The following is a 72,089-nucleotide window of genomic DNA, read 5'->3' on the forward strand; positions in this document are numbered from 1 at the left end:
AGCCCCCATCTCACATGCTGGTGGGAAGCTCAACGTCACTCAGTCATTTTTGGGTCTCTGCTTCTTCCCTAGACTTTTAAGAATATCCCAGGTGTCATGTCTGGAGAACATCGTTTGGGAGACCTAGTCGACCTCATGGTTACCCCTAATGCATTGCATGGTCCCTGCACTCCTGGAGGCTCTAGTGACTCAGTGGCACACTTACACGGAGGAATCAGCTCAGTCCTGGGTACACTTGTGTCGAGAAGCCTACAGCGCTCAGAGGTCTTGCCACCTCCTTTAGGACTATGAAGAAGGCTCTACATTCTCACTACATCAGGCATCTTCAGATCTCTGAGCTCCCCACTCCTTCCTTCTCTTCCTATTTCCCTCCTTCTCTCCCTCATTCCCTTCCCTCCTCCTCCCCCCACCCCACAATATTTACCAAGTGCCTACTCTAAGCAAGGTACTGGCCTTTATGTTGGGGATAGAGAGGTGAAAAAAAAACCAACAGAAACTCCTCTCTCAGGACACTCAATGGCAGGGAGTCAGAGAGATAAACAAATAAGATAAATCAGTGAATTCTATCAAAGCTTGGAAGAGTTGGTGGCTACAGAGGAAGCAAAGTAGGGAAGAGGGATGGGGAGTGTTGGGAGGACGTCAGGGTGAGCCTCCCATTTTGCTCAAAGGCAAAACAGGTGATAAAGCAAACCAGTGGATGTCTGGAGGAAGAGAATCCCTGGCAGAGGGAAACGGACACGCAAACGCCAAGGGGGCAGAACAGCGCGCCTGGTGTGTGCTGGGAACAGCCTGGCATGGAGATGAGATGAATGGTGGCATTGGGGCAGATCAAGCCCCACCTTTTATTTGGAGTGAAGTGGAGGCTTCCAGAGGAATCTAGGCTGAGGAGTGATGTGATCTGATTTCCATTTTATTTTATGTTATTTTTATTTTTTGAAGAAGATTAGCCCTGAGCTAACATCTGCTGCCGATCCTCCTCTTTTTGCTGAGGGAGACTGGCCCTGAGCTAACATCAGTGCCCATCTTCCTCTACTTTATATGTGGGATGCCTACCACAGCATGGCTTGACAAACTGTGCCATGTCTGCCCGAACCGGCCAACCCCCGGCTGCTGAGAAGCGGAAGCTGCGCACTTAACTGCGCCACCAGCCACCCCGATTTCCATTTTAAAAGGCAGGTGGGGGTGGAAAGGACAAGAGCCGAAGACCTAAGAGGTCAGGAAGAAAAAGTCATGGAAGCGCACATGCGTGTGTAGGTGGGGAGGGGGCGTCTTCTAGCAATGAAGGTAGAATTCCCGAGGACAGGCAGAGGCAAGTGAAGCATTTCGGAGAGTGTTGCCAGATAAAATATAGGACATCCAGTGAAATTTGCATTTCAGATAAACAATGAATAATTTTGCAAAATGAATGTGTCACAAATATTTCATGGGACCTACTTAGACTAAAAATATTGTTCGTTGTTTCATGAGATTCAAATTTAACTGATCAACTTGCATTTTTATTTGTTAAATCCTGCAACTCTAGTCTCAGCTGATCTTGAATGGAAACCACAGCCTGATTCTTCAAGGATGCGTGTCCTCTAGACAAAGAAGTGGGGAACAAGGAATGTGGTGCTCTTGGAGGAAGCACAATACATGAACAATGGCAGGACTTGCAGTAACCTGGCCCATTTTGTGCTGAGACAAAGAGGGAATCGCATTAATTGTCTGAAGGCACCTCGCTGAGTGCCTAGTATGTATAATGTGCTTCAGAACCATTGGTTTACTTCTTTCTTACTTCCTTCCATCTAGGAAAAAGATAAATTTGTCAATGACCAGGGCTAACATCGATCATGACAAAGTTTATTTATCTTTATGTTGCATTTTCAATTTAATTTGATAGTTGAGATATAGTTATTTCATGAAAAAAAATCATCCCAATGTTGTCTCCTGGGCCCTCAGATGGTGTATAATAAATTAAACATTCACGTAAGCCTTGTTGACACAAAGGGGAAGTTTCTGACTCAAAAGACCCCAAACTGAGAAAATGAGACTTAAGATGAACGGAGTGTCTCCCTGCCTGTTATCACAGGCAGGGTCTCCTGTGGCTATTTATTGCTGAGGGGTGAAAACAGCCATACTTCAGACTGCTCACAATTGTCCACCTGCCGGGAAGCCCATCCATAATGTACATATTTCAGATGTTTCCTGCGTAGAACATTTATCTTTTTAATACTTGACCTACAGCACACATGTGTGATGACTCTCATCTATAACGTGTTCCAGCTTCACGGACTTTTCTTTGCTCCAGTGGAAACTATTTTAATAGACTTTCTTTTAGACTCATGAAAGTCCTCAGAGTTTTAAAGCAAGTCCCTCAAGTGTCTGTCCCCTTAAATTTTCCGTCCGACAGGGAAATTGGTTTTGCACATCTTCCAGTTTGCCCAACTTTGGCTGGATACATATTTATCTGTAACCTTCCAGGTGTGAGCCCTTTGCCCTGGGAGACAGGTGAGAGGAGTGGGAAGGACATAGTATTTGTATTTCACAGATCAGGATTAGAACTCAGGTTTCAAAGCACTTGCCGTTGACGCTATCTAGCCTCAGGTATCAAATAGGATGTCAATCTTAATCCTAATACTGATAATGCTAAAACCAATACTAAGCCACTACCAAGGCTAAAACTTGTACTAATACTGATGCCAATTCTAATAGTGACAGCAATTGCAATGGCAATACCTATTCTAGTGCTGTGTAGTCATCAGGGTTCTCCAGAGAAGCAGGACCAATAGAATGTTTATATACAGAGAAAATGATTTATTTTAAGCAATCAGCTCATGCAATTATGGACACTGGCAAGTCCAGAATATGCAGGTGGGCCGGCAGGCTGGAGTCTCAGGGAGGGGCCGAGGCTGCTGTTCGAGTCCTAAGGCAGTCCACTGGCAGAATTTCCTCTTGCTCAGGAAAGGTCAGACTTTGTTCTAGTCAGGCCTTCAGCTGATTGGACATGGCCCACCACATTATGAGGGGCAATCTGCTTTACTCAAAGTCTACTGATTTAAATGTTAATCTCATCGAAAAACACCCTCCCACAAACGTCCAGAATTCAACCAAATATCTGGGCACCATGGCCCAGCCAAGTTAACATATAAAATTAACCATCACACCTGGTACTGATACTAACATTAAAATGTACTAATATTGTATCAGTCAGGGTTCCACCAGAGAAACATAACCAGTAGGATATGAATATGTATATATATAGAGAGAGAGAGAGAGAGAGAGATCTATTGTAAAGAATTGGCTTATACCATTGTGGAGGCTGGCTAGCCAAGTCTGAAGTCCCCACGGTAGGCTGTCAGGGAAGACACGCTGGAACTCTCAGCAGAAGTTGATGTTGTATTCCACAGGTGGAATCTTGTTCTGGGAAATCTCAGTTCTGCCTTTAAGATTTTACAACTGACTGAATCGGGCCCACCCGGATTATTTAGGATAATCCTTGTTACATAAAGGCAACTAATTATGGACTTTAATCATATCTACAAAATACCTTCACAGCAACACCTAGCTCTATTTGATTGCCTATTTGCGTACTATAGCCTAGCCAAGCTGACACATAAAACTGACCATCACAAACATATAAAGCAACAAGCACACAGCCTGGCACATATATGTGTCCAGTCATTTCTAGCTAGGGTAGTGAGAGGTTCAAAGGCAGACACTATATCAATCCTGATATTAAGAAGTGTGAGATACAGTAGAAAAGATATGGTTAGACTCAAGCACTTCTCTGACAAGGTAATAAGCCAACAGCTTACATTTACTGACCCATTAGAATGTACCAGTCCATGTTAAGAGTTTCACATGCATTTTTTACATTTCATTTTCATACACCTCTATGAGATAAATATTATTATTTTGTGTTTTGCAGCAGAGAAGACCAAGTCTCTGGAAGTTTAAGTTAATGCCTACAATTACACAGCTAACAAGTTCCAGAGTAAGGATGCTCACCTGGGATGAGCCAACAGTCTTGGCCGAGATAGAAAGAACAAATTTGGTGGAGGGGAAGCAGAGGAAGCGTTCAGTAGAGTCAGAGATGGGGAGCACCATAGTGGAGGAGGCACTGGGCAGACCTGTGGTAGGAGGAGAACTCGGGCAGGTAGAACTGAGAATGGAGGGTTGAGAAAGAACAGGGTATTCTACAAGGAGGCGCAAAGATCTGGAGAGACGACACCTATGTGGGGCACAGGGGGCTCCATTGGCAGTGCCCGCCAGCCAGTGGGTGTGAGAGAGGAGACAGGATGCATAGACACTACAAACCACTCAAGTCTATCAAACTCATGACAGTTTTGGGTTCGGGACATTTCTCTGGAAAAGCACTAATGAGGCTGAGTTGAAGCAGGAGCCCAGGAGGCAGAAACCATTGGTGATATGGTCAATTAATGTTAATAGCAATAGTGAGAAGAGGAAGAAGAGAAGAAAGAAGAGAGGGTGAGGAAGAAGGAGGGAGAATTCTGAGAAGGTCACTTTCTTCACAGAGCCTGTAATTTTTGTGGCTCATTTGTAGGAAAGTGAGCTTACACGCTGTGCTCATGTAACTTTTTGGGACACGTTCTCATTGTTTTCTTAAGTCCCTAAGCCATAAGGAAAATCATGGAAAAATGGAGGATTTGAATATCTGAAAGCTGCTAGTCCAACTTGGCTGAGACTTTTTTTGGGTGCAAAATTTATAAAATGCCTTGAAAGTATTTTCCACGGCACATTCAGTGACTTCACTCAGCCCTGCTTAAATGGTCTATTTTGGTTTTGAGTTCATAAAGCCCCTCTCTCTCCCCCTCGTCTCCCTGCTCAGGTTCACGTCCAGATAAAACAGCTAACTCAAATATGGTGTAAAAATACAAGCCCCTTTTAGCCTGGCTTTTCATGCTGCGCCCCAAAGTGTGCCTGGGTGTTGAAAGTGAAGAGGGGTGGGGCCGAGGGAGGGTGTTTTTCCAGCCCAAGTTATGAGAGTGAGCACTTTCTCGAGCTTGTAGCGAGAGCCATTGCACCCTTGCTGCAGTGGAAACCATTCAGGATGATGCCCGCATGCAGCGGTCGGTTGAGAGCTGGAAAACCTGCCAAAGTCAGCAGCTGGAGTAAGTAGAGTAAATCAAGTTAAGAGGGAACAGGACAAGATTTTGGAAAAGGAGAGAATACATGGGTCAAACCATTAACCAGACCTGCAGGGTTAAGATGATGAGATATAAATTGACTGGTATTTCCTGGGTTTAGAAAAGGAAGTCTGGATGCGATTTATATCTGGTCCTCTGGCCCTCCATGCTCTTGGGTTCCTCCCTTCCCGGCCTGTGTGCCCAGTGGGCCTCAGGTGTGGGGCATTTAGAGTAGGATGGGGTGCAAGCCAGAAAGTTCTGGGTTTTGCAGCTATAAATACATTTATCCAGCCCGTCATCCTCAATTAGTGCTGGAGTGCCCACAATGCAGTGCTCTTCCTGCAGGCTGAACCCAAGGCTGCACAGGGCCCCCAAACCTCTCCTTTCTGGTCTTTTCAAACCTTTTCTCTTCACATCCTGACAGATGGCTGTGAGACAGGGCCCTGCCCCTGTTGGAACCATGATAGTCGGAAATGATGGCCATGGGCGTCTTGGTGAAAAGGAGACTGTGCCTCTAGGCAAGTCCTGACGTTGGTTTGGTCGTGGGGGTTCCTCCTGCCCTTACCTGGCTTTGCTGAGTCATGTTGATGCGACAGCTGTGCTCTGGTCTGTGTGGTCCTCAAGGTTGACAAAGCACTTGTGTGTCAATATGTGCATCTTTCTTTCTTTGTTTTTTTTTTTTTTTACTTAACCTTCTAATCGTCTTGTGAGAGAGATAGTAGTGCTTATTTGAGGAAATTGAGTTTCACAGGGCTTAAGTGGCTCACCCATGGCTGCACAAGCCATGCACAGCAGAGACAGGACTATGAGGTTGATACAATTATCTCCATTTTGTAGCTAGAGAAACTGAGGCTCAGAGAGGCTAACAAAGTAACTCAAGGACAAACAGCGAGTGAGGGTTGGAGCTACTTAAATACAAGATTGTTCACTCCACAGCATCACTGAAATCCACATGCTCTTAAGTCCTGTCCTCCCCACTGCTGTCCCTGTAAAGACCCCTAGAAAATGCCTAGTGGGTCCTCAGGAATTGGGGAAGATGGCTGATGCCTCCCCCCTGACCCCAACACACACAGAATTGCTCTAGGCTTTCCTTCTCATGGTCATTCTATCCATTTATTCATCCATCCATCCACTCAGTCACCTAGTGCTCATTGTGTCAAGACCTGAGCTGGGTGCTGGAGACACGCTTGTGAATAAGTTCCAAGCCTGGGAGTCATCCTTGATCCCTGCTTTTCCTTAGTCTCACTATCTCCATTGCTGATTCTGTCAACTCCACCTGCAGCCAGGAAGGAATTCCTTTCTCTCCTTTCTATGGCTACGTCCTATCCCAAGACCTCAACATCTCAGTGATAGCCACGTAACTGGTCTTTTCCTGTGTCCACTAGTCTATTCCCCACACAGTAGCCAGAGTGAGTTTTTCAAAAGCAAGATCGCTTCACTCCCCTGTTTCAGAACTCTCAATGGATTTTCATCACACTTAGAAAAAAGACAAACTCCTTACATGATGGGTAAGACCTTTCATAATCTGGCTATGTGTATCTGACCTTATCTCCTTCCTTTGCCACTCATCCTCTCCCCCCCAGCTCCAGACAAACTAGCTTTACGTCCGTTCTTCTCACACCCCAAGGGCTTTCCTGCTCCAGAACTTCGCTCGCAACTATCCTCAGCCCCCTAGAAGGCAATGTCCTGGGACTGGCTTTTTCCTATCATTCTTCTCTCAGCTCTAGTATAGACTCCTTCAAGAAGTGTCTCTTGGCATACTATGTAAAGAAGACACCTCATCTTTCTCCATCTCATTCCTCTATTTTAATTTTCTGGTATTACTTATCCCTCTCTAGTATTATGTGTAATTTATTTATTTTCTTTCTCTGTCCATTAGAATGCAATCCCATGAAGCCAGGAGCAGAGTCTCTCGTCTTCACTGCTGTGGTCTCAACACTTAAAACAGTGCTTGCATGAGGTAGGTTTTGCAGCTGTAAATACAGATAAGATGGATAGGTATTTGTTAAACAAATAAGATGGATAGATATGATCCCTGCCTTTATAGAGCTTACAATCTGGTTGGAGAGATTAAAAACCTTAAGTATTTATTAATATTACTAGATGCTTAACGACTTATGTGGTTTCAGACTCTCTCCCTAATTCTGACTGCTATTCTCAGAGCTGCCCTTTATCTCTGTGGCCCATGCTGGCTCCAAGGGGCCCTTTGTCTACATTTCAGGGGAGGGAGATCAGAGCACAGCTGTTCAAAAAAAATGTTTTGATTGGTCAGTCATTGGGAAAGACTTTTGGGGATGATAAAATTTAGAATGAAGACTTCTGTTATCCTTCTTCTGCAGAAGTTAAGACTTGAACCTTGGTTTCTTTTATGAGTTTGCACCTAACAGTCCTAGTTCTGAACTTTAGAGTCCTGCAGAATATGTCTGCTGTCTTTTCCTCTTTTGAACTAAAATATGTTAATTTCCAAAATTTTGTAATATACATCCAAATATAGAGAATAATAGCAAGTTACCTAAAATCCCACCCATCAGAGATAAATTCTATTAACACATGGATGTTTTTTCTTCCTGTATTTTTGGTATGCAATATGTAAATCTATCCATCTCTATCTGTCCATCCAGAATTTACCACAAATTTGGGATCATGGAGTATGTACAAAGTAACGTGTTTGCAGAATAGAAAGAATTAATGAGGAGAAACTGCATGAGGGCTGTGAGTGGTCAGGGCCAGGCTCACGTAGGCCCCCAAAAGCCACCGTGAGAGGCTGGCTATTACGCTAAGCACCATATGAAGGCGTTCGAGAATTTTAAGAAAGAGAGTGCCATGATGCAATTCACGTTTGGGGCAGCCCACTCCTCTGCTCCCCCCACACTGGAGGCAGGCAGGAAATTAGGAGGCGGTGGCAGTGATTCAAGTAAGATGGGGAGGGTGCAGAATAGGTAGATAGACAGAAGTGGCAAAGTGCAGAGGACTTCCTGTTGGGTTGGATATTAGGTTGTGAAAGAATGGGAGGGATTCTGTCTTGGTGAGCGTACGTAAACAAGGCTTTTGCATACTGATACTCTGGGTGTCCTAACTATTATAAGAATTGCATCTGATTAAAGACACATTCAAAGACGTTAGAAAAGGTTTACAAACTCAACAGACAAGGCTAGAAACCGAGTTGCAATAGTATGATATATTGCCGTGATTAACTGCTTTCATAAGAAGAGATGATGACTATTTGATCACTTCATTTTAAGGAGGGGGAGGTGCCTAGGTGTCAGTAAGTTTCCTTCTGTCCAAACAAGAATGATTAACTTCAATTATGGCTGCCTTTGGAGAACTGTGCAGGTCTTTTAGTGTGCGTCAAAGTATTTCATTTAGACATTTTGGAAAAACATACATCTCTATTCATAGCAATGATTACTGTTCTGATTTATAAGTTCTGCTCCACTGTAAATCATTCAAAACTCAAAAATTAAATTTTATGGCATAACACTTTGATGGCAGTATGCCTGAGCAAAAAGCAGGAGGAATGCAATTTTTCTTACTGCCAATTACAATTGGACCTCTTTTCGTTATGTCTTTTTTTGTTTTTTAATAAAGCAGATGGTTCAAGTCCCATCTATATATATATATATGAAGAGAGGTACACTAATGCTCTGTTAAGAAAAACATTCAAAACTTGACTTTTAAAAAATGGTATGCTTTTCATCGTCAGTTCAATCTTATTTAGTTTTAGCATTATGTATCCTAAGCATACTAAGAATTTAATATAAATTTCCATGTCTAAAGCATAGATGGATGTCTGTGGGGCTTGGCCAATTAATTGCCTTGGGTGCAAACTTGAATTATTCAGTTATGCCTTCGTGAGCAGGAATGAGTCTTTATACAAATGTGCTTGCTCTTTCTGACATTGCTCGATTCTCTTTTTGTTTATTTTTTTCCTCTCTCCTGGGAGGATGGGATTAGTTTGGCTTCCTCATTTGAGGAAGGAAGGAAGCCACGTCTGTTGAGTGACTGCTGTGCTCCAGGTCCTGGATGCTCTAATCGCTCTCATTGAGTCTTCCCCATAGTCTTTCACAGTCCTAGTTTTACAAGTGAAAAAAGAGTCAGAGAATTTCAGAAACTTACAAAGTGTCCCAAAAATGCTAAATTTCAGAGTCAGGATTTGAACTCAGACCCACTTACTGCCACCCTGTGCTATCCTTCTTCACCATGGCAAAAAATGAAATGTGTCCTCACAGTCTTTGTTCTCACTCTCAGTTAACGACAGCACATGTTCCTGCTAATTGGCCTGACACGAAATGTTTGATGGTTCCTCCCTTTGCAGAGTTTTGGTGGTGGTGTTATCCAAGTAGTTATAAAAAAGAAAAGGAAAACTGAGGGGAAAAAAGGTGATTTAATATGTACTAACTGAGCAAATTCTGGGCACCATGCCCGTCGCTGGGGAAGGTTCCCAGGGATGAGTAGGATTGGTTCTGAACAGTGCCCGCCTCCAGGAGCTCATCAGAGGGAGCACCGACGGCAAGGATGATGCAGGGCTTCTGTGATAGAGACTGGGAGGAAGGAGAGGATAGCCCGCCATGCTGCCAGGGACGGAGGCCTTACTGAGGATGTGGCATTTGGACTGGGCTTTGAAGATGAGTAATATTCAGAGAGGCAGAGCAAGGAGGTCAGGATTTCAGGCTTAGGGAGCAGCATGAGGTTAGCTTGCCCCTAAGTGGCTGGGAGTATGTATTTATCTATTCCCTCATTTCCAGCTTCTTGCCCAGGGAGAAGATTCTGGCAAGTCCTTCTCTCAGAACAGAAGGCAGATCAGAACCTAGCAACTGGGTCTGGGATTCTGTCCTCAGGGGACATAGGCGTCACTTGGTGAGCATTTAGTTCAGTCACAAGAAGAGTCTGAGTCCCAGCTGCTGGGACTGAGCCTGAAAGCCAGTGAGTAGGATCAGTTTACCCAGCCCTGACCATGCGTAGGTCCTTCTATTATATCTTAGAACCACTGTTGGATCTTTTGTCAGAAAAGATTTGTATAAATTTACATTGCATGTTGATAGGAATAGAAACAATTTGTGTTAAGATAATCATCATCATCATGATCACAAGAACAATGTATTCTTTACGTTGTACAGCAGTTAACGATTCGCACGTCCCATACGTACATCAGTCATTTACAGTCAAGCACATATTTACGAAGGCTTCTCCAAGTCACCTGCTTATCTCTTTATTTATAGCCTTCTTTGTTCAAGAAAGGGTTTACGAAGATCAGACAAGATTGGTAAAGAGAATAAACTTAAAATTAAGGGGAAAATTTAGGCTAAAAGAATATAAAAGTAAGAAAGTAAGATGATACCGTGAATGCGGCGAAAGGACTTGCTGTGAGATCCTATGCTTTCGTGAGAGAGATTTCAAGTTTGGTACCAAATTTTTGGCAGCTGGTGATACCACTTCCTTTTGTTGCTTATTTAAGATGACACTTGCCACTCTCAATGTGAATGTTATTTTCCACATACCTGTTTTATCTCCCCTCCTCGACTGGGAAGCCTTTGAGGGCTGGTCCCATGGTGCATTCACCATTGTTCCCAGTGCCTGATACATTAAAGTGATTGAAAGAAATGGATGACTCGATGAATAAAGAAGTGATTTCGACAACACACATAGCGTTGGTCCCATTTTGCAGATGAGCAAGAGAAGGGATGGATTCAGATCAGAAGCAATGCCTTTGATTAATATCCTAGTTCAGGGCTTGATCTTCTGGATCCTGATGCTCCTTTTTTGTCCTTGTTCAGCCTTTGCAAAGTCTACAAATGTTGAGAAATGAGGTGTTACTCAGACAAGACTAAGCAGCCCTTTGCACATGTCTGAGTTTGGCTGAAACGTGTATCAAGGGACACATAGCCCTTTGATATTTTCATTTCCTTTGGTGTTTCTTTTCTTAGAACTGAGAAGTTGGTTTCTCTCAGCCTTTGTTCTTTGTCCATAATCACAGCATTGCCTAATATCTTTCTGTTAATTACCATCATACCAAATAGCAAATATGAAAGTGGAAATATCAATGAGTCTGTGAATCATGTGATATTTATGCAGTCTTCCAAGAATGCATATCACAGAGTTCAGCAAACTATTAAGGCTCTCTGGTGTAGTTATTATCTTTTAAGTCAATCTTTGGAGGCTGCTTTGACTTCAACGACTAGCAACGCCTTTATACAGTAAGTACCTTGACACAACAGAGCGTGGCAGCTGAAGTATTGCAAATACTCTCAGTCTCCATGTTTTATTCTTCCAAGAAAAATCTGGACTCTGGGCTGATGAATCAAAAGTTATTTCCTCTGAGCTGAAAACATGGTGGAACTTTTAACCTTTGCTTTATACATTCCAGGGAAGGAGCATATCCATCTTTTTGTATTCTTAATGCAAAGAAAGTATTTATTTTATGGGGACTATTAAATGGGTTTCCTAAGCAGTATGCTTTCTAGAACACAGACCATGCATGTTACATAAAACAGACATATTCCATCCCAGGGGCATCTCTGGTCCTCTCCCTTTTCTTCTCACCTCTCTGAGCTTTGATCTTGATGGAGTGATGCTTTTGCCTCTAGCTGGAAGATTCATAAATCTGAGGGGAGGAAGAGGTTGACATTTTGGCTCTTCTCTCTTAGAGACTCATGCTCAATTTATCAAAGACCTCCTCTCTAAGAACACACCTGTAATGCCTCAACATCCTTGTAAGATTTCTGTGACCTTTTCTGTCCGTTTCGTTTGTAAAGGCTGATGCAGCTTCTGGTATGTAGGGGATTTGTGAGGTTAATGGGGTACTTCTAGGAGGTTTAAGTTTTTGCCAGAGTGTCGAATGATGAGGTAAGAGTAGGATGTACTTTTGTTACAAGGAGACACTTTAAGCTGAGATGGGGCAGGATAAGTCTCCATATTTTCTATGTTAGGAGGATCTCTTTCAGGCCATTGCCAACAGGGTAACCCTATGACAAGGAACCTACAGATTCCTCACTCTGGAATTTTACCTTCGAGTTTCAAACACCTCTCACAAAGTCCACTGAAATTCAGAGCCCTGAGATTTATAATAAACAAGCTTATTTTTGACAAATTTCCATTTTTCCAAGGAGATCAATGAAACTTTCCTAAGTCAGACGCTGTGCAGAAACATTCCAATTTTCTCGCTGTCCCCCCGCCCCCCCTTATTTCACTGAACTTCCCCTTTTCTCAGGCCTTAACTTTCGTCTGCCCTCAATTGTCTGGTTTGAGCATCTCCCTAATTCTGCACCAGGATGCTTTGGGTTTTGTGGAAGCATCGTGTAGCAGGAAGAGTTTTGAAGCCAGGCAATTTTGGTCCCAGTTCTGGCTTAGTCATTTTCTAGCTTTGTAGTCTTGAATAAATTACTTAATCCTCCAGTTTTCTTAATCTGTAAAAGGAGCCTAATAACCCTAACTTTGCTGGATCACTGTGTGGATTAAACGAGACAGCACATGAAAGCATCAACACGTAGCAGGCTCTCAATGAATGCTGCTGTTTTGCCTCCTTTGACATTGAAGGAAGGGTTTTAATTGGAGGAAGAGCATCATCAAGTTTGTGTTTAGAACCATCCCTCTGGCTGTGGTGTTGAATGTGCATTGGAGGGATGTATTAGTTATCTATTGCTGTGTAACAAATTATCAGTTGGTGAGTTAAAACGACATCCATTTATTACCTCACAGTTTCTGTGTCAAGAATCCAGGTATGACTTAGCTAGGTCCTCAGGGTCTCTCATGAGGCTGCAGTCAAAGTGTCAGTTGGGGCTGGGGTCTCATCTGAAAGTTCAACTGGGGAAAGAGTCACCTCCAAGCTTGGGTGGTTATTGGCAGGATTCAGTTCTTTGCAGGTTGTTGGACTTAGGATCTCAGTGCCCTGCTGGCTTTCAGTTGGAAATCACCCTCAGTTTTTTACCACGTGGGCCTCTCCACAGGGCAGCTCAAACATGGCAGCTTGCTTTATCAAAACCAACAATGGGGAGAGCCTACCAGCAAGACAGAAACCAGAATCCTATGTAATCTATTCAGGGGAGTGACATCCCATCACATTCGCTGTATTCTATTGGTTAGAAGCAAGTCATTCAAGGAGATGAGATTACACAAAAGGGGAGGATGTCATCAAGAGGTGGGGCTCCTTGGAGGCTATCTTGGAGTCTGTCCTCTAGAGACAGCCTTAGTTAGAGATAGAGAAACTAAAATTGGAAGACTGTTGAGAGGTCTAGGTAAGGGATGGCAGTCAGAACAAGGGTGGTGACAGTTCAAGTAGAGAGAGGTGCACATATGTGTCATCTGTTTAAGAGACAGATGAGATGGGAATGGTAAAATAGGGATAAAAGTAACTTCCAGATGGGTGGCTTACTCAGCTGAGGATAAAAAGTAGTGAGACTCTTTGAGAAGGGGAACCAACGAGGGCTTCCCCTCGTTTATGGGGGGCAAAAAAAGTGAGTTTAGTTTCAGTTGTGTGTTTTAGAGATTTCTACTCTCATCTTTGCTGCAGGGCTCACTCTTGTTCCAAGAGAATTTAATGCAGAATCCCAGGGTATAAAACAATTAAAAATGGAGTTACTCTGGTTGAATCTAGGATGGGTATGAATGGAAGTAATGCCTGCTGAGGTTGCCCCTTATCTCTGCAGCAACTCCTTAGGTACCATATTGATTTTGGATTTGAATATACTGACTTGAGGTTTTATCCACTCTAATTAATATCGGATATAAATATATGTATTTTAAATGGTACGTAAGGAAATGCGGTTACTGAAAATTCATAAGGTCTTGTGTAATCTGTAAGTGTTGGGAATTTGTATGGTAAAACACAGTCTTTTCTCTTCTCTATGTAGAACCCCGTAGCAAATAAGGCTCAATTTATGTGACTTTGAACATCTCTACCTCTACATTACTCCTATGACCCTGAGAGACTATATCTGCCTGGAGAGGAGATTTGGAATTATAGCTTCCACTTTCTGGACCCTGATTGTAGTTCTGCTATCCAGAATCATTAGTTATCATTAGTTCATGAATTAAGTTCTGCATAAAGACTCTTAAACTCTTAATGTAGCTCTGATAGGCAGAAATTATTCTCCTTTTATTATTTTAGTGTGTCAATCAGCCATTGCTACATAATGAATACACAAAATCTCCATGCCCTACAAAATAAGCATTTATTTAACTTGCGTATCTGCAGGTCAGCTGGGGTTTGGCTGACCTAGAGTGGGTTTGGGTCGTTGGTACTAAGCCGCAGGTTAAGATAACATTTGCTCCATGTATCTCTCATCTCCTTGCATCAGTAGGCCTACCAGAGTGTATTTTTCTCATTGTGATGGTAGAAGCATATAACGGCACATCGTATAATATAAGCTCATTTCAAACCTTTGCTTATGTCACATCTGCCAACATCCCATTAACCAAAGAAAGTCATGTGTCTAAGCCCAGAGTCATGGATGGGAAAATATACTCCCACGGATGCTTCAGGGAGGAAGTGAGTATCTCTGAACATTAGTCTAGTATACCACAATTAGTAAAATTTTATAAAGAATATGAAAATCCTTGACAATGTCTGATATATGGTAAATACATAATAAATATTAATCCATATTCTTCTTCCTTCCTCCTCTTCCTTCTTGTCCTCTTTCTTTCATCCATTCTTCTATCCGAGCTATGCCTTTTTGCATATAAGTGACCAATATCAGCCAAAAGTAACGCTTTATCAGCAATTGATACAAGTATAAGACTATCATTGATTGTGAATCACAATTGGGAGCAATTGAGAGAAACACTTCAAAGAATTTTAGAGAATCATCTAAGAGAACTACAACATGGCTTTTAGAGGTTTGAGAATGATCTCTGGTTACGCTATGTACTAACTAGGTGTATAAATCACAGTACAAGTGGAGAGGTGAAACCAGTAGGAGGTATATATTAAGAGACTTATGGTAAGGAATTCACTTACATGATTATGGGGGCTGGCTGGGCAAGTCTGAAATCTGTGGGGCAGGCTGTCAGGATGGGCAGACTGAAACCCTCTGGCAGGAGCTGACACTGCAGTCAGTCCACAGGGAGAATTTCTTCTTCCTCAGGGAAGCTCTGCTTTTAAGCCCTTTCAACTGATTGAATCAGGCCCATCCAAATTATCTAGGATAATCTCCCTTCTTAAATTCTACTGATTCTGGACTTTAAGCACGCCTACAAAATATCTTCCCAGCAAGTCCTAGATTTGTGTTTGACGGAATAACCAGAGACTGTAGCCTTGCCATGTTGATATGTCAGAAGACTATCACACTAGGTAAACTTGAGGGGGCCTCTGGTTCCTTAGCTGTGAAAGTGGAAATGATATCTATCTTGTAGGGTTACCATGGATTAATTGAGATAACTTCCTTCAAGCGTTGCTGCTGAGACAATCCTGCCCAACCCTACTGAATTCCTGTTTTTCAGTGGAGTGGCTGGTAAATATCTGATGTTGGACGTTACATAACAAAGGTGTGGAATTCACCTTTATGCTGAAAAGGTCCATTTTGCTATATACTAGCTTCCAAATAATTCCTAGTTACAGTCGTGTGCTACTTAACAGTGGGGATATATTCTTAGAAATGCATCATTAGGCAACTTTGTCGTTGTGCAAACATCATAGAGTGCACTTACACAAACCCAGATGGGATAGCCTACTACACACCTAGGCTATATGGTGCTAATCTTATGGGACTACTCTTGTATATGCGGTCCCTCCCTGACCAAAACATCGTTATGCAGTGCATGACTGCATTCAATCTGTATGGTCCAAAGTTTGCTGTGAATTTAAGTAAATAATAAATGTCACCATATGACATAAATTGCCACTTGCATATACATGTCTCATTATCTGTGATTCAAGTTATTTCAGAAAACATAAGAGGGTGTTTCTTACTATTAGAATTCCATACAGACAGTGGACCCAGGAAGAGGGCCAGGCCATGGTTGAAATGCTGAAAAAGCAGAGAAGGCTATGGATTCTTGAACTTCTCCAGGGTTTTAAAAATGACCAGGGGAGTCAGGGTGTGGATGTCAGCTGTCATTTCTTTCCTTTGGGCTGCGATTTCCTTTTCAGCAAAAGTGAGAACATTGGCTGTGGTAACCACACACTTTGTTGTCCTATCTGGTGTACTTTTGATGGTGAAAGGAATAATTATTCTAGGATAATAACTCTAACCTGGCTTTGTCTAGGTCAGTCGGGTCATATGGTCACCCTAACACTGGCTTAGTTCTATGAGCCCACAAATCTCTAGGGAAGATTAACACTTACTGAGCATGATCCACATGCAGACCCCTTACTTAACATGTAGATGATATACCGTGACATATTCAAACTGTCTGCTTTGGCTTTGCTTCTCCCGTGGGTCTCCACACCCCTCAAGGTCCAGACCATACTATATCCTTGACAGCACTTGGCATAGGATGGTTTCTCCATCAGTGTGTACTGAATCCTCCTAATTCTCAGATAATCCTGTGGGGTAGGTAGTCGTATCTCCTCCCCAGAGATGATGAAGGAGAAGCTTGCAGGAGTTCCCACCACAGGAGCAGACATGCCTCCAGTGCTTTTCAGGCTACCAGGCAGAGCTGAGGTTCTGGGGGCTCCAGGCCTGCTCCCCATCTCAGGCCCCAGGCCTGGGCTTTCCCAGGCACACGTTACCTCTGATTGATATTAAAGGTCAGGCCAGGTCCTTTATAGGCTGCGGGAAGTGAAGCTTATTTCTTGCCAGGGGAGTTATTATGGCTGGTATCACAGGGTTTACAGGCCCCGGGAACCATGTCATGGGGCTTTTGAGTTTAAATGGAGGCAATTCATAGGCTCCAGAAGACTTGTAATGTTTATAAGAATTGCACAGTTTCATGTAACTCTCAGGTGCCTAGAATTCAAGTCTTCATTTCTCAGTCATTGTAAGATGCAGGCTGTCAAAGTGAATATCAGGCTTTAATTTCTGGAGAGACCACAGAACTAAACAAAATCTCAGTATGTTGCTTAAAACACAACTCTCCAGACTACTTTGGAAATGTGAAAAATGCGTTTTATTCCTAAGGTTATCCTAATTTGTAGACTAAAACAAAGTTTTCCACTGATACACAGAACTTGAGAAATTACAATAAAGAAAGCATTTTTTGTAGGGCAAATCAAACATCAAAGTTTTAGTAGACCCAGCCTGGAACCGTGAAGCTGACTCTTAATTTTATGTTTATATTGGCTTAAACCTGTGTGTGCGTGTGTGTGAGAGTGGGTGTGTGTGTAGGTATATATATGAATGTGTGTATGTGTATACATATGTATGTGTGAGTGTGTGAAGCTGCAGATGTAAATGTGGGTATATGTGTGTGTGCCTTGTGTGTGATTGCATATGTACGTGAGTGTATGTAAATGTGTGTGTGTGTATGCCTGTGTGAGCGTGTTTGTGTGTGGGATGTGTGTGTGTGCATGCATGGAGGTGTGTGTGTGTGTGTGTGCGTGTGTCAACTTTCACCAGGGACATCAGGGAAATACTCTCTGAGAAGCTGACATTTGAATGAAGGAGGCAGCCATGCAAAGACAGGGATTATCAAGCTCAAAGTCCTTGAGTTGGGAACAAGCGTGACGCGTACAAGGAATATAATGAAGGCAGTGTGGCTCGATCCCAGTGTTCCAGGTGATGTGGAGGGAGATGAGATCAGAGGGGTAGGCAGGCTTAGACACATAGGGCCCTGTGGGCCACTATAAGGACTTCGATTTTGGACTCAGGCTTGTGGGATACCGCTGGAGGATTTTGATCAGTAAAATGATATATTCTGACTTACACTTAAAAAAGGTCACTTTGGTGTTTGCAGGAAGGCTAGACAGGAGGCAGGAAGGACAGCTGAGAGACTGCTGCAGGAGTTCAGGAGGGACTTGGAGTAGGATGGAGGGTTGACGATGACGGGAAGGTTGGGTCTGCTTTATATTTGGGAGGTCGATGACTGTCCCGGTAACTGGATGTGAGGGATGAGGGAAAGAGGAGAATAAAAGATCATGCCTAGGCGGTAGTCATTGCTATCCCTGGCAAAGATGGAGAACACTGGAAGAAGAACTGGTTTGTCGCTGGGAGGTGGCAGAAATCAAGTCTTTAAGCGTGCTAACTTTGAGAAGCATGTTCCCCACCTCTCCCCTCCCTTTTCTTCCTGGTTCTCCCTCCCTCTCCTGTTTCCCTTCCTTTTTTCTCCTTCCTTTCCTCCTCTGAAGCCTTAACCATTGTATTAGGTGCTGATGATGCCAGGAGAAGGTGACAGAATTGTTGCTGTCAAGTAATTTACACACTAATGGGAGTGGTTGGTGCATAAACAGTTTATGAGGTATTGAGAAAAGTGCTCTAATAAAGTTTTGCCCATTGCTATAGAAACAGAGAGGAAGTATCCAGCTCTGCCATCTTCAAGAAATAACATAAAAAAGATAACACTTATTGAATTGTCTGAGCTCTTCTGTCTTGTACCCAAATCTTTATTCTGCTCTCTTGACTCTTAGCTTTAAACCTGGCAGCTGGTCATTGATTCTTTGGTTATATGCACACCCTGTATTTCCTGGATTGAGGTGCTGGCTCCCTTCCTGGCTACAGTTCCAGCCTTTGACCTGATGCATTGATAGATTAGCCTCAGAGTAACAGCAGTCTGAACCTGACCTCTGGTTCAAATTCATGGTTCTGTGGGTGGCCCCTAACTGGTCCTGCCCTGATGAGCAGGGCAAGCACAGGTTCTACCTGGGTTTGGGGAAGTCTTTATGGAGGAGGTAAGTCATGAAGGAAGGGTAGGAACAAGCCAGGCAAACAAGGCAAAGTCCTCATCGCTGCCTGGTTCCACCTTTGGATGTAACAAAAACATGTCTCCTTTCTCCTCCAGTACAGCTTGTCTTGACCAGTGTCAGGAGTGGGGGTGGGAGGACTGCTTAAAGTTGTAAGAAGGTAAGATGGTCTAATCTGCTAGGTTTTAGGCAGAGTACAACAGGCTGATAACAAGAATGCGTAAGATATGTCCTGTTTATGAGGAGCTCAAAATTCAGTAGCGGGAAGAGCTTTGTAGGCAGATATCCATTGTGGACAGAATCTACTTCTTAGCCCCTTTGATTTTGAGCTTGGTCATTTGGCATATTTTGGCCAAAGGAATGTTAGAGGATGGAGCATAAGCAGAAACCTTATTTTATAGATGAAGAAGCCAGGAAAGAAAGCAATTTGGCTCAAGTCTCACTGTTCTTAGAGGAGCGAGAATCCAGGCATCCTGACTCGCTCTTCCGTGCATCTTTTCCTTTTTCCCATAATCCCATGAATTGGATGTTTCAAGATACTGCAAATCTACTTTAGCAATGGAGAAAGAGTTGATAAGCAGATATAGAGGGAAGGTGAAGGCATCAGGGCGTGGCGCTGAAGAAACTTGAAATCAATAGGTTGGTCAGGCATTTATTTGCTATGGCTAGAAATAAAGGCTCTTCTGAAGTGCGCAATCATTAGACTTGTTCAAAGAGTTTCTTTGGGAAGAAAGGGATGAAATTAAGCCATGGAAAGTTCTGGCCAAGTCATGAAAAAACATTTTCCAAAAGAGCTGTTAATTTGACGGTAGAATGAGTCACAGCCCATGGGTAGGGCTGAAAATCCCATCAGCTGAATTACTCAAAACTTAACTGGACAATAAAAAAACGTATGGTCAAGGCAATCATCCCTTCAGGGTTAGGCCAAAGAGACACTGTGTCCCTATTTGAACTTTTCCTCTGTATTTTCAGGCCAAATCTACATGGAAAATTACCTGGTACCGCAAATCATGAGAATGGCGGGGCCAGATTATTTCAATACAGAAGATTTTTCCCATTTCACTTTTTTTCAGGGTCGAATTCATTGAATGGTGACCAAATTTTCAATATTGTTATTGTGGCAGGCCTGGCACTTACTAGTTGATAGTTGCAAAATAAAGTTTCTCGGTGAATTTAAACCTTGAATTTCCCAATTTATAGAAGAATATCGTACTGTTTAGTAAAAGTGATATCTCAATGGAGCTTACTAGCTGGAAGCACACAGCAGTGTGGGTTTAAAAATAGAAACCTGGTTTTAAAAATGTTCATCTTTAGATATACAGCGATCCTTCCATCATCCCCTCTAAAGGTTCTGCATCTGGTTCCAGGGTAGGTGTGGGAGTTTTCCCACCCACCAAACAATTCTCTGACACCGGCTGCTCGTCCTGCAATTCAGCTCAATTCTGACACTGTCTACCTGGAGACAGCATCAGATTCCACAAATTAAGGGCTCAGTCCCTTGACTGCCCTCTACTTCAGATTCCAATAGCAAGTCTAGGTTGTCACCTGTGCTTCTGACTGAGTGACTATAAATCAGAGGTTCCCATGACCCCCTCCTTGGGTTCAATTAATTTGCTAGAGTGGCTCATGAAACTCAGGAAATGTGTTACCTCACTAGATTACTGGTCTATTACAAAGGCTATTAAAGGGTGTGAATCAACAGCCGGATGAAGAGACACATAGAGCAAGGTCCCAGACAAAAGATCTTCTGTCTTCGTGGAGTTTGGGGACCACAAGGTGGCACGTGGATGCGTTCTGGTTTACCAAGCTGGAAGCTCTCCAAACCCTGCCCTTTTGGGGTTTTAATGGAGGCTTCATTAAATAGGTGTGATTGATTAAACCATTGGCCATTGGTGATTGACTCAACCTCCAGCCCTGTCTCTTCTCCCCAGAAGTCAGGGGAGTAGGAATAAAAGTTCCAACCCTCTAATCACAGAGTTAGTGCTCCTGGCAACCAGCAGCCATTCTTAGGTGCTTTCCAGAAGTCACCTCATTAACATAACAGAAGATCCCTTTATTGCTCTTATCTACTAGGAAATTCTAAGAGCTTTAGGAGCTCCGTGGCACAAATGAGGAGAAAGACCAAATATCTATTCTTATTATAAAACACAATTATCACACTCTTTTTAATTTTTGTTTTAAAAGAAAAAAATGAAATGTGTCCCCCACATTGTGATAAACTGTAAGATGCCTGGTGAACGCAATACTCCTTCACTTCTGAGCTGAAGCTGAACTCCTTAGGGAAGTCCTTCTGCCCCCTGGTTTAGGACAGGAGTGAAACTCACAGAACTGAATTTCCCTTTTTCAGGGCATTTATGTCAGCCCGTAATTGTATATTCATTGATGTGTCTTTTATTAACATCTGTCCTGCTCATTAGTGTGTAAACTCTTCATTTAGCGTCAATGATTCAGCAAGTGTATCACTGAGTGATAAGACTGAGGATGGACACTCTTGGTTTTCATTTATTATTTCTGTTTCTTCTTGAGCCCTCTGTTCATACCCCTTCCTGTGTCACTTGTGAAATGGCCTCTTCAGGGGCTTGTTGTTGTCCTCAGGTTAAGTTCAAACTTCCCCTCGAGGCCCTAAAGACTTCTCATGCTATTCGTTCTTCCTACCCATCTAGACTTTTCCCTTTCTCCCTAAATCCTACCTGGAACTCAACTTTCCAGTCACCACTGAACTTCTGCAATGTCTCTATTGGAAGGCTCAATGGAGGGCTCTGTCTTTTCTTTCTTCCTCTACCTTGCCCATGATTCTCCTTGGATTTGTATTAGTTTCCAATGGTGGCTTTCCTATTACCACAAAGTTGGTGTCTCAAAACAACGGAAATTTATTTATTCTCTCACAGTTCTGGAGACTAGAAGTCTGAAATCGAGGTCTCCACAGGGCCATACTCCCTCTGGAGGCTCTAGGGAATAATCCACTCCTCGTCCCTTCCTGTTTCTTGTGCTCATCTTGTGGCCACATCTCTTTGTTCTGTCTTCACATCTCCAACTCCGTGTGCATTTTCTCCTTTGTAGGTCGATCTTATAAGGATACCTGTCATTAGATAAGGGCCCACCTGCATAATCCAGGACAGTCTTCTCACTCAAGGACCTTAATTTAATTACATCTGCAAAGACCCTTTTTCCCAGTAAGATAATAGTTTCAGGCATTAGGACATGGGCATACATTTTTGGGGGAAGGGCCACTGTTCAACTCACTATGGGTCTTGATATTTTTTCCTGTGAATTTAAACTTTTATTTTGTTTTCTGTGATGGCTAACTACCCTTTGTCATATATGATAAAGAATATTTTTGGCAACAGACAGTTGGTCTCTTAATTTCCTTTTGTTGTGGTGATGTGCAGCCTGGTTGAATCCGTGACTGATTAGACTATTCTTGAGATAAACTACTGTAGCCCAAAACTAAGAAGAATCCCAATCTGTATGCTTGCCTCTAGAAGGAGTTTAAGGGGACCGTCTACATACTGCTCAGCAACATGTTTCATATTCCCTTCTTACAGACTTCTGGTTTCTCATATCCCACACTCTTCAAATTGTCTCATTCTCCAAAAATACCCCTCTCTCATCAAAGTATCCTTCTTTCCATTTTAGAAAGAAAAAGGAGCTTTGAATATGGACTGGATTTACTTGATAGAAGGACTTTTTAATTTTTTTAGATAGGATAACATGGAGATCATGTTAGATCCTTATCAGTAGAGATGTACACTCAAGTATTTCCAGGTAAAATGACATGATATCTGGAATTTGCTTTTAAATGCTTCAGCCAAAAACAGAGTAGTGGTGGGAACTACATAAAATAAGACCTGGAAAATGTAGATAATTGTAGTTAGGTGATGGATATACAGAGATCCACTATACTCTTCTCTCCACTCTGGAGTGCGTTTGAAAGTTTCTGCCTCCCCCTGCCAACCAGTCTCAGCTGTCTGAAGATTGTCCTAACCTCTCCCTAACTCCTCCTCACCCTCTAGTCTCTTTCTTCTCGGTCGCTCTCCCATTCTGCACCCCTCAGTCTTGGAGCAAGTCCTGCTGAGCCCATTGCTCCTCAGGAAGAGGTGGAGAGGAGGGGGCAAAATCAGAACACAATTTCCCAGGCAGTTGCGGCAGGCAAGGGGCAGTCTGTGAACATTCACATTAATACATATTTATAGACCACAAGGTTTCTCAGCTTCACCTAGTCACATCTGTAGATCTTGTCCTTTGGGTATTTATTGATTATTTAAAAATTTAGCAAATGTTTCCTCCATAGTCTGATACTCAATAATTTTTTTGTATTTGGTTTGAATGATAGTCTCCTGCACTCACTGATATTTTTCTTTGATATTTTAAAGGTATTTATTCATTCAACACAAATTAGTTGAGGGCCTACTATACTTTAGGTGCCATAACAGGAACTAAGGATACAGAAGTAAAGTCACAGGCCAGCCATTAAGGACTGTCATCCAGAAGGGGGATAAATAAGAAACAAAGCCATAGAGTCTAGCATAGTATGTGCGTATAAAAGTGTAAGTATGTACACACTTCCAAGCAGTATGGAGGAGGAAAGAACATACACTTTAAATTTACGATAGCTGACATTTAGGCCCTGCAATGAGTTCTGTGCATGCTTTATATCTAGTGTTCGTAACAATCTTTCAAGATAGGTGTTATCGTTAGCATTTTGCAGAGGTGGAAATTGGGGCTCAGGAAAGTTAAGGGTCTTGCCTAAGATCACACAGCTAGTAAGTGGTAGATTTGAGGTTTCTTTCACATGTTTCTTTTTTAAGTATTTAGGCTTTCAAATATTTTATTTAGTGAGTGCTTACTAATATTTATAAGGACATTCTAGTTTTTAAACTATTCTCTCTAGAGCATGCTTGCTGTTGGTATAAATTGTATAATTTTTATCTTTCGATGTTATTTTAAAATTCAATTTAAATTATTCTTTTTGTATCATACTAGATTCAAGGAAATGAGCCTTTAAGACGAGAGAGACAGTCTCCCTAGGATGAAAGAGGGGCCTTCCAAGGAGCTCATACATCACAGTAAATTCCAGATGGACTATGTTTTCACCAATTTGTGAAACCTTGAAAAAACTAGAAGGAAATATAGGAAATTCTCTTATATCCAGATGTGTAATACTTTTCAGAACATAAAAACAATGAGATGAATTGCAAAGGTAAAAAAACGCTAATTTAATAACATTTACAGTTTCTACATGTCAAAAACATATGCTAAATTTAAATGCAAATAATGGAGTGGGAAAAGACTTTCAAAAGTTATTACAAAGTTTTGATATGCTTCATAAATAAAGAGTTAATATTGCTCTCTAATATGCCCTGCTCCCCACTAACAGGGAATAAACAAAGAATTAATTAAAAAAATACCCCCTCCCCCTTTAATTCAAAAGGCTGATAAATATAGAGATGGGAAGAAAAAAAATTTTTCTTAAAAGGTGGTGGCAAAATTCCTCTTAGGAAAGAGACCTGTCTTTTATTTAGAAAAAGCATTCATAAGCTATTTAGTTCTGATAAGTTAGGCTTTGGTTTCTTCTTTGTACATTTTTACATAATTGGTATAATGGTAATACTTTTCTACACCAAAAGAAATTAAGTAAACAATAGTTTAAAGAAGATTCTCCCAGCACAGGATGACACCCACCCACATGCGTCTGTTCTTGTTGCCTCCATCCTGGCCTCTGTCTCCATCTGTGTGTCCTTATCAAACCCTTCCAGGAGTGAGTTCCGGTTAGTCTTTGTGATAACTCCGTTTATTTTTTCTCATGATTCTGTGAGTTGATTGGGCTCAGCTGAGCAGTTCTTCTGTTTCACAGGATATTGCCTGGGGCTGAAGACATCTGGAGGCTAACTTGGAGCTGGGACTCCAGGATGGCTCACTCTAATGGCCTTCAATTGGGCTGGCTGTCAGCTGTGAGCTCAACCAGACCTTCTGGTGGGGGCCTCAGCCTTCCTCCATGGGGTCTCTCCATGAAACCACTTAGGCTTCCTCACATGCTGGTGGCTGGGTAACAAGAAGGAGCTCTCCAAATAAATGAACAAAAAAGCTGTAGGTCTCTAATGCTTCACCTTATAAGTTAGTGTATTAGTTAAGGTTCTCCAGAGAAACAGAACCAAGAGGATGTGTTATATGCACACACACACACACATACATATATGTATACATATATATATATAGAGAGAGATTTATTATAAGGAATTGGCTCATGCACTTATGAAGGTTGATAAGTCCCAAGATTTGCAGTGGGAGACCCAAGAGAGCTGATAGTGTAGTTCCAGTCCAAAGGCTGGCAGTCTCAAGGCAAAGGAAGAGCCTGTGTTTCAGTTAGAATCTGAAGGCAGAAAAAAACTGATATCCCATCTTGAAAGCAGTTACTCAGGAGGAATTCTCTCTCATGCGGGGGTGGGGGGGTCAGCTTTTTTGTTCTATTCAGGCCTTCAACTGATTGAATGAGGCCCACCCACATCAGGGAGAGCAATCTGCTTTACTCAATTTACCAATTCAAATGTTAATCTTATCCAAGAACACCCTCATGTACACACCTAGGATACTATTTGACTCAATATCTGGGCATCCCATGACCAAGTTAAATTGACACATAACATTAATCATCATGGCTATGTAGAGACACTTCTGGGGCATTCAATTGGTCAAAGCCCAATACCAGCCAAGATTCAAAGGCAGCAGAAAGAGACTCCACTTCTTTGAGAGTCTGTGTGCTTTCCTACAGAGAGGCAATGATGTCTTTGTGAAGTGTGCATGCCTGGATCCTGTCCTGTCTCATAGCTATTGATTTAGAATCAAGATAAAAATTAGACTATTGGTGGTGAGCACGATGCAGTCTATACAGAAACTAATAAATAATAATATTACACAATGTTATAAACCATTATGACCTCAATAAAATAATTTAAAAAAAACAAGACTCAAGAAGGTGTGGCCCAGGAATCTGCATTTTTACAAAGCTTCCTCAAAGATTTTGATTCCAATCATAGTTTAAGGACCCATGTCCTGGGCAATAGGAAACAATCTGCCTGTTGGTTTTGGACTCTTCTCCAACTCTGATTTTCTGTTAGGATTTAGACTTTGTGTCCAACTGCATGGTCTTTACTTTTGTTTTCTACTTTTCTAATCCTGTCTCAGTATTGTCATCTGGAAATGAGTCCACCTTGTTACACAAAAATATGGCACTTTCTCTTATCTTTTTGTTTGGTCGTTTTCTTTTAAGCCTTGAAAGTGTGCTAAATTATTTTAATTTTAAGATATACTCTTAAATGTTAAAATAATTTTACATTTATAGGAAAGTTGTAAAGATAGTAGAGAGAGTTCCCATGTACTCCTCACTCATTTTCCTGTCTCGAACAGGTAAGCATGGCTCATTTGTCAAAACTGAGTCATTCACACTGATACCATACTATTCACTGAACCACAGACTTTATTTGCAGTTAACTAGTTTTCCCATAGTGTCTTTTTCACATAATGGGATCAAATCCAGGAAATCAATTGCATTTTGTCATGATGTCTCCTTAGTCTTCTCTGACCTATGACAGTCTCTCACTTTCCTTGCTTTTTATGATCTTGACAAGTTTGAAGATTACTAGTCAAGTGTTTTGTAGAATGTCCCTCAGTTGGTGTTTGTCTGATGTTTCTCTTTTGTTCGATGATTAGGTTGGGGTTTTGTGTTTAGGGGAAGAATTCTACAGAGGTGAAGTGCCCTTCTACTCATGTCATGTCGGGGAGGACATGAGGTCAACATGACTTATCACTGAGGATATCAAACTTCATCACTTGTTAAGTTCGTGTCTACCAGGTTTTTTCACTGTTAAGTTATGATTTATCCCTCTCTGTACTCTATTTCTTGGAAGTGAGTCACTAAGTCCAGACACTATCAAGGGGATGGAAGTTAGGCTCCACCTCCTGGAGAGGGGAGTATTGACATATAGTATTAGGAACTCTTCTAATACTAAGTTTTCTAAATAGTATATGTTTGGTTCTTTAAATCCAGGAATTTTCAAAGTAGGGACATTGGATAAACTGGATTATCATAGCAGCATTGCTCTGGACAAAATGATGACCACTTCCTCCAACTTGTACAACAATTACACATCTTCTTTTCTTGAACTAGGTCTATAGCATGGGTACTATCTTTAGGATCTATCAGAATATCATATGCTGCTTTGATAAAGATTATTTCCCGAATTCTGAGGGTCACTAGGTCAGCTGCCTAAGCCAGACTTTTAAAAAACCCAGTGAAAAAGACCATGCCATGAAAAGTACAATTGCCAGTGTCTCCATGGAAACTAGAGTACAAAAGGGCTGTTTGCCTAGAAAGGTCTGTTTATTTTATTTTATTTTTTTAAACTATCAAGAATAACCCTTTGAGATGTGACATTCTGTTTTCACAAGCGCACTCAAGGTGTCAGACAGAGCCCAATTTTATATTCCTTGAAAATAGAGCACACTGTAGTGTTTGCTGGACTTTTCAACATGTCACTTTCAACCAATTTTATGTACAAATGGGTTACAGTCCCATGAAAATATTCATAAAAAGAGGAAACTGTTTCAAAAAGGAGTATTAAGTATTATTACATTGAAAGCCATTCAGAGTGGAAAACCTTCCCACCCAGCCTCCAGTCTTTCAGGGGAACAAGGAACCAGAGTATTTGTATAAAGTGGGAAAGTCTCATCTTTACCAACTGGAGGGCCGAGGGGAGCTCAGTTAAATTGGTCATTCATCTCCCTCCTCTAACTCATACTTGCTTTGGTGACATGATCTTAGAGTCACTTTCAAAGGCACCCTTGGTCCCCTGTCTTCTGCAGCACTTATTTCAATTCTCCCTCCACTGTGGCTCCAGGACACGCTTGCTTACCCCAAGATCAGGTCTTCAGATCTGTGGAGAATTTGTTACATGAGATTTATTGAGAAGTGTTGGATTACAGGGTATTCCAGGAGTCATTTCCATCTTTAAAATAATATATTCATTTAGACTATTGAGGGCTTGCTTCTCAGATCTGTCATTTTAAAATATGCCCCTTTTGCACCAATGCAGCTTTGATGCAACCACGTCTGAGGAGCAGCCTTTCGAGGTTGTGTCAAGACAAGAAGCGGGGATAATTTAAGGTGACAGGGCCAAGTTTAAAACAGAGGCCCAGTGTTCCTTATTTTGGGGACTGGGCTTAGACTGAGCTACTTTGTGGCATCTAGAGCTTTGGAGAGAGCTTCTCAAGTTTTACTCTCTACTCTCAGGAAAATGAGGCTCTCCGCCAGTGGCACGGATGAAGTCCTTGTGCAGAGTGCATTTTAGAGACCTGAAATCTAGGGATATCGTGTGAATTAGGTGGCGTTTTTGTGGACTCCCTGAGCTTTCTCCTTGACAGGGTCTTTTATCATTGAAAATATTTTGTACTCATATATTCTGTACACAAATATTTTGTGCTTCAAAATGAAATGCCCCTGCTGTTTTATCTTGCTGTCTTATTGAAGTGAGAACCAGAAGTGGCCAACTCTTGGAGAAACCGTTCGCCGGGTGAAGGATTCACTCTTCCCCTCCTATGAGTGTTTCTCTTGTTCTGCCTTCCAGGCATGTAGCCCCTGTTGTAGCCTTAAATGGTGGCCCCCTAAAGGCTATGTTCAAGTCCTAATTCCCAGTACCTCTGAATGTCACCTGATCTGGAAAATGGGTCTTTGCAGATGGAATTATGTTAAGGATCTCAAGATGAGATCATCCTGGATTAACCGAGTGGACTCTAAATCCAGTGACACATGTCCTTGTTAGAAACAGAAGAGGAGAAGACACAGACATACAGGAAAAGGCCAAGTGAAGACTCATGGGAAGATGGAGGCAGCGATTAGAATTATGCTTCCACAAGCCAAGCAACACCTGGAGTCACCAGAAGAGACAAGGAAGGATTCTCCCTAAGAGCATCCAGAAGGAACAAATCCTGCCAACATGTTGATTTCAGACTTCTGACCCCCAGAACTGTAAGTGTTGTTTGCAGCCACCAAGTTGCGGTAATTTGTTATGGCTGCCACAGGAACTTCATACACCTGTGTTCATTATTATCGACATTGCTCCTTGGGAAACCTATTTCACTCCTTCATTTTGTACTTACCATAGTCAAGGCCTTGGAAATATGAACACCAACAGGGCAAGTCAGTGCTTTTGAGGAGTTTGTAATCTGGGTGTGGGGAGAGAGGGAGATGGGTCTCTACCAGCCCTGATAAGCAACACCAGACACGTGCAGATCCCCAGGTTAGCCTGTCCTCAACCCTCTGTGCTTTGCTGATGGCAGGGCTTCTCAGCCCTAACGCTATTGACCTTTGAGAGAGATAAATCTTTGTTGTTAGGTTTCCCTGTACATTGTAAGATGATTAGCAGCATCCCTGGCCTCTACCCACTGGATGCGGTAACAAGTCCATCCTTTCCTCCATTATGACAATCGAAACTGTGTCCAGACATTGCCAAATATATATCCCCTGAGGGAGCAAAATTGCCCCTGGTTGAGAACCACTGCTGTATGGCCTTTCTCTTTCTGGAACACTGTTGCCCTTGACTTTCTGACAAGTTCTCGAAGTCTTTCTTGATTCTCAAATTTGGGTGCGCCTCTTTCATTCCTATGACACTATGCACAAACCGTAGTTAAAACAGTTGTCTTAGCTTTCTGCACTTTTCTGTCTGAACCTCTGCTTTCCTCCAAAATCTGAAGTTTTGTAAGAAAAGGTGTGTGTCTTTGCATCTCTGTTTTCCCTCACACCTAATGTTTGTTGAGATAAGAAGGAAAGACCTACTGTGGTCACACTGTGGGGCCCCAGAGGAGACAGATGTGCAAGGCCCAGCAAAGGAACAGTTTATTACTAGAAAGAGCTTTGTCCCCACACCTCAGGGTAGCCTCATGGGAGGCTGACTGGGCCTTGTGTGGACCACAAAGCCGTCTTTTGTGTCCCTGGCCTAAAGCCAGCAATTTGAGCAGTGTGGGCAGCTTTTGAGATCCCTTTTCTCTGGGCCAGCACTCCCCAAGCTTGTTTTGTGGCTCAGCAGCCCCTTGAGATGGTTCTGGAAGAAAGAGTCTCAAGGTAATTGATATTTAGAAAACCCTGCCTCCTACATGTCCCTCTTAGAAATTCGCAATGCGCATTCGTAAAGATGAAAGATTGAGATGAGAAATTTGTTTCACATTATTTAGATCATTGTTTTCTGAACTTACAGGACCATGGAACCTAAAACATCTAAGAAATTTGTAATGTCATAACATATATTTTGGGAATTATTAACTCAAATTCATACCCTAATGTCATCCATCTGAGGCAACAGGTACACACTGGCCCATGTTGCTTTTTATTTGTTTGTTTTTAGATTTAAATTAATATCTATAAATCAGAAGATTTCTCCTAAAAATGAGTTTGGAGGCTTTCTTTAATTTTTCTTTTCCCATTTGGTATGAATTGGGTGGGACTGAACAGTATCTGCTCAGTTTAAAGGGGAAAAATGCTCTCCAGTAAACCCAAATCCCCATTGTTTCCTTTTATCTCTCTGAAGGAAGCTGAGGGTCAGATGCCTTTCATTACATGCTTATTCTCTCGTTTTCCCTGTAAGAAGAGAATACTGCTCTCTTGGAAATGAGGATAAAGAGAAAGGCTTGACGGCTGTGTTTGAGCTTTGAGCTCAACATCTTGAGTGTCTTATATGTGGGGAGTGTCACCTCTTATGCTGGGATGTGAATGCCTTCCATGGAGAGAAAGCAAGGGAGGGGAAACCCAGGCAAAGCTCATCAAGGGAGACAAAGACGGTGTCCCTCCAAGGCCCCAGGTTGCAGGTCTCAGCACCCAGGATTCCACCAGAAGCAGACCATTCTTCCACTCCTTTAGCAGAGAAACTCTAAGGAGAGTTTTCCTGAGGTAGGAAGTCCCCACGGAAGTGAGGAATCTTTGAGGTGGATACAATTAGATAGCTGGATATGGGGAGGAGGCCTTCCTTCCTGCTGGACTGAATGGCAACAAATAAAGAGATTGGAAAGTGTAGGGTGCATCTAATATGTCTGTGGCAAGACCCGTTAAGAAATTGTTTCTGCACTTCTGGGGGATGGGACAGGGATTTGGCCACAGACAAAAGGAAGAGAAGTGAAGGTCATTGAAAAGGTACTTATGGACTCAGGCTCACTGGAGTGGAAGGATGTTGACAGATTCTGGTTCAGACTCCTCATACCTAACACTTGGACAGATTTATTCACATTAAGAGGTAATGATAGATAGCCCCAAACGGGCGGGGAGTGGGGCACAAAGACTTAAGCCAAAGAAAGGGTCTACAATGGGAGAACGGCAGACACCAGGGTGGCTGGGATGCACTCTGGGTGGGAGGGCTGCCCTCAATGCAGACTCATTCTTTGCATTCATCTAAGCTCCCCTGACTGAGGGATGATGGTGACACGAATCTAGTTCTCTCAGCCGGCCAGGCATTTGGACTTGGGTGTCAAGGACAATGATCATGCATTCTTCCTAATTCAGCCTGTCTTTGTGAAACTGTTTACTTTCCCCTGAAAGAGTTAAAGTGGCGCCTCACTGTGACGGGTGCAATTAAAACGTCATTTAGACACTTGGAGAATAATCTGGCTCCAGATTTTAAAGGGTCTCGAATAAGACCTCGTGGGCCCTTTAGGGAGGGAGATAACATTGTTATTGGTGTGAAAGGAGGGTGAGGGAGCACGGGGTCATGGTCTAACCCAGGGAAGATAAATCTTCCTGTGCTGAGCAGAGGCCTGGCCATCTCCTTGTGATGTGGACTTTATATACAGGATCTGACTTGCGATTCATTAAACTGTTCCCATTTTAGTCACCAGTGCCCATGAAGGCAGATCTGTGCAATCTCATATTCCAGGAAGTAAATGCAACGTCGCAGGCCAATGAAATTGACTAGTCTGACAGGAACACACAAACAACCAGGACGTAAGGCTGCACCCCGCATCCACCCGCCGTGTTTATTTAGGAGTGGAGGTCCATTAAGTGCTCTGTGATGGCCTTCCGATAACATGCCCACCTTTGCGGGGCGGCTGGGGCTGGATGTCTGCCCTTAAATGTGACAGCTGACATTTTTGGATACACTTAAAGATGGGCTTGTCCACTATACTGCAGAGGAGAGAAACCACACATTTTAAAGTTATAGCATCTCTAACTGGTGCTTAGGAACAAGTGGTTCTTTTCAGAGCTTTCCGTTTATATCGAAGTCTCTTTCCCTGTGAGAATATTGTAAAACTTGGCGTTAGCTATTGGGAATCTATTGCTGGAGGGAGCAACATTTCAACAAGTATTTATTAGATGCGCAAGGAAAATAATGATGAGTTACATGCACTTTATCAACAGTGTAAATTTTGAGGGATATGGAGGTGAGGCAGAGACCCCTAATGTTTTACCATCTTGAACTTTGAGTCTTAGGAGTGAAGTCTCTGAAAGTTTGGGCAGTGAATTGTAGCTTTCAAGGCCACAGCCTACTGACTAAGTCATATTTCTGTCAGTTCCCCCCAAGCTCGAAAATGCTCTCCCCATCTGAACTTCATCTCTGTGTCTTGTTCACTGCTCCTTGCCCCTACCCCACTAACAATATCTGTCTTTGATCTTTTTATTTTCATTGATTAACTGATTGATTGATTCACTCATTCACCTAATGTTAACCGAGTGCCTGGCACTGCCACGGTGCAGGGGACACTGCAGTGAACAACTCAGAGAATTCTCTGTTCTTGTGGAGCTGAAATTCTGGGGTAGGGCAAGGGGAGAGACAGATAAATAAGTAAGTCATTAAATAAAGATGATAATTTCTTGGAGTGATTAAATGCTATGCTGAAAGTGAAGCAGGGCGATGGGACAGAGAGTGGGGTGAAGAGCAGGCCTGATTTAAGTTGGGTGGTCAGGGAAGGCCTCACTGAGGAGGGAGTTCTGAGCCGAGATGGGAAGGTAAAGGGCGGCCACGTGGCCTAGAGGCAGGTGTTCCATTTGGAGAGGGCCAAGGGCAGGAATCAGGTTTGGATTGGTTCAGAGACACCAGAAGGCCTGGGAGGCAGGGAGAGTGTGAGCCAAGGGGGCAAGTAGGAGATCTGGGGAGGGCCAAAGGCGTACAGGGCTCTGAAGGCCATGGTTAAGGGCGTAGGTTTAATTCGAGGTAGGAGGGGAATCCAAAAGAGTGTGTAAGCAATGGTGTGATGTGACCAGATGTGCATTAAATCAGCCTTGTTTCTCTTATCTTTTTAGGGCCAATTCAAATGTAGCCTGTGCTGTGAAACGTTTGCAGTGGAATGAATCCCTCCTGGGATCTCAGACTGACAGTGTGACCACAGACTAATGAAGGGTCATGATCTTCCTATCCTATTGCCTCCATGCTCCGCGAGGGCAGGAATTGTGCCTTGGTTGATCCTGCTTCTCCACAGTGCTTTGCACACAGTGCCTAGTCAATAAATGTCTGCTGCATTGACCTTAATTATAAACTTCTGGAAGTTAATAACACTTGCCCAATTTATTTTGTAGAATTCCAAAGGGCCCTTAAGAAACATTCTTTAATGATCAATCGGGCTCTTGCAACAGTGGTATAAATGGATTATCACACAGCTGGCTCCCACCAAGTGTGGAGCTAATTAGGGTTAACTTGATCAAGAGAATTTATTCAAGTTACCTTCCTTGGTCCATTTGTTTCCTGCAGGTTATTTTAGCATGTTTCTTAAACGCGTCAGTGTTTGGGCAGTGAAGTCAAGATTAAAAGCCCAGACTCTGTATTGCAGGTCCCAGAAAAAAATGTACATTTTAACGGCTGCTCCTCTAACTTCAAAATTAAACATATTACATTCTTGGGAGTACGATTTCAGCTTCTTTACATTTATGACACAAATGGAACCATTCGCCCTCACTTCAGTCTATAAAGGCAAGACTCATTAGAAGGAGGAAATTTCCTTTATCATTAATAGGCCACACTCACATGATAAAAAACGTCTCCTCTCCTCCCACCTCCTTCCCCAAAACTTCGATTCTCATTTTAAGCAGTTCCCACATAGACTATTTATCTTCCACATTTTCCCAACTCTCAATGGCACCATTATATCCTTTATTTGGAATCATAAAACTTTGAGAATAAAAAGAAGCAAATTAATCCTCCCAGGGGAGAAAAGGAAGACAGATCCTGCCAGCTTTTAAATTGTAGGATTGGACTGGCCTCGAAACAGAGTTTTCTTTTTCAACAACTTAGCCGGTGGGGGGAAATGAATGGTTATGACAGAGAATCCTGAAATAAAATGCAGAATTATGCAAACTTGTTAAAAACTGACATCTTGAAATGAAAACTGTTGAAAGCCTGAGGAATAAACAACGCGGGCTGGAATGGGAACATTTTGAAGCTACGAATGGGTTACTCAGCTTTTATTATTCACAGTGGAAAATAACCTTGATCATGATGTGAAAACCACAATTTCCCTTATTTGTGGATCATACCAGATTAAAAAGCAGTCAGGGAAGAAGTGTGGCTGGGCGAATTGAACCCTGTCCGAAGAGGCAAGTGCTTGGTGTCCAGAATCCTGTCCTGGACGCTGGCTTGCTCTGTCCAATTGCATAAGTCTCTTAACCTCCTGATGACTCCTTTCCCATCATCAGCCTGGAATTAAGGAGTCGGCCTTTCCTCTGGGGCCTGAGATCTGGATTTTCCTAACTGCCAATTGGATAACAAATTTGCCATTGCAATTTGCTCTAAGGAGTCTCAAGGTTGTTGTGAAAACAAGCGATAAAAGTCAGTTAACGAGCCGGCTGCCACCAGAACAGCCAATGAGAAAACCTAAGGGCATAGAATGCCTCAAAGTGAATCTCCAGGTTTGGGGTTCTGGAAACAGAGTCTACAAATAGTAAAGCCTTTATTATTTTATTCTATTTTATTTTTATTACTTTTTAAATTGTGAGGTAGAGTCCCTGGATAATTGATGAATATCGTGTTCTCATAAAGTAAAACGAAAATCACTGAATTAAGAAACAGTATACAAGCACAATATTATAGTTTAAAAGGATCTTAGAGATAATCTGGTCTAGCAGTTTCTTTTTGCAGGGGAGGAACTTGTCGATGCAAAAAGTGACCTACCCAAGCTCAGGGAACCATACATAGATCCTGATGTCACTGGAAACATGATTTTGTTGGTGGTTTAGTTAATTCAAAATTTGAACAGGAATCCGCAAAGAATGCTGACAATGCCAGAAGTTTTTGCATAACAGTTAATTTGATGGTAGAAAGAGAGACTCCGAGGCAATGGTGGATAATGTCTTTTATTACAAAAGAAGTCTTCTGAATCTAAAAGGGGGTACCCTTTAGAAAAATGATGGAGGCATAGCTGTTGATTACAATGTTTAAATTGCAATAATAATTTTTTTTAAGTTTAATTTAAACTTTCCCTCCCTCCCTCTTTCCCATTCTTTCTTCCTTCCTTCCTTTTTCTTTCTGTGTCTCTCTCTTCTTTTACATTTTTTTTTAATTTGATGGGACATTCTGGAGAAAAACTAGAGTAAATCTAGGCCTTGGTGACCTATCACTGAGAGAAAAACCAAGAAAGTGGAGGGGGGCCGATTCACATGGTGGAGAGGAAAAAGCTCGTGTGATTTACTCTGACTTGCTAATTTTCAGAAGGAAATTAATAAAATTGATTCCAGCAAAAACTCTAAGTGGACAAACAGAAGAAAAACAGGTCAAGAACTGTGGATATTTAGGGCAGAGAGAAAGTTCTTAGAGAAATCTTTCCCTCAGGGAGAAATAAATATTTAGGAGAAATCACGAACTCTAAGGATCGTTAAAGCAGAGATCACTCATAGGATGGAAGAGAACCCTCCCACCATCTATTAATCCCAGTTCCTAGACTCGGCGGCGGGAACATGATTAGTTGTTGTGGGTTCTGGAAGAAAACGGGACCTTTGGCAATAAAGCCCTGGAAATATGTATTTTTAAGTGCTATAAAAGATGTGGAAAGCAACTTTTCTTTTCATCCTGGGGACTAGAAATAATACACCTGCAAGGACAGATGAATGGCATAATGTTGGCATTCAATGGGGCATTAAACATGTTGCGCCACGTTTATGGGGTTTTCCTGTCATTAATTCTAGGTAAAATAAACTTTTAAAAAATGTTTTGTTGCGTTTTTGGATCGTGTTTATTTTTCACCAACTTGCTTTTCTTTGCCGTTTTTTTCTGCCAGGTTTTCACGTCTATTATGTTTTCTTGTGTCCGTCATGCTCTTGGCTAATTTCCTAACTGGCCTGCCTCTGCTATGGGGCCTTTCTTTTTCCTTCCCCTGCCCCTTGGAGTTCTTTCTTTCATTCCTGCTGCTCGTGTTCAGACCCATGTCAGGGTTGGATGTGGTTGGTTCTGCTGACCGCAGTCGCTATGGTTGGTCTGTGGCGCCCTGGGATTGGCAAGGTCTTGGACAGACTCTCCAGGAGCTGCAGAGATTGGGGCCACTTGAATCTCTCCATTACCACGCTATCCATTCTACAATCGGCTGTGATGGCAAGGCCTTGCCTTTCTTCCTAGTTCAACTTGTGGCCTTCCTCCTTCATTTTGTCTGCCTCCTTCAAAAAAGTTCCCTTCCCTATTAGCAATACACACACCATTTGCAGCTAAGGGAGAAAGAATGGTGTTTTGGGTGGAGCAATGCAGTGAGAATTAGGAAACCTGGGTCCTCTGTCCCAGCTGCCACTCACATAGTAACTGTGTGATGCTGGACAAGCCACTAAACTCTCTGATGTTCAGTTTTCTGAGAGGTTTGGATAAGACTAGTGCCTCGTCATCTCCTGGGATTGATAATCTAGGTAATTTCTCCTCTGGGACTCCAGGTATGATAGAGGAGGCCAGCAAAAAAGGAGGGGAGCAGAACACACTGTCTGGATGAAGTGGAACTGAGAGACTCAAAGGGGTAAAATTTGTCTTGAGACTTACAGAGTAGAGTTCAAGGACTGGTCTTATGGGACTCCTTGGAACTTTTGTGAAAAATTGATTAATTTAGTCAATGAATAATTATGGAAAGCCTACTATGTGCCAGGCTTTGTTCTGGGTGCCTGGCACATAGCAGTGGACAGATAAGACAGATCCCTCATGTCATGGATCTTAACCATTGTTAGTGTTTCAGGTGGTCATAAGAGCTGGGAATAAAGTGTAGCCTGTTAAGGGGAGGGTGAAGGGCTGCTGTTTTATACAAGGCGGTCAGGGAAGCCCACTCAGAGGAGGCAGCATTGGAGCAGAGACTAAAATAAGGTAGAGGAGGGAATCATGTAGATGTCATGGGGGAAAGAGCATTCTAGCTGGGGGAAACAGCTAGTGCACTGAGGTAGAAGGAGGCCAGTGTGGATGGTGCTGAGGGGGTGGGGGATTCCTAGACTCTGCTATGAGGTCTATCACTGTATCCATAGGCCTAGTGTTGGGTAGAATCGGAGGCTAAGCAGGTGCCCCAGGGGTTTCTCCTGCCCATTCAACACTTGACCTTAGGGCCTGCCTGGTGACCAGGTGATGGGTAAGGGATCTTCTAGCTCTGTATCCTGGATCCTTCAGGCCAGTGATTGTTTATTTTATTGAAGACTGGTCATCGATGATCTGAAGAGCCTGTGCTAGCCTCTCTGGAACCTTGTTTTGGTAGCTTGGGAAGAATCTTCCCCTTAATTCCAGAGAATTCACCATCATTACTGTTGCATAATCCTTTGGTGCCTGTCACTATGGACACTGGGCCGTTTCTGTGTTTAAGATCTCTTCTGATCAGCACTAGGGATGCAAAACAATGAAGACAGGTTCCCTCCTGGTGCTCAGAGAGTACTCTCAGGCTGATTTAAGGAACACCCATGTAGTTGTTTAGACACTCAAGTCCGCTGAGAAACTCGAGTCAAGATTATTTATCTGACTGGTAGAGAGCCTCTGCTGGCTTCAGACCATGGGTAACTGATTGGTGCTTGTTCAACTGAGAAGTAAATTGAACAGCTCCGCGACTTACTCCACTTTGCAAACGACTTGGAGGGTGTGGCAATGTATCCTCATATCTTTGTAAGACCCTTCCCTGACTCGGGAAAAGAATCCCTTGTAATTCCTGGGCCCAAGCAGCCAGGCCTTGGGCAAAAAGTATATTTGTCACACTAAGAACATTAAAGATCAGAATTTAATAGGCCCTTCAGTAGCTGGTAAAGATAGGGTTAGCTTAGTTGCCTTCACAAGGAGAAACTTCTGAAAAAGAGATGTCCACTTTCATCTGAATGGTCTTGTTCTCATGGACCCACATGATAGCAGCCAGACTGCTTGGTGAACAAACAAATGTCTCATGGGTCCTCATGCAGAAAATGTTTACCAGATGCACCAGCAGCCCCTCTGCTTGCTGAGCCTGCTTTTGCAGCTGTGATGTCAGCTCTGGGCTTTGATTCATAAGGCTTCTTAGTCAGAAATCCTACCCTTCTGCTTCTCCCCAAATTCCACTGTCCCCCAGGCCCAGCTCAAACTTGCACCTTCCATGAAGGTGCCCCAGATCTCTCCAATCTCTGCCTTTTCTGAAGCCCTACAGCACTCTTGGCTGTCCCCCATTTCCAAATCATGATCCTTTTCATGGCCCGTCTCCCCATTTTGAGTAGGAGTATCTTGTAGTTAATTCAGAGTTTACCTCACAGGGCCAACCATCAGACCTTTTTCTGTAGTCTTTTGGTTTCTTAAAGCCTTTTCTTTTTCATTTGGGTGTCCCCAGTGCCATCATGGTGACACATCATGGGTGGCCATCAAGTATTTGTCCGAAATTGAGTATAATTAGTAGAATGAACTTAGGTATAGCACAAACACTATGCCTAGCATAGGATTTATTCTATGTTATGAAAAACTGGTATGAACGAACAGAAAATGCAATCAGAATACTAAGAGGTACATGTCTACAAGACTAGATGAGATAATTCACAGCAGATGGATTAGTAAACAGTGTTTGGCCTCACTAGTTATAAGAAAGCAAAATGATCACGCCCTTCACTCATGGGTGCTACGACTTGGGACTGCATATGCCTTGCTGGCAGCGGTGTACATTGGTGCACAGCATTGCACGTTGATAATGTGTATTTTGAGTCATAAAACATTCATATGCTCTGACACGATAATTCTGTTCCTGGGAATTTATTACAATGAAATAATCCAAACTAAGGAAAAACAATCTACGGTTTTTTCATGGCTCTGCTCCTTATGGTTTTAAAAACAAAGCTGCAAACTCCATATCCAATAATAAGGGTTAAATAAAACCTAATACATATATGTTCTGTGGAATACTCTGCAACCATTATAAAAAGAACTTATAGAGGTTATGTACAAGTTGAGCCACGGTTTTAAATATAATATCTAATGACAAAGCAGAATATTTTCATCATTCAGTAGCAACACTGAATAGGGGAAAGAGGGCTGAGTTAGAACTGGAAGAGCTGGAATTCAAGGGAGGGGGTCTTTATTTGGCTTATATTTTACCCTTCTGATCCTTGGAGTCTTCATCTATAAAATGGGCACAAAAATTTTTACCTCTTAGGATGAGATATCATGTGTGCAAAATACAAGGTCTGAGCATAAATGTCATACTCAGGGAATGTACGTATTATTATTAGCAAAATTTACTGTACCTATAATCTACACCAAGGTGACAAGTAGTTAAGGATGAATCGAAAAAAAAGAGGTTTTGGTGTTGCTCCCTACCGCAGTGGGAATTTTAGGAGGGACCAATTGCTGAGATGATGAGGCAGGATTTTGAAGGATGGGGAGATGGAGTGGGGAGAGCACTGTAGGATGATGAGAAGACAAAGATGGGGCAGTGAGGTGGCCATCTGCATGGGTTATGGAGAAAGGCAGAGGCTGGCCTGATTAGTAGAGAGGGGTGTGTATGTTAATAAGTGGTGGGACAGAGGATGTGGGCAACATTCTAGGGGTCTTTGCCAGTATCCATCTTTGAAAGAAAGCATCCTCAAGTGAAAGTGAATATTTGAATGGTAAGGTAAGATTTGGTGGAAGGCGGAAGCTTCTGAAACTCCTTACTGATGGAATGGAAGGAGTTAACTAACTCAGACTTCATCCTCTGCCTCCCTGCCTATTCCAATACCCAGTCAGGAAATGATCCAGGATCAATCATTTACATCTTAGTATGAATTCATGTCTACTTTTTCCTATTTTCAACAATCAATCAAAATTCATTGAAGAATTCTTTCAAGTATTTGCATTTTAAATCTTATTCTCTACTACAGAATGAAAAAAATTCCTCAATGTGATAGGAATTCTAATCATTGGGGACTGTGGAGAGAGGCATATGTTTAATGCTGACATTGAATATGTAAATTGTTGGTAACTCTGTCTACACATAATGCCACCCCTACTATAACTTTATTACTTTGCTTATTTGCTCATTAATTTATTCACTTATTCATTTATCCATCTATTCACCATCCATCCACCTTCCAACCATCATCCATCCATCCATCCACTTATTTAGCAATCGTTCTTCAAACATGTATCTTGTGTAGGCAGAACGTCAGATGTTGGTATTATAAAGGTAAATATCACGTAGTGTCAGTCCTTGATGATCTTGGAAGATTATGCTTGAACAAAAGCCTTCTTCAAATACTATCCAAAATATTTTTTTGTGTAGAATTAAATAGATGAAAGAGAGCAAAACAATAAAAACATTCATGGGTATCTCTTATCTAGAAGCTTTGAACACAGTAGGCAGCTGTGAGTCAGCTCTCAGAGGCCTCCAGTATAAACTCCAAGTGGGGTGTTGTACTGAGCCCCTCAATATTTGGTCCCTAAAACATTTCCAGCCTCATCTCCTGCCCCTCCTCATCGCTTTCTAATCCATATTCCAGCTACCCTGCACCAGCTCTTACTCCTGAGCATGCTAAACATTTTTACATGTCTGTGCTTTTGTGAACATGCTGTATACATTCTCAGTCTGAAACATTTCTTTTCAGTCTCTCAATTCCTAATATTCCTTCCTAATCACATTCTCTTATCAGTTTTTCTCTGAAGACTTCCTGGTCCTCCGCAGGTAGAGCAAGTCACTGTCTCATTTGTGTCCAAGAGATGCCCTTGACCGTTATGAGACTCGTAAGATAGCAGACATCTGGGTGAAGTGGGAAGCATGTGTGATTCTAAAAGGGATGGAGTTGACCACGGATGCTGACTCCAATCCTCACAACACTCAAAAACTGCTTGACCTCTGTCTGGTTATTCAACATCTCCAAATTCCTGCCTTTCTCACATCCTCACTGTTTGCCTTATTGCAAACAATAACGCCTCATTGAGTTGTTGTGGGCATAACTGAGGCATTGTGAGGAGAGGAGCTGGTCCCAGTGCCTTACACATGGGAAGTACTCAACATTTGCTCACTTGTGTCCCCTTATTGTCATCCTTGGTGTGTCAGGCTCTGTCACAATGCTGTGAATGCCTCAAGGTCAAGGACCACCTTGCAACATCCAGAGAATACTTGCTTCTCAGAAGCAAAGCAATACAGCATAGTGACTAAGAGCAGGAACTACGGCACCAAACTCCCTGGCCTTGGGGAAACTACTTGAGCTGTCTGTGACTCAGTTTTCTCATCTGTCAAATGGGGATAATAATAGTTGCTGCCTCATAGGAATGTTATGAAGTTTACCTAAGGGCCTGGCTAGGGTAAGCTCTCAATAAGGTTGGCTATTTGGCTATTATTAGTAGGTGCTCAAGAACTGTTTATTGAAAGGCTGATGAATAGATTTTAGTGTGTGATAGTCTCAGGAAGTCTGGCTAATATGAAGGTGTTTATTTGGCTCAGAATGCCTGTTCTCGACCTACCTATAATTAGTTTCTATGACTAGGTTACTATTAAGTTGAGAGGAATTACTTGCCTGTGATGGTCAATGTCCTGAAACACTAGAGGTTAAATGCTACTTATGCTTTGAACATTCAAGTGGAAATTATTTTGTTGCTTTTAGTAACATGGATGAGTTCTAAGGTAAGTCGTTGGTCAAAAGTATAAGTTTTCCTGTAAAGCAGTGACCAGAAATATCTGAGCTGCGGCCTCTGAGAATGTTTGGAAATATTTCCTTCAAGTCTTACTTCTCCCACCCTAAAAGAATCTGTGTTGTTGGCCTTTTGTTGGGGGAAATTCAACTAAATGAAGGTAAAACCTCTGACGAAAGAGCCCTATCTTATTCTTTGCATCCCATTCAGCTTCCAGAACAGTCCTGGCCCCACAACGTTGCCCACTAAAGATCTAGAGCTCACTCTCTGAAATTCCCATGTGATCATCGCTGGACCCTAAGGAAAGTGTTAGTTATGTATGCATTTCATTTCTGACTATGAGATTTAAAAAAATATGTGAAACAACATCATTTTCTGTCAAGAGGATTGGATTAGGGAGACCTATGGCTGAGTGTCACCTCTGCCTTCCATTAGATGAATGACCTTCATGTCTTCAACCACTCTGAACTTCTCCTTCCTCATCTGAATGTGAAGCAGTTGGACATTAATTATGATAATAGCAAGGATACTGTATATGCATATTTGTCTTTGGTCCCGAGCTAACATTTGCACCAATCTTCCTCTATTTTAGATATGAGATGCTGCACAGCATGGCTTGATGAGTGGTATGTAGGTCTGCTCCTGGGATCCGAACCCACAAACCCTGGGCCGCTGAAGCAGAGCGTGTGAACCCAACCACTATACCACCAGACCAGCCCCCAAGGATACCACTTTTGACTGCTCACCATGTGATGACACTGTGCTGAGTGTGGTGGAATATCCTCACCTAAATTGCCACATCATTCTCAACAGTAGCTGCCTCGACCTCCCCGTGTTACAGGTGAGGAGTGTAAGCTGAGGGGCGCGGAGTCATTTGCCAAAGGTGTAAACAGCAGCCTCAGGATTTGAGCCTGGGTTTGTTTCTGTTTCACAAATCTATGAATAATCGTCGATTTGTGACAAAGAGCCTTAACATGAATGGGGTTTTTCAGGAAGGATTAAGAAGGGACTTTCCCAGTATATTAAGAAGTATGTTTGCCCCACTTCTCTCCCTCATTCCTTCTCTCTCTACCCTCTAACGCTTCTTCAATCAACTCTCTGGCCCACCTTACAGAGGGGTAACCTTCCTGGTTACTGGTTACCTCCCTCCATGGTACCCTGTACTTCTCTTTCCAAATGCTTATAATACTGTTAAATAATTAATTATTCACTTAGTTCTTTAATGTCTGTTTCTGGCTACAACATAAGCCCCACAACGGCAGGGCTGCCACTACATATTCAGCCTGAATCCAGAGTTCTTGTAGCCCAGTAGACAAGGCCAACAAGAAATGCTTGTTAAGAGGATGAAAGAATTAGCACTTGTGCCTCACAGTGGAGGTGGTCAGAACAAGCCAAGATGGGTGGCTGGTGAATCATGGTAACAATTCTATTCAATGCCAGGCCTGCCTTTCTAATTATGTACCACCCCAGCCATGGGCAGTAGAGGGCTAGTGAGCATGCTCCACTGAACACCAACGACTGTCTTTCAGGAGTGCTCTAAAAGATCCACTTTGAATTGGATGGGTAGTTACATCTGATGATTGTTCAGGTCCCTTACAATGTGATCATTTGTTCATTCATTTAGTCAGTCACTCTGTTAAGCACTCATCACTGCTATGAACATTTACTGAGCACTGTGCTAGTTGCTGGTGACATAATTGTGAAAAAGAGCTTATGCTCTGGTAGAAAAAAATACTAGCTGCCATCATCTGAGTATCTCCCCTGAGTCAGATAGTATATAGTATGCATTACTTCTAGTCTTCACAATGACCCTGCAGGTTATTACAACAATGTTGTGAATGAGGGAACAGGCTCAGTGGGGAGGTTATGTGGCCCAGCTAAGGCCACACAGCTAGGAGGTGGCAGAGTTAGGACTCAAACTCAAGACTGATAAGATTCTAGAATTCTATTCCATGAGAGAAAAGAAAGTGTGACTTGGATGGACAGCATATCTGTGAAACTTTGAGTGTTATTAAAGCAACTTGCTCAGTTATTTGTGCAAAATTTGCTTTTTAATGCATTGCACTAATGCATGGAACCCTAATTCTCCACTTAAGGTGGTCCCCGTGTGGAAAGGGACAAATGCAGGCCAACATATAATTAAGGATTGTTAAGGAGTTCCCCCCTGGGATTTGTCCCTCAGAAGGCTTCACCAGGAAGGTCACACGGAGGTAGTCTGAAAGGAAACAGAAGCCCCACAGATGCACGGAGGTTCAAGAGACAGAGCTTTCCAGACAAAGAAAAATCTCACATAAATTACTTATTTTTCATTTTGAAGGAGAAGGGGTTGTAGTTTGTTACTTTTTGAGGGTGCTATACCGAAGGGCCACCATGCCCTCCCTCAGTCCCCCTTTGGTGTCCATACTGACTGATGATATTCTCTCTGGCTGCAAATGAAGAGCTTTAGAGAAGAGAGTAAAACGCATTTAGACAACTGTTACCAATGATGATTAAAAACAGGAAAAACAAAATTAGCCAGCAATGAGAGAATTTTTTCACCTCTGAAGGCAAAATAGTGTCTTGTGATGACCTGAGTGTAAGGAGCTCTGAGTTCAGGTCCCAGCACTCATTCGCTATGGGAACTTGGCCATGTTCCCTGACCTCTTTATACCTGAAATGGTAATGGGCTGAGGTGGACGAGATCAGAGGATTTCAACTTCGCTCTGGGGAGCTACAGAGATTCTGGGAAAATGCTTTAGGGAGCAATGTAGGGGTCACAGGGGGATGCTGAGGTGGAGATCTGGGACCCCCGCTTCTGCTTCAGCCCCAGCAGTTCTGCTCTTATTTGCCTTCTCCTTTGGAGATTTCATTTTAACAAAGTTTTCTTTGCTTTAAAAGAGATTCACTGGGCTCCAGTCTCTGCAGCACCTCCAAGGCTCCTTCCAGAGGGGTCCTGGCCACCAGCACCAGGGCTGGGTGAGGCCTTTGTGTGACCTGCAGTACCTCGGTTACTTTGGAGACACCCAAGTCTATTCACATAGGGCTGAGAACCAGGATTTGGCTTCGGGTCAGGAATCCTGACACTATCGGTGTGGGCTGCGGAATGGAGCCACGGGACTTTGCAGAGAGTGTGATTTTCTGGGAGCATACGAAGGAAATTTAGCAAGTCATTAAGGAAACGACTGGTGAGCAGTTCGTGATCTGCGCCAGCATCAGCTTATTTGCATGGTTGATGGTTGAAACAGGATCCTACCTGTAGCTTCCCTCTAGTGGCTCAGAGCCAGCCCCTCTGCAGTCTGTTGTGTCTCAAAATCTTCTAGGTTGCTGCACACCCAGAATTGCTGGGACAATTACAAATCAGATGTGCCGGAGACTCAGGGCAGCAAAGAACAAAGGATGGAGCCAAAGAAAGATGTCCCTTGTGGCTTCCCCCTCTGACGGGGAAGCGCTATTCTCAAGTGGTGTTCCAATATCACGTAAAGAGCTATTACAGGATATAGGCCAGCGGTTGGGCTGTGTGACTCTAGGCAAATTACTCCTCCGAGTCTCAGGCTTTTCCTCTGTAAAATGGGGATAATAATTGTACATCCTTCACAAGATTGTTGTAAATTATCCAAGGGAAAATACCTGTATGGCACTTAGCCTGGAGCCTGCCATGTAGAAAAACAGTTATTCTTTTCATTTATTATTTGGTTTTCTGGAACTTCACTATTTCTGCAATTCAAATGGTGATATGATAAAGCAAATGGATGAAGATGCCACTGGCCTTCACGCCTGGGGGACAATGGCTATATGTGAGTGTGCACGTGAGCAGGTGCATGTACAATATGCTTAGATATTGCATAGAAATCATGTAAATATATATATATTTGAAAATTTGGGCCATGGAGTGTTGTGTCTATTCTAACCACGCCAAAGAGGTAAGAAAAACGTTTCAGGTTTTAATATGTGCAGTCCTGACTAATGTCAAGCTCTGCTCATTTATTCATTTAAGGAAAACTCGCTGTCTCCACTCCAGGTTAGGCCTTCGTCTAGATGCTGAGGATGTATACGGAATTCCTAGCTCAGAGGCATTTACTGTAACAGCTGGATAGACACTCAATCATTCAACAAATACTTATTCAGTGTCTATTTTGTGTCTGGCATCATTCTAGGTGACATTTGAGATGTAAAGAAAAAGAAGACGGGTTCTTTGCCCTCAAGAAACTTATGCCCTGCCAAGAGGAGGAGCAATTTGTAGCAGCAACAGTCACACCATGCCCAGCAGCTCACCGAGCATGCCCCTCCTTCGGGATCCTTCCGTTCTACATTTATATGACCCATAGGGGCCCCAAAAAGTGATCCTTCCCGGATAAAAAGGCCAGTTCCAAGGGTCACCTGACAGCTGTAATGTCAAAAATATCAAATGGGAATCACTCTTACTCCAATTGTTTTCCGTAAATTAAAAAACAAAGTCAATTTTGACAAGCCCTTTAGTCACCCCCATGTCTTATCTGACTTCATTTCCAGTTCCATGAAGTGGAAACAACTGTGCCCATTACATAGATGAGGAGTCTGGAGTTCACAGGGAATTTATGTCACTTGCTCCAAGTGGCACAGAGTGAGCTTCCTTGGTAGAGCGGAGTCGAGGCGGGGTGCAGGCAGCAGCACATTAGGGGGCTTCCAGGAGCCTGGCCTCACTTCGAGAAAGTAATATGCCTTCACCGAACCATCATATTCTTATTTTTCCTGCTTCTATCTGAAGCAGCAGTTTTGAACCTCTTTTGTGTCATTGCTCATTGGTGACCGATAACCTTTCGTCTAGTGGCTGTTTCCTAGTTTTCGTCATCTCTATCCCAGCTGCCTTCTCAACTATAGCTCGATAGATCATCTCTCTCTCGGCCTCATCCATTTAGATAGAGTCTTTCTATTCCACTGTGTCTAGTTTTTATTTTCCAAAAGCCCTGTGTGCTAGAATTTTAACGTTGGAGTCTGTTTCCTGGTTGAGTCTTGTCTCTGTTAGCCAATGATATCATGTTTCTTTTGAACACATGGCCGGTGGTTTCATTCTCTGCCACATTTGGATGCTGTTTACGGCTTCTGTGAGGGAAAGGTTAATTTCCCTTTTTGGTGTCTGATTTTCTTCCTTTAAGACATAAACAGCTGACTTAGTTTTAGTTGGAGTCAGAGATCTTTGTGTTGACCCGAATCTCTTACAGCCTCTGAGTATTATAGTGCTTGACCAATAATACGGTAAGCATGCTTGCAGCGATTGCTCATATTTATTTTGGCTTTCAACTCCTATTGTGTCTACCTCTGTAAAAGCTTTCCTGTCTGCTCTCTTCTCCCCATTCTTATTACTCCCATTCCCATTTAGGCTTCTGTGCCTCTCTCTCAGGCAACCACAGTGGCCTTATAAACGGTCTCCTTGCTGCAACTCTTTCACTATGTTCCTCTCACCCATTTCTGCCAGGCAAATCTTCCAGAAGTACAACTCTGATCTTGTCACACATCTGCTCACAAACCACCCATGAGCTCCCATTCCTTAGAACATAAGTCCAAACTCTTTATATAGATTAGTCCTTAAAGCTCTCAGTTCAACCTTGAGGTTTCTATGAGCTTTCATAAGACTCTAAGCCAAGCAGAATATCTGGGAACTCTATCAAGTCCTCTAAGAAGTACTTTTCTTAACTAGTAGATCCCACTCAGCCACACATGGTTATAGCATTCTCTTTACCTAGAATCTTTCCCCACTTTCCTTTCTCTCTACACAGCCTGGATGTCCTTCAAGGCTCATATCAACCCCATCCCCTCCGGAAGCCTCTCATCTTCTTGATGCCTTTCTCTTGATGTCTTTCTTGTTTGAATTCTCAGTATAGTGACTGCAGTGATATTTACCAGCTAAGTGGCCTCTGTTTATTTCAAGCATGAGCCACAAACTCTACTAATGTCTCTCTAGTTAGTCCAACTGTGAAAGTTGAATTCAGATATAAACTGGATGGTTTATACTTAAAGTGACACAAACTTTTCCCCCAGACCCCTAGAGTGTGGAGACCAGTAAGAAATTGTAGTTACTGATGTAGGTGACTCAGAGAGTTTTATTTCCTATGGCCTGGGCCTGATCAACGGATGCCTCATGTGGTTCAGATCCTCGCATGTCTCCACCAACTCTTTCCCCAAACCGTGGCTCCTCATAGGGTCCAGGGTTACACAATCCTCTTTCTACTGTACAGGCTGAACCAGGCATTTGTAAACACAATTTCTGCTCCCTTGGTGTGCCCTCTGAGTCACTGGTACCCTCTTTGGCCCTTGCACATAACTGCCATTGGCTCACTTCCTGGACACACCCATTCACTCACTGCACGAGTTAGCATCTGTCTCCACATTCCTCTACTTCCCAAGCACAGCCACTATTCTAGAGGTCTTCTGTGTCCACATGCGTGAGCAATTCAACCCCTTGTTCTCTCAGTTCCTTATTCTTCTCACCTCTAGTGACTTCCCCTCCAAGCCACTTCATTCGCCCACTCTTGTGGTCATTTTCTGGAACTTCTCCACCTTGGAAGTCATAAAATTCACACCTCCCACTCTCTGACCACAACCTTCCTCTCCTTCCAATTCCCTTGCTCGCTTACTGTCAGCTTTCTGGTTCTTCAGTTGGGACCTCCAATTCACTGACCCTCTTTGTCTTAAACTATTTTCTGCTCTTGTCTTTACTCTCATTCCTATTTACATGGATTCCACTGTTCATCACTTCAACAACTCTTTTAACTTTAATGCCATAGCTCTATTGTCTTTTTGACACATATATCACAAACTAACCCAGGGTGTTTCCAACCATCTGCCCTATCTGTGTCCATAGCCTGGCTGCTGAAATTCTGTCAAGGTCGAATAAATTCTAGCCTACAGATCAAGGCCACCATAAATTAATGCACATGGACCTCAGCAGATGCCTCAGTGCTGCCCCACTAATACATTCTGCTTCACTTTTCAGGTTTCTTGTCTGTTTTCCAGTAGATATTTCAAATATTCTCCTCTCTTCTCAAAACTCAAGCTCTGCCTGTACTCTCCATGCTTAGCACATAAACCTCTTTCCATTTTCTGTCATAAAACCTATAGAGTGGCATGCAGCCTTGCCCTTCCTTTCCTGGGTGTTTTTTTTTTTTTTTTTTTTTGGTGAGGAAGATTGGCCCTGAGCTAATGTCTCTTGCCAATCTTCCTCTTTTTTTTTCTCCCCAAAGCCCTAACACATAGTTGTATATCCTAGCTGTAAATCATTCTCATTCTATCTAGGATGCCACCTCAGCATGGCTTGATAATCAGTGCTAGGTCTGCGCCCAGGATCCCAACTGACGAACCCCAGGCTGCCAAAGTGGAGTGTGCAAACTCAACCACTCGGCCATGGGGCCGGCCCCCTCCTTTCCTCTTTAAAGTCTTCTCATCCAGCTCTTCCAGCTCTCTCAGGACCTTTCTGTTTCACTTATTCCTTCTTGATGGTTTCTTAAACATCCTCCTTTTTTGGCAGGTGCTTCCTGTCAGTATTTAAACATACTTATTTCTTTCCCATCATTAAAACAAGAAAACAAATCCTTCTTTAACTCTCTGTCTCAGTCTACTGGCCACTCCAGGCCCCTTTCCCAAAGATGTAGAAGCAGAAACTGCTTGGCTTGAGGAACTGGAAGAAGTTCACTATGAATTGAGCATGTGGTGCTGGGTTTTAGGGGATAGGAGATGAAGTTGGAGCTTGGTGCTTCATAAATATTGATTAAACTGAGTTGAGCAAACAGAGGTTTATTGGGTGCCTATGTGTTGTTTAACAAATATGCCAAGGATTTGATAGCTACACAGAAGTATGACACAGAGCCCTTGCCTTCAAGGAACGTGTGATCTAGCTGGAGAAAGAAGTTAGCAGTACTTGAAGAGTTGGTAGTATGGGATAGATGCTAAGTGAACTGGCTCAATCTTCAAAACATGTCCTGAATCTGATCCCTTCTTAGTACTTCTACCTCACTACGATGATCTAACTCACTAGCACTTCTTTGCTGGGTTATTTCATTTGCCACCTAGTTGATCTCCCTGCTGACACTCTTGCTTCACTTTGGCCAATACCTACAGCCAAAGTTTGCCTTTTAAAATATGTCATGTCCTATCTCTTCTTGGCTCCAAACCCTCCCCCTTGGATGCTAATCTTCATTAGTGTTCAAGTCAAATTTTCACCATGATCTATACCCACCACCCACCCTCTGACGTCATCATCTATGGGTCTCTACTTTGCTCGCTGGGCTCTATCCACACAGACCTCCATGCTATTTCTTAAATGTAGCAAACAGACTCCTGCCTCAGGAACGTTGTACTTACTGCCATTTCTACCTGGTAGGCGTTTTTCTCAAATATCGCCTTGACTGCTCCTTCACTTCTTTTAGGTCTCTACTCAAATGTCACCTCATTAAGGAGTCCTACCCTGATCACACTGTATGTAGTATGGCACCCCAGCACTATTAATCCCCTCCCCCTCCCCCTTCTTTATTTTTCTTTTAGCACTTATCACCATCCAGCAAGTAATTATTTTTGCATTCGTATATTTCCTGTGTCTTCCTATTATTCTGCTCCATGAGGGCAGAGTCTTGGTCTGGTTTGTTCTCTAATGTATCTCCAGGGTCTTACACATAATAATCACTCAACAAACAGTGAGTGAATGATGAAAAAGAACCTAGCCCCAACCTGCTGCATGTGTTCACTCAGAGAACATTCATTAAGCATCTACTATGTGTTAGTAGGCGGTTGCTAACATCTTCAAGGGCTGGTGGCATGCAGTGAACGAGCTCCAAAATGATCTGAGTGTTTCAGTGACAACCAAGGTGGATCATGATGACCCAGATGTCTCTGGTTTAAAATCTACGGCTTGATGTCCCCATTCCAAACCCCAAATCCCAGGGCTTATTAAAAGCTAATTACTTCTAAACAGCATGTTGTGATGTGAGCAGGCATTCACATCCTCCTGTGCTGCTGGTGTCAAGCAGCATTTTACAGCACCCAGCGGCTGGAAAGGACATTAACATGATCTAGACCCAGACCCTCATTTTACAAATGGAGAAACTGAGGCCCAAGAAGGACGGACTTGCCTCAGATCAGAGAGTTAGCTGCCTGCAGATCTCAGCAAGAATCCCTGGGTCCTGCCTAACGGATTGGGGATCTTTCCACTATACCACTCTGCCTCTCTTCACCACTCCTTCCTTTAATCCCCCCTTACAATGTCCTCCTTTTCTTCTTGACAGTCAGAACTTTGTTAGGGAGCTGGGCAATGTGTGCTATGAAAAGCAACTTTATAGCTCTGTGCTGTTATGATCATATTTGGGGGTGGGGTGGTGAGAGCAGGCGGGAAGGAGCCAAGAAGCCTGGCTTGCATGACTGCTCTGTATTTTAATGGGATCCCCGCTGGTCACACCCTCTCCCGGGCTCCCTCACCCCAAGGGCCACATCGCGGTCACCCAGCAGTCAGGGAAACGAAAACAGTAATCTTAGAGCCTGGAGTGGAGCTGAAGGCAAGACCCCTACCTGAGGCCTAGTGCTCAGGCGAACAGCAAAGGAAAGGAAGAAAGCAAGAGTGAGAACAGCAGGGAACCTCCTAAAGGAGAGGTGGAGAAATTTGTTTTTCATGGAGGGGCCCAGAGCAAGAGCCTGCCACCCACACGTGACTGATTTTAGCCACTGCTCTTTGGGTAAGTGGCTAAACATGGTGGAGAAGAGGGATGAAAAAGAACTTATTATGTGACAATCTCAGCTTATGCACGTATAAAGCATCTGTCCCCAAAACTCATAGATGCAGGGCTTATGAAATCTGTGTTACAGGAGAGAAACTGATGACCACTTGGTGAAAAAATATAATTATAGACCCTGGAATAGAACATCATAGCAATAACTGGCATTTATTGAGTACCTACTATCAGCTAGACAATACCTCACACATATTGTCTAATTTCCTTCTTCAACCCTATAAGGGAAGTACTGTTTTTAGTCCTATATTGTGAATGAGAAAATCAAAGCTTAGACAAGTTAAGAGTTTGTCTCAGGTCATACAGCTAGTAAAGGGTGTCTTAGGAGTCCAACTCAGAGTGTGACTCTAGATACCATTCTTTGTTCTTTAACACTATTACTAGATTTCCAGGCACTGTGCAGGGTGCTGGGAATAAAAGAACCAGAGTGAACAAGACTAACACAGCTTCTGTTCTCCACGGTGAAAAAATTCTGCTAAAGTAGCCAGCTGTTAAGTGGCAGAGCTGAGGCTTAACATGGAAGCGGTTTGACTCCAGTGCTGGTACGGTCCTCATTTTGCCCGGAATACTTCCACCCTCCACAACAGACTTGTTTGGCTTCCATTGTCCTGGGAGCCAAACAAGTACACTCCAAACTCAGCTGCCAATGGTTCCCCAAACAAGGCCAGTATGTCTATGTGCTTGCACATTCTCTTCCCTTTCCGGACAAATCTTCCCATCCTTCCCATCTTACCTCCTGGAGGAAATGTTCCAGGACCACTAGAACCCTGTGTAATTGTCCCAAGCCTAAGTTAATCCTAGCTAGGAGCATGGTCAAGTCTTTCATACGAACAGTGGAGAAGGCAGAATATTTGGGTACATATACCAGCAGATTGGTGCATCATGTGTTTGGAAGTTCTTTTTTGATTATGTCTATTTTCTCAGTGAAATAAGACACAAAATATTATGGACTGAATGTTTACATCCTCCCCAAATTCATATATTGAAGCCCTAACTCCCAATATAATGTTATTTGGAGGTGGGGCCTTTGGGAGGTAATTAGGTTTAGATGAGGTGATGAGAGTGAGACCCTTATGATGAGATTATTGCCCTCAAAAGAGGAGGAGACAGAGTTATTGTCTCTCCACATGCACGCACAAAGAAAAAGCCATGTGACACACAGCAAGAAGGTGGCTGTCTACAAGCCAGGAAGAGAGCCCTCACCAAGAAGTGAATCTGCCAGCACCTTGATCTTGGGCTTCCCAGCCTCTAGAAGTGAGAGAAATAAATGTCTGTTTTTTAAGCCACTTAGTCTATGATATTTGTTATAGTAGCTTGAGCTGACTGAGACAGTAATTGGTGCCAAGAACTGGGGTGCTGCTGTAACAAATACATAAAAATGTGGAAGTGGCTGTGGAACTGGGCAATGGATAGAGACTGGAAGAGTTTTGAGGTGCTTGCTAGAAAAAGCCAAGATTGCCATGAAGGGATTGTTAAAGGAGATTCTGGTGGGAGCTCAGAAAGAAAAAAGTAGAGAAAACTTCCATCTTAGAAAATGCATAAATTATCATGAATAGAATGTTGGTAGAAATAGGGATGGTAAAGGCTATTCTGGTGAGGTCTCAGACGGAAATGAAGAGCATCTTATTGGACAATGGAGAAAAGGTCATTCTTGTTATAAAATGCCAAATATCTTGGAGGAATTGTCTTCATGTTCTAGTGTTTTGTGGAAGGTAGAACTTGTGAGTGATGAAATTGAATATTTAACTGAGGAGATCTCTAAGCAAAGTGTTGAGGGAGCAGCTTGGTTCTTTCTGACTGCTTATAGTAAAATTCCAGAAGAGAGAAACAAACTGAAGAAGGAATTGTTAAGCAAAAAAGAGTGAGAATTTAAAGATTTGGAAAATTTTCAGTCTATCCATGTTGCAGAGAACATCAAGGGTATACCCAGCCATTCGATAAGGAGAATAGTATGGGTGTAAACCATGGATCTAATTAACCACCCCCATAGAAACACTGCCAGTTTGTTCTGAAGAGGGCAGAGATAGGATAAAATGAAGGAAGGCTGTGGAACTTCTTAGATTCTACAAGATAGGACCACAGAGCCATTCAGCTTCAAATGTGCCATTTTTCAAGACAAGGGAAGGATGACTCAGCAGGTGATTTAGAGATCCTCAGGGCTGCCTCTTTGGTTCAACAGGCCAGCCAGCAGCCACCTGGAGCTGTGGGGGTGTGACTCCTGCCCAGCAGAGCCAGGGGGCTTGGATCACTGCCCCAATGGGTCCTGAAGGTGGAACGCTGCTCCAGTGGGTCCAAAAGGCAGAGAGCATTGAGCCAAAGCCGATTATTCTCAAGCTTTGTGGTCTAATGGTATTTGTCTTTCTAGGTTCTGGACTTGCATGGGAACTGTCACTCTTTTTTTCCTTTCAATTTCTCCCTTGTGGAATGGGACTGTCTATCCTATGCCTCCCCTGATATTGTATTTTGGAAGCATATAACTTATTTGGTTTCGCAGATTCACTGTGAGGAATTTTGCCTCACGATGAATCCTACTTCGAATCTCACCCATATCTGATTTATAAGGTTGTCATTTGAGAGAGGGTTTGGGGATTTCAGAAGTGAGGGGCACGTATAGGGGGTTGTTCAGGAGAGTGGGAGAAGGGATGCCACAGGGAAATATCATAGGCTTGTCTCTATGTATTCGAGAATAGCTGTCATAGATCTAGTGTGAAATCCATCACTGTGGTTGTGTTTTCTCTAGCACATTTAACTGCCCAGGTCCAGAAGCAGAATTCAATGTAATTGGGGTTTAGGATTTTCTAGGTGAGTTTAGTAGAGGAAATAGAAGCAAAGAGATCGGGGGCTTCTGTAAGAGCCTATGGAGTCTGAGTCAGGCAAGAAGGGAGCTGAGGAAACTGAAAAGAATCACCGGAGGAAGGATACTAGAGAAAGTGAGCTGAGGGATGGGAGAGGGGGCTCAGCAGGGAGGCTTGAAATTGGGATTAGGAAGAGGCTACAATACTTGGTCATGATGGTTCTCAAGCAGACCGAGGTGGGTGAAAGATAAGATCACTGGAGGAGAATAAGCCAGGCAACTGAGAGGCCAGATTCTTGGAAGGATTATTTGTGAAGATAACTGCCAAGAATTATGACAGTAATGCTGGAAAGAGAGACAGTAAACCAGAAGCTAACATCATGAAAGAATGGGGAAGTAGTCCCAGGGGTCTCCAAATGACTGCTGCAAGAAAGGGACAGGTGAGTGGTGTGTGCTGGTGGCATACCCTTCCAGGGAGCAGTGGATTCTAGGGAGGAGGAAGAGACAATGGTTGGAAGTGACAATAATAAGATACAGGACACCGACTCCCCCTCCAGCTCCAGAGAGTTTGATAGAGAACAGCTGCCATGAGGAGGTTATAAGAAGCAGTGTCCTCAGGCAAAACCAAGTTTTAGTTAGGACACCAGATGTATGGGACAGTCGGAGAAGGAGCTCAGTTGTAGGGGACCTTAATGATGACAGACTGGCTTGTCCTGGACTTCGTAGACCCAAATCCTCGTCCGGTGTCTTACCTGGGCTGGCATTCAAATTATGACGGAAGAAAGAAGAGGGGGTGATTGTTCTGCTATCTTGAGCCTTCTTGGTCTTCACATGTCTGGTCTTCAGCCATCACTTACTGAATGGGTGAGTGAAAAATGAATGAACGGATGCCTAAGAGCTGGCTCAGAACCAGATGGAAATAAAGATGTATGCTTATCTATCTGTTCCTACTGAAGGTTGGGTAGACAAATACAAATTTCTCTACCAGACTTTCAAGGCCCTTCATATTCTAGCCCATTCCAACCTATCCTATCTTATTTCCTACTCTTCCCAAATTCAGATTCTCTACCCGACAGTTTGGGCTCCTACCTGTCCTGTCAAAACACCACGCTCATTCCTGTCTCTTGGCCTTAGCTCAGGAATTTCCTCCTGCTAGAATGGCCTATTGTAATCTTGTTTCCCCAGTTAGTTCTTTCCTGTCCTTCAAGGCCAAGGCAAGTCAAACTCATCCATGAACTTTTCCTGATGTTAAAACCTGCCCTTCTCAGATTTTCTCCAGCTCTTATGAAACGTACCCCACACTACAGAGTGAGTTATATCTTGTCTTTTATTATTTGTTATTTTAAAAGGAAGATTAACTTTGCTTCTCCAGGTAAATATTAAGTTTCTTAAGGGGAAGAGTGTGTTTTCTCCTTGGTGTGCTCCGTTTCTGGCAGTCACTCTCCCTTTGCCAAGCTCAGCATCCTGCAACTGTAGGTTGCTGAGTTGCTTCTTTTGGCCCTGTCTGTGTCCTCTGCTTATCCCAAACCTGCTGGTTTCCTCTCCTCCTGGGCTTCCCTCTCACCCCAGGGTGCTGTGCTCGATCTCCTTCTACCTTTTGTTGTCTGGCTTGCCTTCCTTCTTCTTGAGGATGGGGTTTACACAATTCAGGTCAGGATCCGTTTCTTTTCTCTCTCTGTACCTTCCCCAGAATGTCTTAGCTGTTCTGAAGTCTTTACCAGTGCTCTTTATGCAGCAACGTCAAAATACATCTTTCAACCTGGCTACTTCCCCACAGACTAGAGTTACTTCCAAAACTGAAGTACACACTGAGCATTTCAACGTGGATGACCTGGATGTCCCCTCCAATTCAACATGTTTGACATCAAACTCAGTATCTTTCTTTTGATAGTAGTTCTCCATCTGGAGGCCCCTATTACCATTAATGATGTTGACCTGCTTAGAACACTGAAAACTTCTATTGGCTTCCTCATGGCCTATGGGGTAAAACTTAAACTCTTTGTCATGATTTGCCTTCCACCTGTTTCTCCAGCTTCATTTTCCTGAACATACAACTTAAAATCCAACAATTCTGAACTTCTGTAAATTTCCCAAATATAACATTCAAGTTCATGTCACCATGTTCTTGCACATGCTATTCCTTTTGCGTGTATGCTGTTTCTTCCTTCTCTATTTAGGGAAACTTTAAGATCCAGTTTCAAAATCACCTTACCTCCGGGGGACTTATCCTAACTTTCCAGAGTTAGATACTGCCACATTCATATTTACTTTGTGTGCTGTTATGTATATACTGATTATAAGACATATCACGTATTTATTTATTTGCATGAATGTGAGCTCTTCATTGTTCATATTCTCTAGCACAGTGTCTGGCAATAATAGGTGCTCATTAAATATATTTTGACTCAACCAATCAATGAGCAAATGAATGAATTTTCCCATTCCCCCAGGCCTCAAATTTCAAATTCGGATTATCTTTCCCCTGTCCTTTCCCTTCTCTTGCTTCTTGTTCTCTCATTTTTAATTATATTGAAAATGCCCTCCTCCAGTTCTTGCCTTCATGTCTAGACAATTGCAATAAAACACCTATATCTATGCTCCCATTTCACATTCTTCCTTCCTTTCTGTAGAGGGCAGATTCCTGTGATAATACCAGCTTTGATAAAACCACTCTGCCATCCATGGCTCCTCTCTGCTCTCAGAACAAAGTCCAGTCTAGCCTTTAAGATTTTCTGTGATTTGGAAGCAAGCTGTTGCCACATCCTCTCCTGGTTCCCTAGAACTCTGAATAAGACTTCTGTCTCAGTTACCAAAAACACTTCCCTTTACCCCTATAGCATTTATTCTCTTAAAAAAAAAACCCAGATATTTATTGTGCACCTACTATTGCAGATTTCACTACATTGTTTTTTTCTTAATCCTCAAAGCAATATTTTGAATTTTGAGTTGGGCAGTATTCTACCCATTTTTATATGAGGAATCTAGTTGTCAGAGAATTTAAGTAACTTGTCCAAGATTATACCCATTTTACAGATTTTACTGTTCCCGGCTAGCACCTTGTTGGAAGGATTCATTTTTCTTATGTGTGTGTCCTACTTCCCCACCTTATTATAAGTTCTTCAAGTATAGGCATCATTATTAACTAACTCAATCCTACTGATTTATGGAAGAAAGATTAGGAGCTCACGACCGACGTACTGAGTTTGAGAAGCTGTCAGACCATCTTCTGGGGGAGTTAGTTAACAGCAAGTTCAAAATGAACATCTTTAAAGCAGTCTTTACAATTCTATGCAAAATTAATTGATAAGAGGAGGTCTGGAAATAATTGTGACATCTAAATTAAGGTTTCTGGGCTAACTTGTTATCCATCATTAATTGTTCATCCTTTCCCACGATCGTGGGCTTTTATACTTTCTCAGGTGGCACAACCAGATGATTTATCAACTTGATTATCCCTCTTAACGTTTGAGATTTATTAGGTGTAGGCCAGTCTTTCAGTTACACTTTAATTGTGTTAACTGCAAATGCAATTAATTGTGTCACCTTTGGGGAAGAATTTCACAGCTACCTTTAGGGGAGGGTGGTAAGTCCCTTATTAAAGTAGTACGTGTTGAAATTCTCCAGAGAAAGCCCAGATTCTGTGATTTTTGTGAGGCTTGACTATATCCATCTTTTTTTTTTTTCTTAATTGCTGTTCATCAAGGCAACTGGTAGCTGCTTGCTTGTTGCAATTCAATTTGGGGGATATTAGCAAAAGAGAGTCATTTTACTTTCTGTAATACCAGCTGTCAAAATTAATACCCCATGCCTCCCACACAACATAGAGTACCTGTTCTCCTGACTTGATCTGCTCCTGCTCAGAGCTCTTCATCATCTCTTTTATTCAGGCTCCCTGCCCGAGGCTGGGTTCCTGGGGAAGGGCTCAAATGCCCTTTCCTGCTTCCAGCATTAGCCTGACTCCTGCCTGTAGTCACTCTGGGTCCTCACATAATAAATCACTTTAACCTGTTTCTAAAACAAGGTCAGATTGTGCTGCGATTCTTAAAAACAGATTTAAAAATCTCTGTTTAGATGCAATTCTCACGGTAGAACTTATGGCCGAAGAAAGGACAGTAACAGGGTCTATGGTGGGAGGTGGGTATGTGTTGGGGGAGGGGAGCGAAGTGGGGAGAGAGTACTCTTGCGTTGGCCAAAGAATCTTTGCAATGTTTGAGTGGGCTTCCACGCCATAAACATCAGGGGCATTTAACATATCAAACGCAAATAAAAATGACACGCAGATGGCTCACTTCTGAGGCACCCTTGTGCAGTTTTGGGAATCCTCCATCCTTGTGGTTTTCCGAAATATTATAAGTATATATTCCCGATTAGACTCACTGTTTTCTTCTCCACGGTACTGCCTTGCAGTCCAAAACCGTGTGGACTCGACCTGCAGACTCAGTTCCTATCAGCAAAATCAAAGGCCAGCCCCAGGCTCGAGAGTCATTTAGGATTTTCTGTGGCGCAATTAAGCATGTGCAGCACACCACAGCCACGGAGGCGCTGTTTATTCAGCGAAAGTGCTCTGTAATTTATTTAAAATAATCCATCTTTCACAAATAAAGGGGCCATTGATGGCCCCCCCTGCAGGCCTCTGCTGAAAGGCCCCCTCTTGATGGTCTGTTTTGCTGGTCACAGCTAAATACCCGACAAAAGTGATTCAGGCTTCTCTTTTTTTCCACCCCTCCCCCCGGCTTACTTCTCTCCCATTTTTTTTAAAAAAATGAGATTTTACTAAACCTGCTTGTTTTCTTTTACACCAGTAATCAGACGAGGCTCCCTTCCCCCAGTTGTTTTTTCTTTTTGAAATAAAAAAACACAGATTGGCCATTAAAAATGATTCATGCCCGCCAATTTGATAATCGCCGAGCGGGAGGTGCCAGCCATTTTGGGACTTCGGGCAGCCTCGGAACCAGCTTCTTTATGGCCCTCGGCTAATGAGGAATCACATTAGGCTTTTTACTGTATATGAATTGATTAGCTGAAAATGAGATTACGTCCATGGTGCAACACCAGCGACAAAGAGCCCTTTCTTTTCGAACACTTGCCGGTGCCAGGACGCCGCTTGAGCTTGAAAATGTTCTTTTCTCCTGTTTATTCCAGGAGAATACTGGATGAGCCCAGGCGCTGCTTCTGCAGAAATGGGCTTATCTGTGTAAATCTCCAAAACAAACAAACAAGAGTATCATGACAATGAGGACTTGCATTTGGGATTATGGATTTGACAGGTTCCAAGGAAGCAGGCGAGGTGGAAAGGACACAGAGCTTCTGAGTTAAACTTGCCTGAGTGGGAGGCTGGTCTCCCTACTTATTTGTTCTGCGACTTGTGGCCAAACACTTAACCTCTCTGAGCTTTAATTTCCTCATCTATACAATAGGATAATAACACATACTTTATAGGATTATCAGGATTAAATGAGATAATATGTATAAAATATTTAGCACAGGGCCTGCGACATAGTAGGGCTTTAAAAACATACTTTTTCCCCTCCCTTCCTCCCTTTCTTCCTTCCGTCTTTCCTTTTTCCTTCCTTCCTTTCTTCTAAATGAATAGTAGTTATTAAAGTTGCTTATTAGGCTTGCTTACTTAGAAAGAAAACAGCACCTGGAGCTGATGGTGCAAATGCCAGCATTCTGTCCAGGAAATAACCGTCTAGTAGGCTGGCTGAGACAAGACAGGCCCTGTAATTTATGCAGACATTAGCAATAGGCAGAGAGAGGGGTGGGGGACATTCCCTGACTTTGTATTTGTATGGTCCATGACCTAAGAATGCTTTTTACATTTTTAAATGTTTAAAAAAAACAAAAAAGAATCAAACAAATCAAAAGAAGAATACGTTTTCAAAGATAAAATATGTAAAATGTCAATCCAGATCAGCATCCACAGATGAACATTTGCAATCAACTTTGGTAATAGAGCACACTAACTTTGCGCCACAATTAAGAAAAATGTTATCCCTCAAAAAGCATTATGTTTTTCTCATAAAAATACTGCAAACAAGTGCTCAATTTTTATATTTCAAATTTCATCAATAAAAAAAACTTGTGGAAATTTGTTTTCTCTCTTGTGATGTAAGTACCTATATAATATCTTCAGTTTTTCCTCTTGGCCCACAAAGCGTAAAATATTTTCTCTCTGACCCTTACAGAAAAGTTGGCTGACCCCTGTTGCAGTGGCATCCCTGGGCCAGTTAACATACAGGCATTTCCTTTTGGGGGGAATTAGTTATTAATATGTGTGTTGGAGGCAGGGGAATGAAGGGTTGTAGGGTTCTAAACTCAAACACAGAATTGAAAGAGGTATTTATACACTGACTGTGTCTGCCGTTACTGTACATCCTCTCGTTGCCCTAAATGTGAATCTCAAGTGATTCTAGATGTCCTTAGTAGAAGGGAGAAATCAAGACTGGGGAGGGAATAAAATGAAAGGAAACAGGTAATTGTGCTTTTGTTGACTCCTTGACTTTCCTTCAGTAGGTAACATTTATTGGGCATTGATTCCATGCTCACAGTCCAAGCAGTTTCCATGTATTTCCTACTGGGGTGGAAGCTCCAGGAGGGTGAGGCTCCCATTTGTCCTGTCACCACTGTTTCTTGGAGCCCAGGGTTGTACTTGTCGCTACAGCAAATACGTGGTGAAATATATGTTGAATTATCTCGTTTATTCCCACCTCTTCCCCTTCTTCCCTCCATTTTCCAGGTTAGGACACTGAGGCTTACTCGGCCTTGCCAATTTGCCTGCACCAAGAAAGGGCAGGAGCCGGTATCTCCAGTGGGCCTGCTTCCCACCACTTCACAAAGTGAACTGCCCCAGAAATGAAGGGCTTTGCCAACACCCTGGTTTCTTGATCATTCATGTTGGGTGGCGAAAAGGAACTGAAGAGGGGAAGATTACACTTGTCTTGCTGAGGCTTGCTATGCGCCCATGTGAAAGAGGCAGCATCACATGCTCTGTGAGCGCAAATAAACGCTCTTCAGGGACAGAGCTGGGCTAGAATTCTGATCTGATCCTGTTAAGCACTTAAACAACAAACCTGCCACTTAGCAGAGATCAGTGGCCCTTGCCTGAGTTGGTAACCGCAAATGTGTTCTCCTCACCTCTTTCCCTCTCTCCCTCCCCACTTCCAATACTGCCTTATTGGGAGCGGGGCCTCCCCAACTTCTCAGATACCGGCACTGAGGAAAGTGCTGTGGCAGGATCTTAGAATGAGGGGCTGGAAGAAGGAGTGTGCAGTCTTGGCTCTGACACTTCCTCTATCTGGAAGACCTTGTGCAGCTCCCTCCACCCAAGTCAGCTTCTGTTCACGCTTTCTTGAAATTGTGATAATAATCCTTGTCCTGGCCCTTTGCAAGCTGCCAGTCGGGGCCTTGCAAGACCCAGTCAGATATCAGAGGTGGATGTTCTTTACTGGGCACTCACATACACACCACACATGTGCGCACACACACATATACACACATGTACGCAGACACAAACACACACACAGATGCACACACAAACAGGTGCACACAATGTGCCTGCTATTGTTTCTGAAATTCTGACCCCTCCAGTTTCCCCACTGTCATGGACTGAGTGTGTCCCCCTCAAATTCATGCATTGAAGGGCTCTCCTCCCATGCAATAGTTTTAGGAAGTGGGGCCTTTGGGAGGTGATTAGGATTAGATGAGATCAAGGAGGGGGGCCCTACAATGGCATTAGTGCTCTTGTAAGAGTCACCATAGAGCTTGCTCCCTTGCTCTGCTCTTCACCATGTGAGGACCCAACAACAAGGAAAGTTGGCAGTCTGCGACCAGGAATAAGAGGGCTCTCACCAGACACTGAATCTGCTGGCTCCTTGATCTTGGATATCCAGCCTCCAGAACTGTAAGAAATAAACTTCTGTTGTTTATAAGCCCCCCAGTCTATGGTATTCTATTATAGCAGCCCAATGGACTAAGACACTCACAAAGGTGGCTTGGGCTCAGTGGTGAAGTGGACAGCAATAAGATTTACCATTTGAGAGCAACTACTGTGTGCCTGACACTTTGCACATAGGATGGTTCGTCCTCACTGTAATCCTGTCAGGGAGGCGTCATGAGCCACATGTTACAGATGAGGATGCTGAGACTCAGAAAGTTTCAGTGGCCTGCCTGAGTAACATAGCTGGTTAAAGGAGGAGTCAGGATTTGGACCCAGGTCTGTCTGACCCCAGTGCAGACATTCGTCTCGGAACATCACATCACACCACACTCCCTTCCTGGTTTGTTGCCAACACTGTCCTACCCCTGTCGGTCCCCTCTCTGACACCCAAGCTGTGAAGGGCCCTCAGCCCACCAGCAGTTGGCAGCTGTTCTGCATCCATGGCCTGGTAGCATCCAGCTGGGTGCTACATGAGAGCTGATTAATCAGAGATGTGAGTCAGTACTGATGAACTCCGTGTTTCCTCCAAATAGCCAGATAATAAGCAGCATCAGGTTTGGTTGTGGAAATACAAACTTTCACACCATACCATTCAGAACAGCGTTGTACAAGATTTGATGTTTTTCTTTTTTCTTGCAATTAACTTATTATTATCTAAGACAATTTCTTAACTTCTCTAAGAACCCGCATTTCTTCACCTACAAAATGGAGATAACAACAAAGGCAAAGACCACAGGGGGTGTGAAAATGTAACCTAGCAACGTGTATGAAGGAGATGAGCAGTTAGCAAATGCTCACAAAGTCTTGCTGATGATAGGAAGCCATCCACTGAGACCCAGCTATTAGCTGCTTCTGTTTACCTTACCTCTAAAGAAAATACCAGTGCTTCCTCATCCAGGTCCTCTTGGCTTCTTCCCTTCCTCCCCATGCTGATCCAGGCCTCAGCACGTCCCTCTGTCATTAGAGTAGTAACTTCCTGCCTTATCTTTCTATTTTCAGGTGGAATATGCTCTATTTCTCATTCTCTTCACTAGAACTTTCACTTCTATTCTAAGACTCTCAGTCTAATAATAACACCCTCTGGTCATAGAGCCGTGCCTCTCTCCCTGCACCCACCTTTGCCCTTCCTCAGCCTGGCAGACCTTGGCAAAACAGAACCTACGGCTATTAGAAGATATCATAATAGAGTGGTTAACCATCCTGGCTCTGAGGTTAGTTCTTGGAGTTCACAGTAGTAGCTGTCCTATTTCACATGTTTGAGATTCAGTTTCCCCTTATGTCAAATGGCGACTAATAATTCTACTTCCCTAATTAGGTTGTTGTGACAATAAATTAATAAACCTTTTAAAACAGTATGTGGCATGTTGAAAGCACTCACTAAATTGGTAGTGATTATTATAGTTACTTTGTTCTGGTTCAGCCACAGTAGTGTATGATGAGGTCCCAAGTGTTCTGGAAGGAAATTTGAAGCCTTGGGGAGGTGAGATTGGGAAGCAGAGGGTCTACTGAATGGGTATTGAATATAAGAGCAAGGGATGAGGGATAGAGTGGGACAGGTGCTTTCACCAAATTTAGTCTTTTCTTGACATTCTACTATGTGTCAGGCATTGTGATGGTTGATTTTGTGTCTCAAGTTGGTTGGGCCATGGGGTGCCCAGATAATTGGTTAAACATTATTCTGGTGTGTCTGTGAGGGTGTTTCTGGATGGGAATAACATCTGAATTGGTAGACTGAATAAAGCAGATTGCCCTCCCTGATGTGGGTGGGCCCACCCAATGCACTGAAGGCTTGAATTGAATAAAAGACTAAGAAAGAATCCTCTCTCTCTGCCTGACTGTGCTTAAGCTGGGACATCAGTTTTCTCCAGCCTTTGGATTTGGACTTACACTAAAAGTTACACTGGGACCGGCCTGGTGGCGCAGCGGTTAACTTCACACGTTCTGCTTCTTGGTGGCCCGGGGTTCGGTGGTTTGAATCCTAGGTGCGGACATGGCACCACTTGGGATGCCATGCTGTGGTAGACGTCCCACATATAAAGCAGAGGAAGATGGGCACGGATGTTAGCTCAGGGCCAGGCTTCCTCAGCAACAAGGAGGAGGACTGGCAGTAGTTAGCTCAGGGCTAATCTTCCTCAAAAAAAAAAAAAAAACTTACACCAACGGCTCTCCTGGTTCTCAAACCTTTGGACTTGGATTATTAGCACTATGTCATCAGCTCAACTGGATCCAGACTTCTCAGCCTCCGTAATTATGTAAGCCAATTCCTTATAATAAATCGCTGGAGAACCCTGACCAATACAGATTTTGGTATCAAGAGTGGTTCAAAGAATAGAATGTTAAGGATAAATTTTCTGAATTGGTTCTGGGGTTTCTGGGATTGACTCTCTAATCTGATTAGATTTAACTATGTTCATGACTCTCTTTCCAATAGTAAAGAGAGCACTGATAGTCAATGGCATGATCTGGCAATGGAGATGCACAAACTATTACCATTGGATACTCCTAATCAACTACTTATCAGAAACAAGGATCTGAGGGACTGTGTATATGATACTTTCAAACATTTTTGGAACACTAACAAATACAGTGAGGTTGGCTGGTTGTTCCCAATATTGCTGGACAAAGTGGTGAAAGAGACCACAAAGTGGATGAGCTCAGGGATTCTAATTCTCAGCTCAAATGCCCTATAAGTAAACTGAAAGTTTCTATGTGCCGTGAAGGATGCCTTTTCTTCTGTAGCCACAGTGCTGAGATTTATGAAAGTTGAATGCAGAATGTCATCCTGCAATAGGCTGAAGTAAAATGCAAGTTGAATTTCCAGCCTTGCAGGGTGTCTACTTTTAAAATGAAGGTGTTCATTGGGAAAGACGGGATCCTGTAAATTGGAATGAGGATATGTGGGAAGACCCTGACGAAGCTGAGCTCCTGAATTCTGATGAGTCTTTTTTCCCAGTGGAGGAGGCCTCCTCACCCCCAGTGGAAGCACCCTCCCTATCCCCTGTGGAAGAGGCCTCTCCACTCTCATCAGAGGGGATTAGCCTTGCACTGCCTGAGGAAATGTAATGGCCTCTCCTGAGGCAGCCATACAGACAATGCTGATTTTCCTTAGGATTCACCCCCACCACCTCTAGATATGACCCTAGGTTATATCTAGACCTATAACTAGATTCGAGTCCCAGCAGGCCCCTAATGATGAGGCACAAAGTGTGACCTATAAGGAGGTATGCTGCACTCCTAAAGACCTACTTGAGCTTTCTCATTTGTATAGACATAAATATGGGGAACATGTGTGGGAATAGGTATTAAGGGTATAGGACAAAGGTGGAAGGACCATAAATTTGGATCAGGCTGAGTTTATTAATATGGGCTCACTAAGCAGAGATTCTGCATTTAATGTTGTAGCTCAGGGAGTTAGAAAGGGCTCTAAAAGTTGGTTTGGTTGATTGGTTGAAACATGGACATGAAAAAGGTGGTGCATAGTGGGCAAACTAGACATGCTGGACCTTCTCTAGTTTAATGTAGATGAAGAGATTCAAAGGCTTAGATTGGAATGTTAGAGTGGATTTGTCATTTAAGGCCCACTCACTCACCCTGGGAGGGTCCAGAAGTCCTACCTTTGACTAATACTTTGAGAAATAAATTTGTGAGGGGGGCCCTGGCATCCTTGAAGAGCTCTGTGATTGCTCTTTTCTATAGGCCAGACCTTACAATGGGAACAGCAGTCACTGAACTGGGAAATCTAAATGCAGTGGGAGTAAGTGGATCCTAAGGTGACAGGGGCCAGGTGGCAGAATTCAACCAGTAAAGGCAAGGTGGACATGGTTACTGCAATGGACAACACCAAAGTGGTAATCAGAATAGTCTATGGCTTTGGTTAGTTGAACATGATGTCATTAGATGTGAAGTAGATAGAAAGCTTACTAAATTCTTGCTTGATCTGTATAAGCGGAAAAGTCTAGGCCAAGTGAACAAGTCTAACTTGAATCATAAAAACAGAAAGTTATGACCCCTTGATTAATTCACACACTTGAGCTAGTTTACAGATCCAGAACCCGTTCAATGAAGGGGAGACTGGTTCTCCTTGAGGAAGGACCCCAGTATACTACCACAAATTTATAGAGTTAATGTTTCTCCCAGCATTCCCAAAATGAACCTATGGCCTTTTAACCAGGGTAACTGTGCACTGGGGGAAAAGGGAATAATCAGAACTTTCAGGGACTACTGGACATTGGCTCTGTACTGACACTGATTCCAGAGACCCAAAACATTCCTGTGGTCCACCAGTCGGAGTAGGGGCTTATGGAGGTCAGTTGATGAATGTAGTTTTAGCTCAGGTCCATCTCACAGTGGGGCCAGTGGGTCCCTGACCCCATCCTGTGGTTATTTCTCCAGTTCTGAATGCATAATTAGGACAGATACACTCAGCAGCTGGCAGATCCCCGTATTGATTCCTGACCTGTGGGATGAGGGCTGTTATGGTTGGAAGTGGAAGCCATTAGAGCTGCCTGTCCCTAGGAAAATAGTAAGCCAAAAGCAATACCAAATTCCTGGCAGGATTACAGAGATTAATGCTACCATCAAGGATTAGAAAGATGCAGGAGTGGAGATTCCCACCAAATCCCCATTCAACTCCCTCATTTGGCCTGTACAGAAAACAGATGGATCTTAGAGAATGACAGTGGATTATGATAAGCTTAACCAAGTGGTGACTCCAATTGCAGCTGCTGTACTAAATGTGGTCTCTTTGCTTGAGCAAATTAACACATCCCCTGGTATCTGGTATGTAGCTATTGATCTGGCAAATGCTTTAGTTTTTGATACCTGTTAGTACAGACCACCTAAAGCAGTTTACCTTCAGCTGGCAAGGCCAACAATACACCTTCACTATCTTGCCTCAGGGGTATATCAACTTTTCAGCCTTGTGTCATAATTTAGTTTTCGGGGATCTTCATTGCCTTTTACTTCCACAAGATATCACCGTGGCCCATTACATTGATGACATTGTACTGATTGGACCTAGTGATCAGGAAGCAGCAACTATTCTAGACTTCTTGGTAAGACATTTGCATGTCCAAGGGTGGAGAATAAATCCAACAAAAATTCAGGGGCCTTCTACCTCAGTGAATTTTCTAGAGGTCTAGTGGTGTGGGGCGTATCAAGATATCCCTTCTAAGAAGAAGGATAAGCTGTTGCATCTAACTCTGTACAATCAAAAAAGAGGGATAATGCCTCTTAAGTCTCTTTGGATACTGGAGGCAACATATTCCTCATTTGGATGTGTTACTATGGCCCATTTTCTGCTAGTTTTGAGTGGTGCCCAGAACAAGAGAAGGCTCTGCAATAGGTCCAGGCTGCTGTGTAACGTGTTCAGAATGCTGTGCTGTGCTGTGCTGTTTGGGTCATATGATCCAGCAGTTCCAATGGTGGCAGACAGGGATGCTGTTTGGAGCCTTTGGCAGACTCCTGTAGGTGAATCACAGCATAGACCTTTGGGATTTTGGAGCAAAGCCCTGCCATTCTTCACAGATACCTATTCTCCCTTTGAGAAACAGTGACCTGCCACTGGGCCTTTAGTAGAGACTGAATGCTTAACCATGGGCCACCAAGTTACCATGTGACCTGAGCTGCCCCTCGTAATGTGGGTGTCATCTGACCTGCCAAACTATAAAGTTGGGCATGCACAGCCAACACTCCATCATCAAATGGAAGTTACATGAAGAAGTGACCCAAACACCCATGGTGCCCACTCCTCCTACACTGCGTTGTCTCTCCCAGTCTGCACCTATGGCCTCATGAGGCCTATAATCAATTGACAGAGGAAGAAAAGACTCTTCTCTTTGTGGTCCACAGATGATATGCAGGTACCTGGGTGTGGACAGCTACAACACTACTGCCCCTCTTTGGGACATCCCTGAAGGACATTGGTGAAGGGAAATCCTCCTAGTGGGTGGGACTCTGAACAGTACTCCTGGTTATTTACTTTCTTGGAAGGAAAAATGACCAAATGTGTGATTGCATACTGATTCATGGATTGTGGCCAATGATTTGTCTGGATGGTGAAGGACTTAGAAGGAACGTGATTAGAGAATTGGTGACAAGGAAATTTGGGGAAGAAGTATGTGGAGAGACCTCTCTGAATATGAGGATATTTGTGTTCCATATGAACAGTCACCTAAGAGTGACCTCAACCGAGGAAGATTTTAATAATCAAGTGGATAGGATGATCAGTTCTATGGATACCAGTCAGCCTCTTTTCCCATCTGTTCCTGGCATCTCCCAATGAGCTCATGAACAAAGTAGCCTTGGTGGCAGAGATGGAGGTTATACATGGGCTCAGTAAAACAAATTTCCTCTCATGAAGGCTGACCAGGCTATGATTACCACAGTGATCTATCACATCCCATCTGTCAACAGCAGAGATCAACATTAAGTCCTTAGTATGGCAACATTCCCCAGGGGGATCACCCAAATACCAGGTGGCAGATTGATTACATTGGACCACTTCCATCATGGAACGGGAAGCATTTTGCTCATACTGGAATAGACAGTTACTCTGGATCTGGATTTGCCTTCTCTGCATCAATGCTTCTGCCAAAAGTACCATATGTGGATTTACAGAACGCCTTATTCACGACCAAAGTATTCCACACAGCACTGCTTCTGATCAAGGAACTCACTTCACAGCAAAAGAAATGGAGCAAATGGACCCATGTTCATGGAATTTATTGGTCTTGCCATATTCCCTACCATCTTGAAGCAGCTGATTTGATAGAATGGTGGAATGCCTTTCTGAAGACACAGTTACAATGCTAGTTAGGTGGTAATAGTTTTCAGGGCTGGGGAACGTTCTCCAGGAGGCGGTATATGCTCTGAATCAGCCTCCAGTATATGGTGCTATTTCTCCCATAGCCAGGATTCATGGGTCCAGGAATCAAAGAGTGGAAATGGGAGTGGCAGGCTAGTGACCCACTAGCAAAGTTTTTGCTTCCCGTTCCCATGACCTTGTGGTCTGTTGGCCTAGAGATCTTAGTTTCAGAGGGAGGAATGCTTCCACTAGGAGGCCAGCAATGATTCCGTTGAAATAGAAGTTAAAACTGCCACCCAGCCACTTTGGGCTCCTCATGACTCTGAATCAACAGGCAAAAAAGGGAGTTACTGCACTGACTGGAATGGTTGTTCCTAACTACCAAGGGGAAATTGACTACTTCTCCACAACGGAAGTAAGCAAGAATATGTCTGGAATCCAGGAGACCTCTTAGGCTGTCTCGTAGTACTACCATGCCTTGTGATTAAAGTCAATGGAAAACTAAAACAATCCAGGCAAGACTTGTAATGGCCCAGACCCTTCAGGAATGAAAGTTTGAATCACTCCACCAGGTAAAGAACCACGATCAGCTTAGGTGATTGCTGAAGGCAAAGGGAGTTCAGAATGGGCAGTAGAAGAAGATAATTATAAATACCAGCTATGACCACGTGACCAGTTACAGAAATGAAGACTATAATTGTCATGAGTTATCCTCTTTATTTTGTTGTGAGTTTACATATATAGATATATATATGCTGTGATATACATATCAAATATTTTTGTTTCCTTCTCTCTCATATACCCTTATTATCTAACAGAAGGTGTATTAACTTTATATCATAGTGTTTATTGTTAATTTTACCTCATAATGTTTAAGTTACAGGATATGAAGGAGACAATTAAACATCACTCAAGCACTTTGCCTCCTGTTCTGGGGGAAGGGTTAGTGTGTTTTCAGTTGAAGACAGGCTAGTTGTATCAGGTTAGGTAGAATTATGCCCTTGCTACCGTCTTTATTTGGGGATTAAGTATGGTTTAAGGAGTTGCACATAGGTGCCAAGTTGACAAGGGGTGGACCTGTGGTGCTTAATTTTATGTGTTAACTTGACTGGGCCATGGAGTGCCTGGATATTTGGTTAAACATTATTCCGGTGTGTGTGTGACGGTGTTTCTGGATGAGATTAACATTTGAACTGGTAGCTTGAGGAAAGCAGGTGGCCCTCCCCAATGTGGATAGGCCTCACCCAATCAGCTCAAGGCCTGAATAGAACAAAAATGCTGACCCTCCCATAAAAGAGAATTTCTCCTGACTGACTGCCTTCAAGCTGGGCTCCTGAAATAGAATAAAAGGCTGAGTAAGAAAATTCTCTTTCTCTACCTGACTGTCTTTGAGCTGGGACTTCAGACTTCTCCAGCCTTTGGACTTGGACTGAAAGTATACCATTGGTTGCCCTGGGTCTGGACTTCTCAGCTTCCATTATCACATGAACCAATTCCTTGTAATAAATCTCTCTCTCTCTCTCTATATATAATATAGATAGATAGATAGATAGACAGATAGAACACACATACATCCCATTGGTTCTGTTTTTCTGGAGAACCCTAACTAACAGAGGCACTGTGCTAGCTATTGGAGATACATGTGAAACAAAACATGGTCTCAAGAAACTTGTCTGCTAAAGGAGAAGAGTGTGCAAGCAAATTAGAGCAAGATAGTGTCATAGGGAGCAGTGCTGAAATTCAGGAAAACAGAGGTCAGGGCAGAAGGAAGGATCTCTGGCTGTCACTAAAAAGCAGGTAGACTCATAGCGAGAATCCATAATCCCAGCTCTCCCTGTCCCTTCTCCACCACAGCAAATAAATGAAACACACTTTCCACATCTCGCTTTTCTTCTATACCGTCCCATGTTTTCTTCTTCGAGGCTCCCATTAACATTCTCTTCAATTTGTGGTGGATCTAATATTATGATTCTCCCAGAACTCCTCATTCCCTAGGACTCTAATAACCTCTTTTTATGTTTATAATAATAATAGTAATAATAATGATTTGATAGGAAATAATGAGGTAGGTACTATTTTATCTTCATTTTATAGGCTAGGGAATTGAGTTCAGAGAGCTTAAGTAACTTGCCTAAGGTCATACAGCTAGTATGTGTAAGCAGAACTGAAACCCGGGTCAGTTTGACTTTGTACCCACTGAGCTCATAATGGATATATTTGTACATTTCCATTTCCTTCCAAGATTTTCTCATTTCACTGTTATTGGAACTTAGGCATTTTAAAATGTGGGTCAGGACATGTTGCTCCCCGTTCAGACCCATCCAGTGGCTACTAATCACACTTGAAAAAAATCCAAAGTCTTTACCATGGCCTACAAGGCCCTAGGGGGGCTGGCTCCTGCTGGCATCTTTTTGAATCTCTCCCTTATCTTTTTTCCTTTCATTTACTCCGCTTCAGCCCCACTAGCCTTCTTGCTGTCTCTCAAATATTTCAAACATATCCAGCTCATTGTTGGCACAATGTCTCTGTACTTCTTGCTCCCGATGCTTGGCTGTGGCAGATTGCATATTCCAAAGGTGGACACAAGATTATCTCCCATCTCATATGTCCTCACAGTGGACCTTTGGGATGCCTCGACTGATAGAATATGGAGGAAGTGATGCTATGTGACTTTCAAGGCTATGTTATAAAGATGCCATGCATGTCCACTTTGCTCTCCTTGGACATTTACTATAGGAACCCAGCCTCTGCTGTGAGGAAGCTGAAATTAGCCCATGTAGAGACCACATGGAGAGGCAGAGTGTTGGTGTGCTGGCTGACAGCCCAGTTGAAGCCCCAGTCGACAGCCAGCATCAGCTTCCAGACATGTAGTGAAGATACCTCCAGATTATTCCAGTCC

General features: G+C 42.9%; 1 long non-coding RNA gene across 1 annotated transcript; it reads left to right on the forward strand.

The window, feature by feature from the left end:
• The first annotated feature begins 6,977 nt into the window (after positions 1-6,977).
• Positions 6,978-35,353, forward strand: LOC139044895 (uncharacterized). The gene is made up of 3 exons (XR_011502353.1): positions 6,978-7,086; positions 28,716-28,921; positions 33,176-35,353. It is a non-coding gene; the product is annotated as an uncharacterized lncRNA (long non-coding RNA).
• Positions 35,354-72,089: the final 36,736 nt, after the last annotated feature.

Source organism: Equus asinus, chromosome 3 (genome assembly GCF_041296235.1).
Source record: "Equus asinus isolate D_3611 breed Donkey chromosome 3, EquAss-T2T_v2, whole genome shotgun sequence".
In the NCBI taxonomy this organism is placed as follows: Eukaryota; Metazoa; Chordata; class Mammalia; order Perissodactyla; family Equidae; genus Equus; species Equus asinus.